We start from the raw sequence: 72,089 nt of genomic DNA, 5'->3' as shown, positions 1-72,089 counted from the left end.
GTTTTTCAGACTGTATCTCCTGGGGAGGCCTCTGTCTGGGAGTCAGGCAGGTCAGTTCATGGCTCTGCAGCTACACTGTGGGAAGGCAGATCTGAGCTGCACTGCAAGGTCAGCCTGTGCTGCACTGTGAAGGAAAGGGAGTTCTTCCCACCCCTGCCATATATTGTGTGCACCACTCTAAAATAAAGACTACTTGAATCAGCCCCACCAAGCCCAGATACACCACTGGGCACAGTTCTATGGGGGAAGGGAGAGAGGCACAGATTAGGGACATTCAAAATATAAGACCCTCAGAGGCTACTGTTTGGGAATAGAAGGAGATGCTTAGTCTGGGCCAACACCCTCAAAGGGAGACTTTGACCTATCCCCCTGAGCACAGGAAGGCTGAACTCACACCTGCTGAGGAGACAGCTAGGTGGATGTGAACCTGCAGGGAGCCCTGCTAGGGGGAACTAGATTTGGATACTCTGGTAGAGACTGAGGGGTTTAGCTTTGAAGCAGGGACTAATTTCCCCTCATGGATGACTGTGATCCCCAAACAGGAGACCTATTTTGGCTAACCTGGCTTCATCCTACAGTCTCTCTTCAGAAGGCTCTGGAATAAGACCAAGAAATCTCAGGGGATGGAGTAGCTTAAAGGTGGAAGTGGACCTCAGTGAACCTCATACCTATCACAGAACTTCCCCCAGCTCTATGCTGGAAAAAGCTGACCCTATTACACAGATTGACCTTCCCTTGTACACACAGGTTTAATAGTTGCAGACACAAACAGGGAACAGTGTGGTGGCTACAGACAGGTAGCTGAAGGATAGTTACATACAATGTCTGACAGTGACCTGAACCTGTAACCCATCCCAACGGAGCAAAAACAAACAAACAAACAAAATAAGAGGTGAGCTTCACACTGCACCAGAGCTTGACCTAACTAGCCATATGAGCAGCACAGTCAAAGGGGGATCCCTGCAGACACAAGAACCTGCTGGAAACAACCCTGCTACAGGGAGCAGCCCCTGAACTACTTCTCATTTAGGATGACAGAGGTTTAGCCATATGATCACCCAGCCTGAAGGGTTAACTGTACTCACAAAAGGGCCAATGACAATCAAGCATCAACTACAAACAGGGGTGCACATAACCCACAAGAGACCTTCCTGAAGCAGGGAGTTCAAATGAGCTGGAAGAATATGCCAATGAGCCCCAAGAAACAACTCAATACTACACCTCCACAGAAGCTTTCACACTGTTGTTAGGGTTAAGCCTATTTAATACATAGAAACAAAAACAAAACTGCCAAAATGGGAAGACAAAGAAACAAACCCAAATTTAAATAAAAGGAGGAATTTCCAGGAAAAAAAAGCTAAATGAAATGGAGGCAAACAAATTATCAGATATAGAGTACAAAGTAACAGTTATAAGAATGCACCAGGCACTTAGTGAGAATTATAACAGCATCAGAAAGGACACAAGAAACCAGAAAAATAACTAATAGGAAATGAAGAATGACATCAAGAATAAACTGGAGGAAATAAAAAGTTGGTTAGATGAAGCAGAGGGTTGAATCAGTGACTTGAAATAAGTAGAAAAAACACACAATAACAATAGCAAAAAGAATAAATAATAAAAAAGCATAAGGATAGCTTAAGGAAGCTTTGGGACAACATGAAACATAACAACATTCATATCACAGGAGTGCCAGAAGGAGAAGAATGTGAGCAAGAGCAAGAGAATTTCTGTGAAGAAATACTGCCAGAAAACTACTCTATCCTAGTGAAGGAAAAAGTCACACAAGTTCAGGAAGCACAGAGAGTCATAATCAAGATGAATTCAAAAGAGACCCACACCAAGACACATCATAATTAAAATAGCAAAGGCTAAAGACAAAGAACCTTTTAAAAAAATCTTTATTTTTTTAAATATATTTTATTGATTTTTTTACAGAGAGGAGAGAGGGATAGTCAGAAACATCAATGAGAGAGAAACATCAATCAGCTGCCTGCTGCACACTCCCCACTGGGTATGTGCCCGCAACCAAGGTACATGCTCTTGACCGAAATCGAACCTGGAACCCTTGAGTCCACAGACTGACACTCTATCCACTGAGCCAAACTGGTTAGGGCTAAAAAAATCTTTATTGTTGAAAGTATTACATATATCTCCTTTTTCCATCTTTTGACCTCTTCTAGCTTGCCCTCACCCCAGGCCTTCACAAAAAGAGAATCTTAAAGGTAGCAAGAGAGAGACAGTTAGTTACCTACAAGGGAGTTCCCATGTCTGTCAGCTGATTTTTCAAAAGAAAAACTTCAGACCAGAAGGGATTGGCATGAAGTATTCAAAGTGAGGAAAAGAGGAACAAAGACCACTAGGGGGTGCACCAAGGAAGCATAACAAAATGCGGAGACAAAGAAACAGGACAAAATTGTCAATGGAAGATATAGAGTTCAGAACCACACTTTTAAGGTCTCTCAAGAACTGTTTAGAAGCTGCCGATAAACTTAATGAGATCTACAAGAAAACTAATGAAACCCTCGATGTTATATTGGGGAGCCAACTAGAAATTAAGCATACACGGAATGAAATAACGAATATTATACAGACTCCCGACAGCAGACCAGAGGAGCGCAAGAATCAAGTAAATGATTTGAAATGCGAGGAAGCAAAAAACACCCAACGGGAAAAGCAAAATGAAAAAAGAATCCGAAAATGGGAGGATAGTGTAAGGAGCCTCTGGGACAGCTTCAAGCGTACCAACATCAGAATTATAGGGGTGCCAGAAGATGAGAGAGAGCAAGATATTGAAAACCTATTTGAAGAAATAATGACAGAAAACTTCCCCCACCTGGTGAAAGAAATGGACTTACAGGTCCAAGAAGCGCGGAGAACCCCAAACAAAAGAATCCAAAGAGGACCACACTGAGACACATCATAATTAAAATGCCAAGAGCAAAAGACAAAAAGAGAATTTTAAAAGCAGCAAGAGAAAGAAGCCCAGTTACCTACAAGGGAATACCCATATGACTGTCAGCTGATTTCTCAACAGAAACTTTGCAGGCCAGAAGGGAATGGCAAGAAATATTCAAAGTGATGAATACCAAGAACCTACAACCAAGATTACTTTATCCAGCAAAGCTATCATTCAGAATTGAAGGTCAGATAAAGAGCTTCACAGATAAGGAAAAGCTAAAGGAGTTCATCACCACCAAACCAGGATTATATGAAATGCTGAAAGGTATCCTTTAAGAAGAGGAAGAGGAAGAAAAAGGTAAAGATACAAATTATGAACAACAAATATGCATCTATCAACAAGTGAATCTAAGAATCAAGTGAATAAATAATCTGATGAACAGAATGAACTGGTGATTATAATAGAATCAGGGACATAGAAAGGGAATGGACTGACTATTCTTGGGGGGGAAAGGGGTGTGGGAGATGTGGGAAGAGGCTGGACAAAAATCGTGCACCTATGGATGAGGACAGTGGGTGGGGAGTGAGGGCGGAGGGTGGGGCGGGAACTGGGAGGAGGGGAGTAATGGGGTGGAAAAAAGAGGAACAAATGTAATAATCTGAACAATAAAGATTTAATTAAAAAAAATAAAACAAAGTGAGGAAAAGAAAGGATACGAATCAAAGACTACTCTGTCCAGTAAACCTATGATTTAAAATTGAAGGAAAAATAAAGGGTTTCCCAGACAGATAAGGCTAGAAGGGTTTATTACAGTAAAACCTCGATGTAATGAATTATTCAGGTGAGGGGGGGTGTCCATTAGAGCCAAAAGTCAGTTATATAATAAAGTATGCTTTCTAAATGCATACTTAAAAAAATTATTGACAAATTAGTTACTTTTTTACTTAGGTAAATATGTTTGTGTAATTAAAATTAACTATGTATGAAAAGTTTAATTTCACATAAAAGTTTTCTATGTGTATTACTGTACTTTTAAATTTATATTGAATACATCTAGTAAATAAGTGCATTCATCAATCACTGCAAGCAAACAAATGCACATAGTTGGAGTGTGGTTTAGCTCATATTGTAACATTGGCCTACATATGTTAAAACAGATGCAGAAAGTCATGACATGCAACAATAGACCAATTACAATATTCAATGTGAAGTGATCATGTGCTAATCTAGCACAGAACATTTTTATAAGTGATGACTCTTGGATTTAAATATGTAGACAATAGTTGTAGATATGTAATATTTATTTATGTTTGCTAAATACTACAGTGTTTTTTTCCAACATTTGGGGTACTCACTAAAATTTGGTAAAAATAACAGTGAATTGATAACCAAAAAATAACCTGCTAATTTAATTATAAGAAAATTCTGAAACTGCCATTTGACCCAGTGATCTCACTTTTAGGAATATATCTTAAGAAATCTGAAACAACAATTAGAAAAAATGTATGTATTCCTATGTTCATAGCAGCACAATTTACAATAACTAAGATCTATAAAGCACAAGTGCCCATCAGTAGGTGAGTAGATAAAAAAGCTGTGGTACATTTACACAATAGAATACTATGCAGCAGTAAAAAAGAAGGATTTCTTACCCTTGAGACAGCATGGAGGGACCTGGAGGATATTATGCTAAGTGCAATAAGACAGTCAGAGAAAGACAAGTATCACATGATCTCACTTAAATGTGGAATCTAATGAACAAAATAGATCCAAAGACACAGAAGCATGGAACAGACAGTTGAGTCTCAGAGGGAAGGCAGGGGTGGGTAGGAAGAGCTCAATCAAAGAACTTGTTTGAATATATGCATTACCCATGGACACAGACAATAGGGTGGTAAAGGCCTGGTGTAGAAGGCTGGGCTAGGCTAGAAGGGGTCAATAGGGAATAAAAGTGGACAGATGTAATGCATTAAACAATAAAGATTTACAATAAAATTTGCTAAAAACTACAGTGAATTGATAACAAAACATAACCTGTTAATTATAAGCAAATCTTGGTTAAAAGCATTTTAAAAGTAACAGGGTGTTAATTTTCCCATATAACATACAGAACAGAAATTTTGTCCATTAAATCCAAAGTTTATTAAGTCAACGTCTGCAAAATCAAATGTTTACTGTACCAAGCAAGCATGGCAAGAAATGTTAGAGTCTACTCTAAGAAGAAATATATGAAGAGAGAAAAATGTAGGTATAAAGGAAAAAAAGGCAATATATAAATACCTATCAATAATTATCTTAAATGTAAATGGATTAAATGTTCCAGTAAAAAAGATATAAGGTAGCTGAATGGATAAGAAAACATGCCCTAAGGAGAACCAAGATGGTGGAGTAGGTAAATGCTGGTACTCACTGCCTCCCACAGCAATATAAAAATTACAACTAAAATACAGAACAACCATCAGTCAGAACCTCCTGAAACCTGGCTGAATGGAAGTTCTACAACTAGAGAAGTAAAAAAGAAAGTTCATCAAGACTTTTAGGAGGGTGGAGGTGTGGAGTTGCAGAACAGGCTGGTCTGACACCCAGGTGTGATGTGTTGTTAATCAGGAGGGATATCTCCACTACAAAGGTCTCCTTTGGGAAACAAGGAGTTCCAGCCTCACACCAGAGCCCCAGCCCAGGGTTCCAGATGTGGGAAGAGAAGTACCTGTAACTTCAGGCTGTAGAAACCAGCAGGATTTGTGGCTGAGTGACACAGAGGCTGCTGGAGACCCAGACAGTCCCTCTTAAAGAGCTCAAGCACTGGGAAGGGACATTGGGGTAACAAGGGACATATGGGGAGGAATTGGATTGTCTGGCATTGGAGCAAGAACTCTGGGTAGCTTTCTCCCAGATGGAGGTGCTCACAGGGTCACTGTTCCTGTGCTGATAGCCATATCTGAGTTATCATCAGTGTGCCTCATACTGTTTGCTCCACCCTGGAGATTCCCTGAGACCCCACCCCATTCAACTGGCATCCCCACCCAAGCTGTTTGCAGCAGCTTTTCCATATGAATGGCTTGTCCTGACACAGGCTTAAGACTTCACTAAAATATCTTAAACAAGCATCAGCTGACATCAGCATGTTCCATATTTATCAATAAGAGGCCCAAAATGGACACAAGACACTCGGGGGCGGGGGGGGGGGTGTTGAGGGCATGTGCCATGGGTAGGGGAGGCTGGGGGAAGGTCAATGGGGGAAAAAAGGGAGACATATGTACTACTATTTGTAATACTTTAAACGATAAAATAAAATTTAAAAAATATTAAGAGAAAGCCTTAAAAAATAAAAATAAATAAATAAATAAAATAAGAGACCCAAGACCTGGCACTAGCACAAGCATGCCTTGCTTCACAGCTTGGCATTGCCTGGGAATTTGCAAACCCAATACAAATAGTATCCATTTACAGATTTCTCGGTAGCTCCTGCCAGGTGGCCCCAGGCAGTGGCTGATTTTGCACCTCCAGGGAACCCCCAGAGCCAGTGCACCTGGTGGACAGCTTCAGACCATACAAGATTACAGCTCTAACCAACATACTTAAGGGGTAGACTCAGGGAGCATGAAAGCCCCATTAAAGCAAATCCTGCTTCACAGGGGTATCTCCTATATAACAGCTCTTTCACTGTCATTGCAGTGGGTCCTCACTGGTTGGAGGTCAACTCCTCCCAGTGACTTCAACAGCAATCAAGGCTCAACTACAATAAGACTTTGCACATAGCCCACACAGAGGCACACCTACAGTGCCCAGCTTGGATGACTGGAAAAGCTAAGCAACTGGGCTCTACAGGACACCTGCTACATGAGGCCACTCTACCAATTCTAGGGAACATAGCATCTCTACCTAATATTAAAAAAAAAAAAAACCACAGGGAAGCAACCAAAATGTGAAGGCAAGAAAACATGTCACAAATGAATAACAGAAGAAATATCCAGAAAGAGAAATAAATGGAAGCAAGCAAACAACTAGATACAGAGTTCAAAACAATGGTTATAAGGTTGCTCAAGGATATTAATGAGAGCTTTAAGGGACTCAAAGAGAACTTCAAGGGGCTTAGTGAGACTTTCAAAGAGGATATTAGTGATAACATCAAAAACATTAAAAAGAACCAGTCATAAATTAAGCACTAACTGAAATAAAGAATAATTTACAGATATTCAACAGTAGAGTAGAAGATTCTGAGAATGAAATCAACAATTTTGAGTATGAGGAAGCAAAAAACACCCAATCAGAAGAGCAAAAAGAAAAAAGAATCCAAAAATATGAAGATAGTGTAAGGAGCCTTTGGGATAACTTCAACCACACCAACATTCCCATTATGGGGCTGCCTGAAGGAGAAGAGATAGATACAAGATCTTGAAAACATGTTTGAAGAAATAATGATGAAAAACTTCTACTACCTAGTGAAAGAAATAGACTTACAAGTCTTGGAAGATCAGAGAGTCCCAAACAAGAGGAATCCAAAGAGACCCACACCAAGACACATCATAATGAAAATGCCAATGATTAAAGACAAAAAGATAATCTTAAAAGCAGCAAGAGAAAAGCAGGTAGTTACCTACAAGGAAGCACACATACAACTGTCAGCTGATTTCTCAATATAAACTATGCAGGTCAGAATGGGGTGGCAAAAAATATTCAAAGTGATGAATAGCAAAAACCTACAACCAAAATTACTCTACCAAGCAAAGCTATAATTTAGAATTGAAGGTCAGATAAAGAGCTTCACAGACAAGAAAAAGCTAAAGGAGTTCATTACCATCAAACCAGTATTACATTAAATGTTGGAGGGTATTCTTTATGAAGAGGAAGAGGAAGAGGAAAAAGGAGAAGGAGAAGAAGAGATAAAAATATGAACAATAAAATGGCAATAAATACATATCTAATAACAATTGAATCTAAAACTCAAAATAAATGAATAAGAAATCTAATGAACGGAATAAGCTGGTGAATATAATAGAATCAGTGCCATGGAAATGGAACAGACTGACGATTCTCAGAGGGAAAGGGGTTGGGGAGCAGGAAGAGATTAAACAAAGACCTTATATGCACACATGAATTACTTATGGACATAGACAATAGGTAGTGAAGGCCTGGGGCAGGGCAGGAACCATTGGAGGGGACAATGGGGTGATAAAAGAGGGACATCTGTAATACTTTCAACAATAAATATTAAAAAATAAATAAAAGTTCTTGGCTTCATGGAGCTCATTTTCTTAAAAAGGAAAGAAACATACACAATTAATTATAATATAACTAGAGGCCCGGTGCACAAAAATTTGTGCACTCGGGGGGGAGAGGGGGTCCCTCAGCCCGGCCTGTGCCCTTTCACAGTGTGGGACCCCTCGGGAGATTATGACCTGCTGGCTTAGGCCTGCTCCCGGGTGGCAGAGGGCAGGCCCAATCCCTAGGTGCAGCCCCTGGTCCGGCTCAGAGCAGGGCCGACTGGGGAGTTGGGGCGCCGCCCCCTGTCATGCACAGAGCAGGGTGGATCTGGAGGTTGCGATGCCACCCCTAGTCACACTCAGGGTACGGCCGATTGGGGGGTTGGGTCACCACCCCCTGTCACACTCAAGGCAGGGTCGACAGGGAAGTTGCAGTGCCACCCCCTGTCACACACAGAGCAGGGCGGATCAGGGGGTTGGGGAGCTCCCCCTGTCACGCACAGAGCAGGGCCGATCAGGGGGTTGAGGAGCTCACCCCTGTCACGCACAGAGTAGGGCCAATAGGGGAGTTGGGGCACCGCCCCCTGTCACACACAGAGCAGGGCCGATCAGGGGGTTGGGGCGCCGCCACTGTCACACTCAGGGCAGGGTCTATGGGGAGGTTATGGCTCTACCCCGTCACACACAGAGCAGGGCCTGTGTGGTGGGGGGGTGGGGCGCTGCACACTGTCACACACAGAGCCGCAAGGAGATCAGGTGCCGGGAGCCAGTCCATGCTTGCTGTTTCAAGGGACCTGGCATATATGGCATACTGTTCTTAATATGTTTGCTCACCTTCTTGGCACTATGTGTTTTAACCAAGGTCTCTGAGAAAGGTTGTTTTCCCCAGGTAGGGATTTTCCCCTGAAGTTAGGGAGGGAATAAAACCCCTCAACTAAGTGCCAGGCGGGTAATTAATCCCTTTAACTACGAACAATCATGCTTAAACTACATAATCTTTTCTCCCTGGAATGGAGATAAGAAACGCCCTAACCTTTGTAATAGAGATTGATAGGATTAAATCAACTGGTATAAATACAGTTGTAACAAGACAGAAAGACTCAGAACTCAGAACACAGAATCAAGAACACAGAACTTAGAACAGAATCAAGAAGACAGAGCCTACACGGAGCCTAGAGACAGAAGAACTTCGCTGGAGAGAGCATGCCGGAGGATCCTGGAGAGGGACTGGCCTCGGAGCCTAGAGACAGAGCCTAGCGGGAGAACATGGCAAGGGATCCTGGACTGAACCTGACTACAGAAATATGGCAAGAGAACCTGACTAGAACCTGGCGACCAAACCTGGCTGGAGAAGTCCCTGTGTCATTCCTTCTTTGCCGACTCCGTCCACACCTTTGGGGACCCCTGGACCCGCTGGGGTTGGACCCCGGCATCTGGCGCCCTATGCCAGGGTCCAACCCCAGCGGGTCCAGGGGTCCCCAAAGGTGTGGACGGAGTCGGCGAAGAAGGAATGACATGGAGACAGCGTTCAGTTGATCAGCAACCTAGCCAGGATCTCTAGCCCGGATCTCCAGAGAGGTTCTGCTTCGGATTTCCAGCGAGGTTCTGTAGCCATGTTCCCTCGCTAGGTTCTCCAGCCAGGTTCTGTCCAGGCTCTCCAGTCAGGTTCAGTGTCCAGGTTCCAGTCAGGTTCTCCTGCCAATCTCTGTAGTCAGGTTCAGTCCAGGATCCCTTGCCATGTTCTCCCGCTAGGCTCTGTCTCTAGGCTCTGAGGCCAGTCCCTCTCCAGGATCCTCCGGCATGCTCTCTCCAGCGAAGTTCTTCTGTCTCTAGAGAACGTTCTGTGTAGGTTCTGTGCCTAGGCTCTGTCTCTCTTGGTTCTGTTCTAAGTTCTGAGTTCTTGATTCTGTGTTCTGAGTTCTGAGTCTTTCTGTCTTGTTACAACTGTATTTATACCAGTTGATTTAATCCTATCAATCTCTATTACAAAGGTTAGGGCGTTTCTTATCTCCATTCCAGGGAGAAAAGATTATGTAGTTTAAGCATGATTGTTCGTAGTTAAAGGGATTAATTACCCGCCTGGCACTTAGTTGAGGGGTTTTATTCCCTCCCTAACTTCAGGGGAAAATCCCTACCTGGGGAAAACAACCTTTCTCAGAGACCTTGGTTAAAACACATAGTGCCAAGAAGGTGAGCAAACATATTAAGAACAGTATGCCATATATGCCAGGTCCCTTGAAACAGCAAGCATGGACTGGCTCCCGGCAATCAGGGGGTTTGGGCGCTGCCCCCTGTCATGCTGATCCCAGTGCTGGGAGGCCTCGTGGCTCCGCTGATCCCGGTGCCGGGAGGCATATTACCCTTTTACTATATAGAATAGAGGCCTGGTACACGGGTTGGGGCTGGCTGGTTTGCCCTGAAGGGTGTCCTGGATCAGGGTGGGAGTCCCCACTGGGGTGCCTGGCCAGTCTGGCTGAGGGGCTGAGGGCCGTTTTCAGGCTGATGGGTGACTGAAGCTCCCAACCGCTCCTTTTTTCCTTTTTTCTTTTTTATTCTGGGCCAGCTTTAGCTCTGAGGCCTCGGCTGCTGAAAACAGGTTTCTGGCCTTTGTTTACCATCTGTATTTGATACAATGTTGCGGTCCGGCTGGCTGAAGCCTGGCTGAGTAAAGCAGGTTTCTGGGTTTTTTTTAGCTTCTATATTTGCAACATAGTTGCTTAGAGTTGCAGCTGAGAGGCCGGCAAGTCAGTTGGGGAACGTTGGAGTCCTCTGTCACTGAAGCAAGCAAGCCTCCCTGTTCGCATCAGCTGTCTGGCTGCCGGCCGCCATCTTGACTGGCAGTTAATTTGCATATCTCCCTGATTAGCCAATGGGAAGGGTAGCGGTCGTACGCCAATTACCATCTTTCTCTTTTATTAGATAGGACTAGAGGCCCGATGCACAAAAATTTGTGCATTCGGAGGGGAGGGGGGTCCCTCAGCCCGGTCTGTGCCCTCTCACAGTCTGGGACCCCTCTGGAGATAACGACCTGCTGGCTTAGGCCTGCTTCCGGGTGGCAGAGGGCAGGCCCAATCCCTAGGTGCAGCCCCTGTTCGGGCTCAGAGCAGGGCCAATTGGGGAGTTGGGGCGCCACCCCATGTCATGCACAGAGCAGGGTGGATTGGGAGGTTGCGATGCCAGCCTCAGTCACGCTCAGGGTAGGGTGGATTGGGGGGTTGGGGCACTTCCCCCTGTCACACTCAAGGCAGGGTCGATGGGGAGTTTGCGGAGCCACCCCCTGTCACACACAGAGCAGGGCCAATCAGGGGGTTGAGGTGCTGCCCCCTGTCACTCACAGAGCAGGGCCCATGAGGGGGTTGGGGCGCCTTCCCCTGTCACGAACAGAGCAGGGCAGATAGGGAGGTTGTGGCCACGCCCCCTGTCACACACAGAGCCGCAGGGCAATCAGGGGGTTTGGGCGCTGCCCCCTGTCATGCTGATCCCGGTGCTGGGAGGCATATTACCCTTTCACTATATAGGATAGAGGCCTGGTGCATGGGTGGGGGCCGGCTGGTTTGCCCTGAAGGGTGTCCTGGATCAGGGTGGGGGTCCCCACTGGGGTGCCTGGCCAGTCTGGGTGAGAGGCTGAGGCCTGTTTTCAGGCTGGCGGGTGACTGAAGCTCCCAACCGCTCTTTTTTTTCTTTTTCTTTTTTTTTTTATTCTGGGCCAGCTTTAGCTCTGAGGCTTTGCTCCAACTCTTAGGCCTCCGCTGCTGAAAGCAGGTATCTGGTTTGTTTGGGTTCTATAATCGAAACACTGTATCAACTCCAGCTCTGAGGTCCAGGCTGGCTGAAAGCAGGTTTCTGGGTTTTTTTTTAGCTTCTATATTTGTAACAATGTTTCAAACTGCAAGCTCAGAGGCCGGCAGCTGCAGGCGGGGAACGTTGGAGTCCTCCATCACTAAAGCAAGCAAGCCTCATGTTAGTTTCAAGCTGCCTGGCTGCCGGCCGCCATCTTGGCTGGCAGTTAATTTGCATATCTCCCTGATTAGCCAATGGGAAGGGTAGCAGAGGTACGGCTAATTACCATGTTCCTCTTTTATTAGATAGGATGTGGTAAATGTACATGCTCCAGACATAAAAGAGGGAGAAAATGTGGGAACCTTTCTGAAGCTTGAGTTCTAATATTTTTATTAAAAATATATTTTTATTGATTTCAGAGAGAAAGGGAGAGGGAGAGAGAGATAGAAACATCAACATTGAGAAGCAATTGATTGGCTGCCTCCTGCACTTTTTCCCCAGTGAACACTGAGCTTGAGACTCAGGCATGTGACCTCCTTGTTCATAAGTCAATGCTCAACCACTGAATCACACCAGCTGGGAGAGTGTTAATGTCTTAAAGAGTCATATGATCTAGCCTTAGGTAATGATTATATTTCAAGTTAATAAAGTAATAAGAAAATGTACAGATGCAACATTCACTGAGCACAGCACAGAAGAAATACTAGCAAACTGGAATTGCTGAGCACAGAACGGATGTCAGGAAGTGATGAGAGATGAAGATAGGTGGAAATTCAGGTTCAGATATCTTGTTAAGAAGCTGGGGTTTTATTTTATAGAATCTATAAAGTAAGCAATAGAGAGCCGGGTTAGGATTTTAAAATAATGTAATATAGCAACATTATCTACAACTGGAGGCCTGGTGCACGAATTCATGCATGGGTGGGGTCCTTTGGCCTGGCAGGTGTTCAGGGCCAATAGGAGCCATCTCGCCCAGTCCCGATTGGGGCTGCTGGCCATGGGAAGTTGGCTGTGGGAGCACACTGACCACCAGGGGTCAGCTCCTGCATTGAGCATCTGCCCCCTGCATGTGATAGTGACCGGTCCATCAGTCATTCGGTCATTTGGTCACTTAGGCTTTTATATATATATTAGAGGCCTGCACAAAAATGTGTGCACTCGGGGAGGTCCCTCAGCCCGACCTGTGCCCTCTCGCAGTCTGGGACCCCTCGGGGTATATCCACCTGCTGGCCTAGGCCCGCTCCCTGCGCAGCCCGGGAGCCCTCAGGTGATGTCCGCTTGCCAGCGGGGAGCAGGCCTAAGCTGCAGTCAGACATCCATAGCACTGCTAAGGACGCAGGAGAAGCTCCCACCACCACCGCTGTGCTGGCAGCTGGCAGCTGGTTGGGGGCGTGAGTGCTGGCAGACCGCTGCAGTCACCTCACCAGCCCCGATCTCCCGGCAGGAGAGCTGGTTGGGGGCGTGAGTGCTGGCGGACCGCTGCGGTTACCTCACCAGCCCCAATCTCCCCACGGGAGAGCTGGTTGGGGGTGTGACTGCTGGCCGACCACTGCAGTTGCCCCACCAGCCCTGATCTCCTGTGGGAGGGCTGGTTGGGGGCTTGGCCAGTGGTGGATTGCTGCGGTCATGCCTGCCAGCCCTGGGTAGGGTCACACATGGGTCGCCTGCCACCCAGGTCACAGATAGCAGGCCCGGATGGTGGCGGGGCAGGCAGGATGGCGCTGTCCCAGCCTGCCTGCAGTATGCAAATTAGCCGCCATATTTGTTGGCGGTTAACCGCCATCTTAGTTGGCAGTTAATTTGCAACTCGCCCTGATTAGCCAATGAGAAGGGTAGCTGCTGGGGTCCAGCCCTAGCAGGTCCAGGGGTCCCCAAAGGTGTAGACGGAGTCGGCGAAGAAGGAAGGACATGGAGACAGTGTTCAGTTGATCAGCAGCCTAGCCAGGATCTCCAGCCAGGATCTCCAGCCAAGTTCTGGTCTGGATCTCCAGAGAGGTTCTGCTCAGGATCTCCAGAGAGGTTCTGTCCAGGTTCTCCAGTCAGGTTCAGTCACCAGGTTCTAGTCAGGCTCTCCTGCCAATCTCCGCAGTCAGGTTCAGTCCAGGATCTTTTGCCATGTTCTCTCCAGCGAAGTTCTTCTGTCTGTAGGTTCTGTGTAGGTTCTGTCTTCTGAGTTCTGACTTCTAAGTTCTGTGTTCTAAGTTCTGTCTCTTTCTGTCTTGTTACAACTGTATTTATACCAGTTGATTCAATCCTATCAATCTCTATTACAAAGGTTAGGGCATTTCTTATCTCCATTCCAGGGAGTAAAGATTATGCAGCTTAAGCATGATTGTTTGTAGTTAAAGTGATTAATTACCCGCCTGGCACTTAGTTAAGGGGTTTTATTCCCTCCCTAACTTCAGGGGAAAATCCCTACCTGGGGAAACAACCTTTCTCAGAGAGGAGACCTTGGTTAAAACACATAGTGCCAAGAAGGTGAGCAAACATCTTAAGAACAGTATGCCATATATGCCAGGTCCCTTGAAACAGCAAGCATGGACCGGCTCCCGGCAGGTAGCGAAGTTACGGTTAATTACCATGTTTGTCTATTATTAGATAGGATAGACTAGAGGCCCAATGCATGAAATTAGTGCAAGAGTAGGCCTTCCTTCCCCTGGCTGCTGACACCTGCTTCCTTCTGGCACCTGGTATCCAGACTTGTTTCCCTCCATCCTCCCACTGGTACCCAGGACCTGGAATGGCTTCCCTCTGGATTCCCGCAGGCACCCAGGACCCAGGCTTCACTCCGGCCAACAGCAGGCACCCAGGACCCGGACTTTGCTCTGGCTGCTGGTAGGCACCTGGGACCCAGGCTGGCTTCCCTCCAGTCACCCACAGGCACCTGGAACTCAGTATGGCTTCTCTCCAGCCCCAGTTTCGTCTGGAGGGATGTCCAGAATGATGAACAGAAGGACATCCAGTCTAATTAGCATATTACCCTTTTATTATTATAGATAGCTAAAAGTGTAAACACCCTAAATGTCCACCAATAGATGAAGGGATAAGCAAAATGTGGTATATACACAAAATGAACTATTATTCAGTGTTAAATAGGAATGAAATTTTGATACATGTTATAATATGTATGAACCTTTAAAACATTATGCTAAGAGATATAAGGCAAACACAAAACACCAGATATTATATGATTCCACTTATATAAGATACCCAGAATAGTCAAACTTATAGAAACAGAAAGTAGAATAGTGGTTTCCAGGGACTGGGAGATGAGAGAAGGGAGAATTATTGTTTAGTGGGTATGGAGTTTCAGTTTAGAAAGATGAAAATGTTTTGAAGATAGATGATGGTGATGGTTACACAACAATATGAATGTCCTTAATGTTGCTGTACTGTATACTTAAAAATTGTGATGATGGAATAGTTAATGTTATGTGTATTTTGCCACAATAAAAAGTAACATAGTAATGTTTCTTATATTTTAATAGAATAATTTAAATGTGGGGAATGTTTACATATTAAATATCCTAGAGCAGTGATGGAGAACCTTTTGAGCTCGGCGTGTCAGCATTTTGAAAAACCCTAACTTAAGTCTGGTGCCATGTCACATATAGAAATTTTTTGATATTTGCAACCATAGTAAAACAAAGACTTATAATTTTGATATTTATTTTATATATTTAAATGCCATTTAACAAAGAAAAATCAACCAAAAAAATGAGTTTGCATGTCACCTCTGACACATGTGTCATAGGTTCACCATCACTGTCCTAGAATGTAGTGTGAATTTGGATGAAACAAGATTGAAGCCATGGACACAGGAAAACTGGGTGAGGTGCATTAGTCTAAGACTACTTCTAAAATAGCAGGGAGTATAAGGCTGGAAATGAGAAAAATTATTTGGGAAATGTTAAGAAATATAACTGGAAATACAGTTGCCAGACTTTGGTGGTGAACACATATATATGTTCCAAAACTTACTGGCTTAACGCTTCATGATATTTCACATTTTTGTGGCTGTCTTAGTTCAGGCTGCTGTAACAAAGTACTACAAACACACAACTTCAAAATCCAGCTTCAGAATTACAAATCATAAAATTATAGCACAGGCAATGTAAATACTAGAGACTTTTACCATATGTTTTTTTTTCTTTCAAGAATTCAAATAAAAGACAATTGACCTCTATTTAGAAAACCTGTGAATATGCCTCATAGGGTAAAAAAATGGGAGTGGGGATAAGTTCCAAAGTTTCCTATCATATACAGGGTAGGGTAAAAATAGATCTTCAGTTGTTTGTATGGAAAATAATATAAAAATTAATCCTATCTAATAAAGAGGGAATATGCTAATTCACCATCACACCCTCACAAAGATGGCAGTGCCCACAGCCAATAAAGAGGGAATATGCTAATTGACTGCCATGCCCTCACAAGATGGTGGCATCCACAGCCACAAGATGGTGGTGCCCAGTCTCCTCAGCAGCATCTCATCCAGCCTCAGTATCCCAGTCCCCTCAGCCCCGCTTCATCCAGCCTCAGTCTCCCAGTCCCCTCAGCCCTGCCTCATCCAGCCTCAGTCCCCCAGTCCCCTCAGCCCTGCAGGGGAAGGCAGTTGGAGGTGATCGGGCTGGCAGGGGAGGGCAGTTGGGGACAATCAGGCCAACAGGGAAGCAGTTAGGCATCAATCAGGTCAGCAGGGGAGCAGTTATGGGGCTATCAGGCTGGCAGGCAGAGTGGTTAGGAGCAATCAGGCAGGCAGGCAGGAGACTGGTTAGGAGTCAGCAGTCCCGGATTGTGAGAGGGATGTCCGATTGCCAGTTTAGGCAGGGAATGGGCCTAAATTGGCAGTTGGACATTCCCCAAGGGGTCCCAGATTGGAGAGGGTACAGGCTTGGCTGAGGGACACCCCCCGCCCCCTTGTGCATGAAGTCCTTCCCTGTGCATGAATTTTGTACACCGGGCCTCTAGTAAATAATAATACAAGAATTAACCCTTTTTTTATGTATTCACAACTATAAACCTATTTTGCCCCACCCTGAATATAATACAAGGAAACACAAACAGGAGCTTGTATTATCTCTCAAGAACAACAATGTTCTGCTTCATATATTTCCAAAAGATAATTTATGGTTTTTTTTTGCTTTATTTTATTTAATTTTTTCCATCATCATTTATTTCCCCTATACCCTCTTGAACCTCTACACCTCTCCCCCCGCACCCAACAATCACTACACTGTTGTTAATGTCTATGAGTTCTTTCTTTTTATTTTTCTCAATGCCCCACTCACCAGAACTGTCTGTCTGTGTTCCTATTTTGCTTGTTAGTTCAGTATATTTATTAAATTTTACATATGAATAAAATCCTGTGGTACTTGTCTTTCTCCATGTCCTTTCCAGCACTTTTTGTTTGTTGATTTATTGATGATAGCCATTCTGACAGATGTGAGGTGAGATCCCATTGTGGTTTTAATTTGCAATTCTCTGATAATTAGTGACATTGAACATCTTTTCATATGTCTATTGGACACTGTATGTCCTCTTTGGAAAAGTGTCTACTCAGGTCCTTTGCCCATTTTTAAATTGGATCAGTGTTTTGTTTTTTTGGTGTTGAATTTTATAAGATACTTTTAATTTTTTACTATTAGCCCCTTATCAGATATATCAGTGATTATGTTCTCCCATTCAGTGGGTTGTCTTTTCATTTTGTTGATTGTTTCCTTTGCTGTGAAAAACTTTTTAGTTTGATGTGGTCCCAATTACTTATTTTTTCTTTTGTTTCCCTTGCCTGAGGAGATATATCAGAAAAAAAAAATTGTGATGAGTAATGTCTGAGAATTTACAGCTTCTTCTAGGATTTTCCTCTAGTATTTTTTTCTAGTATTTTCATGGTTTTGAGTCTAACATGTTTGTATTTTTTCAAGTATATGTGGGTTATGATTAGCTATTAAATCCATAATTTCAAAAACTGGTAATTCTTATTTTTGTTTAGCAATGAGCGATAGAGAATATATGAACCATTAAATAATAATCCTAGAGTTTGATAGGTAGTGGGAGTTGAGAGCAGACCCTAGAGAGCCCTAAGCAGCCCCACCACCACCACTGGCCTAGTTACCATCACACCCTGTAAGGAGCTGATGCACCCCACCCCAGTCACTACCGCAACCATGAGCAGCTAGGCTGAGACCCCGCAGCCACCTGCAGCCCCCACCAAGGACAACACCACAGGCTGCTGCACATGGAGCAGCAGCCTGGACCACCTCTCATCAGCAACACCTTGGGGGTTGGTTAGGGTTAGGAGTTGGGGGGGACAGTAGGTCATGGCAAGGAAGTTTTGGGGAACAGTAAAATGGTTCAATGTAAGAAAAGGAAATCGTTTCATCAACTAGAATCACACCAAGGAAGATGTGTTTGTACACTAGACTGCCATAAAGAAGAATAACCCCAGGAAGTCTCTTCACAGTGTAGGAGTTGGAGAGACTGTGGAGTCTGATGTTGTTGAAGAAGAAAAGGGGGCAGAGGTAGCAAATGTTAATTCAGGTCTTAAGTAATTAAGTAAATAATTCTGGAAAAGATAACACTGAAATTTAAATGTAAGCATTTGTGCAACAAAAACAAAAGAAATGGTTCTTCATCTTTGAAACCTAAGTGATTGCATCTGAATAATGAAAAATAGCAGATTTTATTAGTCATCATGGAGTCAGAAGTGCCAGTTTTAAGCATAAAAGTAATTCATTTGAGAACCAAGAAAAGGTGTCCAATGTACAATAAAAATTTTAAAAATATATCATTAACATAATGATTTTGTGTAAGGCAAAAGCTACATTGATAAGGATTGCTTATCCTGTAGATATACATTTTGTGAAATGAATAGGACAATATGTCTCTTTTTTAAAAAATGCTTAATCTATTCCTTTTATTTAAAACAATATCAAATAAAAGTTATATTTATGTCTGATTTAAAGTTAAGATTTTCTATTTTATGTTTTATAAGATGAATTTATCTACACTAATAAAAGAGAAAAATGGTAATTGGTGTACGACGATACCCTTTTCATTGGCTAATCAGGGCTATATGCAAAATGCAGGGAGGCAAAAGGGAAAGCAGGAAGAAGCCCCCTGCCACTGACAGTGATCGGAAACACAGGGGGGAGCTAAGAGCTGGAGGGCAGGGCAAAGGCGGCCCTGGGGCCACCTTTGCCCTGCCCCCCAGCCATGATCGGAGAATCAGGTGCCTTTGCCGCCCTGGCCAGTGATAGCAGGAAGTAGGGGTGGAGCCAGCGATGGGAGCTGGGCAAGGTCAAAGCTGGCAGTCCCAGGAGCTAGGGGCCCCTTGCCTGGGCCTAAAGCGAAGCCCACGATCGCGGGGCCGCTGCAGCTGTGGGTCCCCGCTGCCCGGGACAGACGCCTCAGCCAGAGACATCCTGCAGGGGAGGAGCCCGCGGGATCGCGGCGCCCCCGCTGCCACTGCAGGTCCCTGCTGCCCGGGCCGGACGCCTAGGCCAGAGGTGTCATGCCTGGGCAAGGGGCCGATCCTGCGATTGGAGGGTGATGGGGGTCAACGCCTGAGGGCTCCCAGTATGTGAGAGGGGGCAGGCTGGGCTGAGGGACACTCCCCCCCCGCCCCACACCCAGTGCAGGAATTTCGTGCACCAGGCCCCTAGTCATTTTATAATCAACACTAGTGGCCCAGTGCATGAAATTCGTGCATGGTGTGAGGGGTTCCCTCAGCCCAGCCTGCACCCTCTCCAATCAGGGACCCCTGGCTCCTAACCGCTCACCTGCCTGCCTGCCTGATCGCCCCTAACTGACTCTGCCTGCCTACCTGATTGCCCCTAACCTCTCTGTCTGTCTGCCTGATCACTCCTAACTGCCCTCCCTTTCCGGCCTGATCTCACCCCCAACTGCCTTCCCCTGGAGGTCTGATCTTGCCCCCAACTGCTCTCCCCTGCCAGCCTGATCACCCTTAACCACCTCTGCCTTGGCCCCTGCCACCGTGGCTTTGTCCGGAAGGATGTCTGGAAGATGTCCAGTCTATCTAGTCTAATTAGCATATTACCCTTTTATTAATATAGCTATGACTGGAAATCCTAGCTACAGTGATCAAACAAGAAAAAAATAGATAAAAGGCATCCAAATTGGAAAGAGAAAGTAAAACTTTCACTATTTGCAGATGACATGCTATTGTACACAGAAAATCCTAAAGACTCCACGAATAAACTATTAGATTTAATAAAGAAATTTGGCAATATAGCAGGATTAACACCCAGAAATCAATGGCATTTTTATACAACAATAATGAACTCTCAGAAAGAGAAACTAAAAAAAATTCCATTTACCATTGCAAAAAATAAATAAATAAAATAAGATACTTAGTAATAAACTTGACCAAGGTGGTAAAAACCCTGTACTTGGAAAACTACAGAATGATGAAAAACAGGATATAGGATGATATAAACAAGTGGGAGAATATACCGTGTTCATGGATTGGTAGAATCAACATCATTAAAATGTACATACTACCTAAAGCAATCTATAAATTCAATGCAACCCCTATTAAAATATCAGTGGCATACTTCACAGATCTAGAACAAACACTCCAAAATTTATAAGGAATTAAAAAAAAAGACCCCAAATAGCTGCATCAATCTTGGGAAAGAAGAACAAAGATGAAGGAATTACAATGCCAGATATCAAGTTTTGCTACAATGCCACTATATGCAAAATAGCCTGGTAGTGGCACCAGAACAGCCATATAGGTCAATGTAACAGAATAGAGAACCCAGAAATTGACCCAAGCCATTACGCTGAGTTAATATTTGACAAAAGAGACAAGAGCATATAATGAAATAAAAATATTCTCTTCAATCAATAGTATTGGGAAATTGGACAGGTACATGCAAAATAAATGAAATTAGATCACCAATTTACATCATACACAAGAATAAATTCAAAATGGATAAAAGGGGATGGCGGCATAGGTTAACGCCGGAGTTTGCTGCTTTGAACAACTACTTCAAAAGTGAAACCAAAAAATGGAAGGGACATCACCCAGAACCACAGGGGCGCTGGCTGAGTGGAAGTCCTACAACTAGGAGGAAAGAGAAACGCACACGGACACTCAGAGGAGGCGCAGTGCTGAAGTCAAATTCTGAGGTGCGGAGTGTGCAGAGCGGGCTGGCGGCGGAGGGCGCGGTTGTTGTTTTCAATCGGGAGGGAGTCGCAGACTCTGAGCTCCAGATCCGGGCGAGTCTTTAGGGACCCAGACTCAGGCGGAAGAAGCGGGACTGTCTGGCTTCGGTCAGAGCGAGTGCAGCTTTCTCTCCGAGCTTTGCAGCGGGTGCTGGGACTCAGAGAGGCAGAGCCCCTTGGGACAGGACTGAGAGCCGCCATAACTGCTCTCTCCGGCCCACACTGTTGATCCTGTTCGACCCGCCCTGCCCAAGCCCTGCACAGAGGCATTTGCCGGATAGCCTCAGGCAAAGGCTAGATTAGCACCTCCCTAGAGGACAGAAGTTCTCTCACCGCTGACACAGCTGAATCTCATAGCCACTTGGCCTGGAGGTCAAACCCTCCCTGGAATTAGCTACAGCAATCAAGATTTATCTATAAGACTGCGAACAAAGACCACTAGGGGGTGCACCAAGGAAGCATAACAAAATGCGGAGACAAAGAAACAGGACAAAATTGTCAATGGAAGAAATAGAGTTCAGAACCACACTTTTAAGGTCTCTCAAGAACTGTTTAGAAGCTGCCGATAAACTTAATGAGCTCTACACGAAAACTAATAAGACCCTCGATCTTATATTGGGGAACCAACTAGAAATTAAGCACACACGGACTGAAATAACGAATATTATACAGATGCCCGACAGCAGACCAGAGGAGCGCAAGAATCAAGTCAATGATTTGAAATGCGAGGAAGCAAAAAACATCCAACCGGAAAAGCAAAATGAAAAAAGAATCCAAAAATGCGAGGATAGTGTAAGGAGCCTCTGGGACAGCTTCAAGCGTACCAACATCAGAATTATAGGGGTGCCAGAAGATGAGAGAGAGCAAGATATTGAAAACCTATTTGAAGAAATAATGACAGAAAACTTCCCCCACCTGGTGAAAGAAATGGACTTACAGGTCCAAGAAGCGCGGAGAACCCCAAACAAAAGGAATCCAAAGAGGACCACACCAAGACACATCATAATTAAAATGCCAAGAGCAAAAGATAAAGAGAGAATCTTAAAAACAGCAAGAGAAAGAAACTCAGTTACCTACAAGGGAATACCCATATGACTGTCAGCTGATTTCTCAACAGAAACTTTGCAGGCCAGAAGGGAGTGGCAAGAAATATTCAAAGTGATGAATACCAAGAACCTACAACCAAGATTACTTTATCCAGCAAAGCTATCATTCAGAATTGAAGGTCAGATAAAGAGCTTCACAGATAAGGAAAAGCTAAAGGAGTTCATCACCACCAAACCAGGATTATATGAAATGCTGAAAGGTATCCTTTAAGAAGAGGAAGAGGAAGAAAAAGGTAAAGATACAAATTATGAACAACAAATATGCATCTATCAACAAGTGAATCTAAGAATCAAGTGAATAAATAATCTGATGAACAGAATAAACTGTTGATTATAATAGAATCAGGGACATAGAAAGGGAATGGACTGACTATTCTTGGGGGGGAAAGGGGTGTGGGAGATGTGGGAAGAGACTGGACAAAAATCGTGCACCTATGGATGAGGACAGTGGGTGGGGAGTGAGGGCGGAGGGTAGGGCAGGAACTGGGAGGAGGGGAGTTATGGGGGGGGAAAAAAGGAACAAATGTAATAATATGAACAATAAAGATTTAATTAAAAAAAATGGATAAAAGGCTTTTTAAAAATTTTTATTTATTTAATTTTTTTAAAAAAATATATCTTTATTGATTTCCGAGGGGAAGGAAGAGGGAGGGAGGGAGGGAGGGAAGGAAGAGGGAGAGAGAGAAAGAGAGAGAGATCAATGATGAAAGAGAATCATTGATCGGCTGCCTCCTGTAAGCCACCTACTGGGGATTGAGCCTACAACCCAGGCATGTGCTCTTGACCAGAATCAAACCTGGGACCCTTCAGTCCACAGGCTGATGCTCTATTCACTGAGCCAAACTAGCCAGGGCTAAAAGACCTAACTGTAGGTCATGAACACATAAAATCCAAGAAGTAACCATAGGCAGCAAAATCTCAGATATCTCTCATAGCAATATACATCTCCTGGGGCAAGGGATACTAAGAAGAAAATAAATATATGGGACTACATCAAAATAAAAGGCTTCTTCCCAGCAAAAGAAAGCATCAACAAAATGAAAAGGGAGCCCATTGCATGGGAGAACATATTTGCCAATGATACATCTGAAAAGGGGTTAATTTCCAAAATATATAAAGAGCTCATACGACTTAACAAAAGGAAGACAAATAATCCAATTTAAAAATGGGCAAAGGACCTAAGTAGACACTTCTCCAAAGCAGACATACAGAAGGACAAGAGACATACGAAAAAATGCTCAAAGTCATTAATCATTGGAAAGATGCAAATTAAAACAATGAGATAACACCTCACACTGGTCAGAAAGGCTATTATCAACAAATCAACAAAGGACAAGCATTGGTGAGGATGTGGAGAAAAGGGTACCATAGTACACTGCTGGTGGGAATGCAGACTGGTTCAGCCACTGTGGAAAATAGTATGGAGTTTTCTCAAAAAAATGAAAAATGAAACTGCCATTTGACCCTTTAGTCCCACTCCTAGGAATATATTCTAAGAAACCCAAAACACCAATCAGAAAGAATATATGCACCCCTGTGTTCATAGCAGTGCAATTTACAATACCTAAGATCTGGAAACAGGCCAAGTGTCCATCAGTAAATAAGTGGATAAAAAATCTGTGGTATATTTGCAACCATGGAATACTACACAGCTGTGAAAAAGAAAGCCCTCTTACCATTTGCAACAGCATGGATGGACCTGGAGAGTAATATACTAAGTGAAATATGCCAGTCAGAGAAAGATAAGTATCACATGATCTCACTCATATATGGAATGTAAGGAACAAAATAAACTGATGAAGAAAATAGATGCAGAAAAATAGAAATATGGAACAGACTAACATATTTCCGAGGAAAGGCAGGTTTGGGAGAGTTGTGGGAAGAGATTAACCGTGAAACCTATATGCATATATGCATAGCCCGTGGATACACACAATTTGTGTGATGGAGGCCTGGGAGGGGCAGTGAGGGGTATTTCAATTGGAAAAAACAACAAAGGGGACATCTGTAATACATTTAACAATAAATATCCTATATAATAAAGGGCTACTATGCAAATGGTCATCACGCCCTCACACCATCATGCCATAACAGCTCAGACACTCAACACTGGGGAGAGAGGAATGGGGACCAGCCAGGCACAAATGAGCTCTTGAGAGAGAAATGGAGACCAGCCATGCTGCAGCCCCAGAGAGGGACAAGCTGCATGCCCTGCGGTCCCGGGCACCAGCAGCTGCATCTGCACCTGCGGCCCAGTAGAGGGACAAGCCAACTGCCCCACAGTCCCGGGCACCAGTGACTACATCTGCACCTGCAGTCCAGAATAGGGACAAGCCTCCACCCCCCAGTCCCAGGTGCCTGAAGCTGTGGCCCAGGCAAAGCCAACCACCCACAGTCCCCTGGGCTGTGGCCAGCCCAGGTGATGCTGGCCCGCGGTCCTGAGTGCCTGCAGCTGGCCGGAGGAGGGAATCCTGGTTCCTGGGTGCTGGGCAAGGCAGAGGTGGTTAGGAGAAAACAGGGCAGCAGGGGAGCAGTTAGGGATGATCAGGCAGGCAGGGAGAGGTGGTTAGGGGCAATCAGACAGGCAGGCAGATGAGCAGTTAGGAGCCAGCGGTCCCAGATTGCGAGAGGTAGTCGGACATCTCCAAGAGGTCCCGGATTGGAGAGGGTCCAGGCCGGGCTGAGGGCTCCCCATGTGCACAATTTTTGTGCACCAGGCCTCTAGGAAATCAAAAAAATAATTAAAATCCTGGTGGTATTTAAATGTCTAATGATGTGTCATAGTTTTGTCAGGCAGGTTGTCAAGTCTGAAAAAGCATCTGACTCCTTCATTCTACATTGGCAGGCACTGAAATGTTTGGTCTCTGGGAAGGGGTTGGGCTAAGACATTTGTGAGCCTGTGATCCATGTTGTCTTTGCCTGGTGATAGCAGTTGAGGGCATGCACACACAGAGGACAGAGAGTTTGGCCCAGAAATTGGCTAGAGAGCAAATATACGTCTGGGAACTGCAGGGGGAAAAACTGAGCCAGAGGAATGCTGCCTGTTATCTCCTTTTCAAGTCTAATAACTATAGACATCACTCAGGGTTGCCTCGTGTATTACAATTCTACCATATGCCTAACATTTTTTATGAGCGCTACTGTGATATCAGTTCCTGATTCTAAGGTATTGTTACAGTTAGATTCAAAGGAAAGACATAATCAATTCCTAAAATGTTTAAAATGCAGGTTATAAGGACTAATTAAAATCAAGTGTTTTCTATCAACAATATAAGTCACTTGTGAAAGCTTCCAAAAAAAAAAAAATAGAGTATAGACAATCTTAGGAGCTGGGGCAAAATTTATACATTATACATTTTTATGAGAATGTATATTTTAATATAAATGATTCAAAGTACTGATTATACTAATAGACTATAAGAATTATAGACTGACTTTGATATTCAAAAGTGTAATGCAACCAATAAGCATTGATACAGTCATTATAAATATTGTAATGGTTAATGATGAATCCAATCCTTTCTGCTATACAGGAGAATGGTGTGTAGCATTCCTGCATATGGTCAGCCTTTCATACTGGGCATCCATGAGAGAATAAACAAAAACAATGATACTAGTGTTTCAAAAAAGAAAACTGCAGGCTCAAAATGGCACCACTAGTGCTAAAAGCCCATGATATCAAACCTTGATTTCATACCTTCTTTAATTGCAATTTTAATCTCTCCTAGACATATAATATTAATCAACCAATCTAGAGTTTTCTGATTAGCACTAAAGATGTAATCAGTCATAGTGGTCCTTTCTGTCTCTTAGGGGGAAAATATCACATGATTTCACTTATATGTAATCTAAAGAACAAAATTAACTGATGAACAAAATAGGACCAGAGGTATGGATACATGGGACAGACTGACAGATCTCAGAGAGGAGGTGGATGGGGAGGAGGAGAAGAGATCAGTCAAATAATATATATACACATATGCATCATCAATGGACACAGACAATAATGTGGTGAAGGCCAGAGAGTATTACAGGTTGGGGCAGGTTGGAAGAAGGCAAAGGGAGGGAGAAAATGGGGGACATCTGTAATAGAGTCAACAATAAAAAAAGAGGAAATCTGTACGATAAAGCCCTTGCCTTTCCCTCTCTTCCCCCCCAAAAAAGATATCCTGGCCTAAAAATAAAACTTCCTTTTTTTTTTCTTTCTTTTTTTGCTAATCATCCCTTTTCCCCATCTTTCTTCCTATAACAACCTCCAATTTTGTACAACCCCTTAGAGTATCTCTGCTTGCTAGATGAGATTTTGTCCAACTGATTCATGAATCGCTTATTGAAGCTAAGTCAATATTCAAATTTACTTCATTGATTTATGTTTTCTGACAATAGTAATAACTAATAATAATAGATAGTCATTCTTCATGGACAAATATACCTTGAAGTATCCTAAACTCTGGATTTGCTTTATTATGTTTCAACTTCACAGATAACCTATGAGGTAGGTATTATGATCCCTTTTCCCCCATTTTTATTAAATGTATTGAAGTGGCATTAGTTATTAAAATTATATAGATTTCAGTTGTACTATTCTATAATACATCATTTGCATATTGTATTATGTGTTCACCACCCCAAGTCAATCATTTTATTTTTATACACAAAATATATCTATCATAGTATAATTTATAATTGAAAACAAACTAAATATTCAATAATAGTGAAAGTGTTTAAGTAATTTATAGTATATCCAGAAGAAATTCTTGACTACCATATGTAGTCATTAAAAATAATTTGGTTACAATTGAGATACTTGAGAAATGATGGTAGGTGTAAAAGACCCAATGGCCAATTAAAATGATAGGAATACAAATTACTTTTTTTAATCCTTTTTTTAATCTTTATTTTTGAGAGTATTACAGATGTCCACCATTGCCCCCCCATTACAACCCTCCACCTAGTTTCCACCCCATAGGTTATGCATATGTGCATATAAGTTCTTTGGTTAATTTCTTCCCACTTCTCACCCCCCCTCCCCTCTGAAATTCCTACATCTGTGCCATGTTTCCATGCCTCTGGACCTATTTTGTTTAACAGTTTATTTTGTTCATTAGATTCCTCATATAAGTGAGGTCATAATCAAATGATCCAATTTTAAAATAGAGAAAGCATAAACTCAAAGGATAATTTGTCTAACATCACATACCTGGCTAGTAAAAATGACCATTTTTAGTGATTCAGAAACAAAACAGAGAACAATATACATTTAATATTTTATTGTCTCCTCATAATAGATTATAAACTCTACATGGGCAGAGCCATGCCACCATGGAGCCCTAAGTGCTCTGCATGTTGCCTGGAATGCATTTTGTAAAATAAATGTTCAAAGAGTTAATGAAAGAAGAAATGAATGTATGAATGAAATGTATAAAAGTAATTTTTTGGTAAAAATATAAACATATGTTAATATTAGGACTATAGGAAAATACAATCCTTAATGGCTATTTGTAATCTTCCTGCCACAGGAAGACAAAAACCAGGAAAAACCTGCTGGACACCAGGAATCAGACCATCTAAGGAACTGAAACTGTCCTAAAGACACCTGATCACTCACCTGCATTCCAAACCCACCAACTCAGCCCCAAGACCCACTCACAACAATAGCTTCCTGCCAGTGACTGCATATAAGGATGAAACTTCAGCTCATGGGTGCTGCCGTCATGGACTTTATATCTCCTTGGCTTAGTGCTGTGCAGTCCTTCCCTTTGGATATCCCATCCCCACCCACTTTCCTTAAATAAATTCAATTTTTCTTTATCCACCATCTGCCCACGTACCACCACCCACGTTAGCCTTTCATTTTGGTGGCCAATATGGGGATATCCAGATGGGAAGCCCTCCCTTTTTTTCCTCCCTCCCTTCCTCAACCCCTATAGACTTTTTGTCTTGGATTCCAACACTGACCAAGGCCTTCCAGACTCCCTAGCAGCTACAGGAGTGTCAGATCATCAGAACTTCTGATTTCTACTGGTGGGTGAGTCACTTCATTTTTGGGAACAGGATACTAGAGACCAAGACTCTCAGCTCCTCACAGGGCCACCATTTGTGGGCATGGATCAGCCACTTAAAAGGGATAAATAGGAGCATCCCCACTATTCCCTAGTAAACTGATGGTCAGAACCAGTGCTGGGTTTCCCAGTGAAACCCTAATGTGACCCAACTGGCCGAAAAATGAGCTATTATCCCCTGAAAAGCTGGAATTGGCAATGCTGAGACTCATAGTCCCCAAAATACAATCCTACAAGGCTGCTTATAGAAGATTCCCATGACAAGCTACACTAGGCTTAGAACGAGCAAGATTGCACTAGGCAGCTCACCAGTCGATCCTAGCAATTGAGGTTTTAGGGACAGAAATAGAATATTGGGGACCAGCTACAATTATCTATCCTATATAATAAAAGCCTAATATGCTAAGTGTCCGGTAGTGCATTCAACCAATCAAAGTGTAATCTGTTAATGATATGCTAAGACTGCTTGCTATGATGTGCACTGACCACTGGGGGCAGACACTCTGACCAGTAGGTTACCTTGCTGCTGGGGTCCAGTCAATTGGGACTGAGCAAGACAGGCCAGACATGCCCTGGAGCCCTCCTGCTGTCCCTCCCCAGCTGGCCAACCTCCCACGTCCCTCCATGGCCCCAATTGTGCACCAGTGGGGTACCTCAGCCTAGCTTGTGCCCTCTCGCAATCCAGGACCCCTTGGAGGATGTTGGAGAACCAGTTTTGGCCCAATCCTGCTGGCCAGACCGAGGGACCCCATTGGTGCATGAATTCGTGCACCAGACCCCTAGTATCCTATCTAATAATAGACAAACATGGTAATTGACCATACCTCTGCTACGCTTCCCATGGGCTAATCAGCAAGATATGCAAATTAACTGCCAACAAAGATGGCGGCCGGTAGCCACGCAGCTGAAGCGAGCAGGAGGTATGCTTGCTCCAGTAATGGAGGAAGCCAAGGTTCCCCACCTGCCACGGCCCAGCTCTGAGCTCCAGAAGCAACAATGTTTCAATTATAGAAGCTAAAAAACCCCCAGATACGTGCTTTCAGCCAGCCAGGGCCTCAGAGCTTAGAGCACCAGTGATGGCAAGTGATGGCAACAAAGTTTCAATTATAGAAGCTAAACAAACCCAGATACCTGCTTTCAGCCAGCCACAGCCTCAGAGATGAAGGCAGCTCTCAGCTTCAGTGACAGCTATAGAAGGTAAATAAATCCCAGAATAAAAAAAGAAAAAGAAAAAGAAAAGAGGCTGGGAGCTTCAGTCGCCTGCCAGCCTGAAAACGGGCCTCAGCCCCTCACCCAGACTGGCCAGGCACCCCAGTGCGGACCCCCACCCTGAAGAGGGTATGGCCAGCTGCAAACAGCCATCAGCCTGTCATCCAGCTGACCAGGCACCCAAGCGGGACCCCCACCCTGATACTGGACACCCTTCAGGGCAAACCAGCCGGCCCCCACCTGAGCACCAGGCCTCTATCCTATATAGTAAAAGGGTAATATGCAAACTGACCCTAACAGCAGAAAGGTGGAATGACTGGTCACTATGACACACACTGACCACCAGGGGGCAGACACTCAATGCAGGAGCTGCCCTCTGGTGGTCAGTGCGCTCCCATATGGGGGAGCTCTGCTCAGCCACAAGCCAGGCTGATGGCTGCCAGTACAGCGGTGGTGGAGGGAGCCTCTCCTGCCTCCTCAGCAGCCCTAAGGATGTCTGACTGCAGCTTAGGTCTGCTCCCTGTTGGCAAATGGACATCCCCCGAGGGCTGCTGGGCTGCCACAGGGATGTCTGATTGTCATCTTATGCCCAATTTCCCGGGGAGCAGGCCTAAGCCAGCAAGTGGTCACCCCTGAGGGGTCCCAGACTGTGAGAGGGCACAGGCTAGGCTGAGGGAACCCCTACCTCCAAGTGCACAAATTTTTGTGCACCGGGCCTCTAGTATATATAGAAAAACCTAAGCCACAGAACAACCTAACACCAAATGACCAGTTGACGGGTCACTATGACACACACTGACCACCAGGAGGCAGGTGCTCAATGCAAGAGATTCCCCCTGGTGGTCAGTGCCCTCCCACAGCAGGAGTGCCGCTCAGCTGACCAATGGGCATCAGACACCAGGATCACAGCTAGAAAGCACAGCTGGGGCAGTGGGAGTTTTTCCCATCTCCACAGAAGTGCTACCAGGCAGCGGCAGCAGGAGCAGCAGGCTGGGATGAGCAGGAGCAGAGTGGTGCTGTGCTCGGGCTCGGGCTTCTCCCAAGCCACTTGCCACTTTGCACACTACTACATGCCTCGGGGGATGTCAGACTGCCGGTTTCATCCTGATCCCCGCAGGCTGGCGACATCCCCCGAGGGTTCCTGGATTGCAAGAGGGTGCAGGCCAGGCTGAAGGACCCCACCAGTGCATGAATTCATGCACCGAGCCTCTAGTAAGAAACATTAATTATGCTCTGTTAACCATGATGGTTCTGTTCTGACTAGAGAAAGCACATTGTAATCTGGCTGAGAGTGGTACATCTGGGACAAGGGAGCTAACATAAGCATGCAGTCCATCCTTCTGTTCTGAGAACTGCCTATTATTTTGGAAAGACAACCTCTTGGCTGAAACAATCTAGTCCTAGATTCACCTGCTGTTTATAGCCTCCTTCCCCTATTATCTGTATTCTGGGCCTGGGGTGCCCGAAGGAGCCCGCCCTATGTGACATCCCCCCTCCAGCCACATGACTTGTAACCTGTTATGATTATCCAGTGCCACTTTCCCATGCCTGTAATTCCTACTTTCCCATGTAATCTTTGTCCTTCTACCCAACATAAGCAGCTGGCTTATGGTGGGTGCAAAACAGATTTTTTTGTGGATGACCTGCTGCTCTCCCATACTGCTGGTATTATTGGAATAAACGCTCAAATATGATTCAACCCTGTCTCTGATTGATTGGCTCAAGTAGTGACAATTATTATTTACCAAAATATTTTTATCTTGAAATTTTATATCTTACAAATAAAGCAGGGTTCTCTGCAATTGTTTTGTGGTCAAGTCTATAACCATGTCTGAGTTTGCCATTTAGATATCATTATTGTTTTCTTCTGATGCATTTGCAAATATAATTAAGTCTTTGAAAAGATTGATAACAAGAACTGTGACTTACTTTAAGTTACAGGTTTATAATCAGGTCTTTTCTTTAAAGAAAGTAAAAATTTATAGAACCTGAAAGAATAATTGAATGTATCTGTCCAATTTTCCCAACACCATTTATTGAAGAGACTGTCTTGACTCCATTGTATGACCTTGCCTCCTTTGTCAAATATTAATTGAGCATGGTGGTTTTGGTCGATTTCTAGGTTCTCTACTCTATTCCGTTCGTTTATATGTCTGTTCTTGTGCCAGTACCAGGCAGTTTTGAGAACAGTGGCTTTGTAACACAGCTTGGTATCTGGTATTGAGGTCCCTCCTACTTTGTTCTTCTTTCTCAGGATTGCTGTGGCTATTTGGGGTCTTTTTTTTATTCCAGATGAATTTTTGGAGGGTTCATTCTAGGGTTGTGAAATATGCTGTTGGTACTAGCCCACCAACTTACACCATATACAAAAATATACTCAAAATGGATAAAGGACTTAAACATAAGATGGGAAACCATAACAATATTAGAGGAATCCACAGGCAGCAAAATCTCAGACATATGCAGAAGCAATATCTTCACCGATACAGCTCCTAGGGCAATGGAAACTAAAGAGAAAATAAACAAATGGGACTACATCAAAATAAAAAAAGCTTCTATACAGCAAAAGAAACCATTAACAAAAAAAGAAAGCCCACTGCATGGGAGAACATATTTGCCAATGTTATCACCGATAAAGGTTTAATCTCAACATTTACAGGAAACTCATACAACTTAACAAAAGGAAGATAAACAACCCAATCAAAAAAGGGGCAAAGGACCGAAATAGACACTTTCCAAAAGAGGACATAAAGACAGCCAAGAGACATATGAAAACATGCTCAAAGTCACTAATCATCCAAGAGATGCAAATCAAAATGACAATGAGATACCATCTCACACCTGTCAGAATGGCTATCATCAACAAATCAACAAATGACAGGTTCTGGCAAGATGCGAAGAAAAAGGAACCGTCTTGCACTGCTGGTGGGAATGTAGACTGGTGCAGCCACTGTGGAGAACAGTATGGAGTTTCCTCAAAAAACTAAAAGTGAAACTCCCATTTGACCCAGTAATACCACTTCTAGGAATATATTTCAAGAAACTAGAAACACCAATCAGAAAGGATATAATCACCCCTATGTTCATAGCGGTACAATTCACCATAGCTAAGATTTGAAAACAGCGTAAGCACCCATCAGCAGATGAGTGGATTAAAAACTAGTACATCTACACAATGGAATATTGTGCTGCAGTAAAATAGAACGAATTCTTACCATTTGCAACAGCATGGATAGAACTGGAGAGCATTATGCTAAGGGAAATAAGCCAGTCACCAGGGGAGTGAGGGCATGAGTGGGGGGCAGTGAGAGGATAATGGGGGGATAAAGACACATATATAATACCTTAATCAATAAAGAAATAAAAGAATAATTGAAAATATGAAATACTAACAAATTGCCTGACCGGCCTGGGTCAGTGAGCATCAACCTATAAACCAGGAGGTCATGGTTTGATTCCCGGTCAGGGCACATGCCTGGATTGTGGGCTGGATCCCCAGTGTGGACAGCCAATTGATGATTCTCTCTCATCATTGATGGTTCTGTCTCTGTCTCCCTCTTCCTTCCTCTCTGAAATCAATACAAATGCATTAAAAATATAAATATCTTTAAAAGATAAACACTAGCAAGTAATCAGGACAAACAAAAGATTAGTTATATGAAAATCTGTGTTCCAAACATAAGAAAATTTGTTTTTATTTCCCTAGAAAAATTTGGTAAATTATACCTTCTTAAGTAATATTAAAGCCTTTTTATTTTTCTTTCTACTAATCCCTCCAAAATTTGGCAATTTTTAATGAGTGAGTTATGGCAACATAGTTCTTTGCATGAATTCAATAAGACCAGTTTCCAATTATCCAAGACTTTGACTGGAATGTCATGTCTGAGAGAGACGTGCCTGGTCTCAGGATGTCACCACCAAAAAGTCTTAAAGTGTGAAGATTGATTATGAAGCTAATATGGCCCCCTTGGAGAAAGCCTGGTATCTTGTTTGGTCACATGGTTCATGATAGTCTTTCCAGGTAAGGAATGAGGTTGCTTTCCTGGGAGATGGCAAGGAAAGAACCTCACGACATCTTTGGGGACCTCAATAACTTGAGGAATTCACCCAAGTCTACAGGTATTGCAGGAAAACCTGATGACAACTAGGCCACTCAGATTATTTGTCCTGACGGGCTAATTAAGGCTCAATCTTGAAATTTCAGCACAGCAGATTTTTTTAAAAGCCTATATGATCAATTGCTATTCTTATTATGTTCATGCAAACAATCAGGCCAAATTGAAACTAGACTTACTACAGTAAATAAATTGGTCATAATTTGCCTCTTTAATAAAAATGAGAGTAATTTTAGGGGGAAAATTCTCCATATACATAGTTTTAAATGTTAGACTCTAATCCAGTTCATTATCTTCAAAGTTTTATTTTTTCACCTATGAGCTAAACTAAACTAGATCCTAAATTTTTATCTAGTTTTCTTAAATATTTGACTACAACCATCCAAACTAATATTTCATTTTTTATCATCCTTTACTTATAATTATTAACAACCAGTACTTTTTCCTTTTATCAGACTATTTATCATAATTATTGTCATTCTAGCTTTTCCCCCAGTGATACTGAAATTTATAAAACAATTTTTCTCCACTGAGGTACAAACCCTATTTATATTCAGGAAATACCACCCCTATACACAATTACAACTTCCTTTTGTGCCCAGGCCTCATCTTCCTTCTGACAAAGAGCAAGGATCTTTTGGCTCAGAAGGAAAACATCACTTCCTTTCAGCAGGAAACAACTACAGAAGAGATCCTATGCCCCTTTTCTATGAAAGAATCCAGTCCCCAAAATCCTTGAGGGGTGTAATGTTAAACAGATATGAGCTGAGCAAGTATGATAGGCCAGGTACAGAAGGTCACGGGTGCCTAGCAAGGGACAATTGTAGGGACCTTGCCCTGAGAGTGGCCTCTCCTCCCCTAGCATATTGCTAGTTATACAGTTAGGCCTTCTGACCTTTTGTCCCTAGAGATATCATCTAGGCCTCAGGAAAGGTTTGGAAAATTAACCATGCCCTAAAAAAATAATATAGCCAAATTATGTCAGGAGACTCATCTGGATTAGAATCAGGTGTTGCCAATATTCCTGCTCAGGATTAGAGTAGCTCCCTGAAGCGGGATTTGTTTGAGAACCTATGAAATAATATATGGGAGGCCCTTTCAGGTTGTTATAGATACAGATGTATATGTAGATATGATGTTAAAAGTAAGAATTATATGTGGCATCTTTATCAAATAGTGACTTTATTTTTTATTTTTATTTTTAAATATATTTTTATTGATTTTTTACAGAGAGGAAGGGAGAGAGATAGAGAGTCAGAAACATCGATGAGAGAGAAACATCGATCAGCCGCCTCCTGCACATCCCCTACCGGGGATGTGCCCGCAACCCAGGTACATGCCCTTGACCGGAATCTAACCTGGGACCCTTCAGTCTACAGGCCGACGCTCTATCCACTGAGCCAAACCGGTTTTGACATAAATATTAATAATTATGTGCTTTATTAATAATTTAGCATGTGCTAGGGATTTTTCTGTCACAGGTATGCTACATTCCTTCTTAGCAGGAGAGAGAGCTCTACTCAAAACATGGAAAACCAGATCACCAGACAATCAACATGGATGGGGTCCTGGGATGTGCTTCTCACTATTCCAACTGCTCTGAAGCGGTCAGGGATAAAGCCCTAGATCCATTACACCAGGTGAAGAGGGTGCCAGAAGGGGAAGAATGGGTAACCAAACCCAAGAAACACCTCAAGGTCATCTTTAGAAGACAAAATTTACTATAATCATGCTCTTGACCAATGCTGGTTTGGCTGAAGAATTCATTCCATTCAGAAGGAAGATACAAAAATATTTGGGTGAACTTAGCAAAAAATGTTCTTAATATCTCTGACTTTTGCCTTTTAGGAGGAACATAAGTAGAACAGACCTTTATATCCTGTGTAGTAGGAGTTGGGACACCTATTGCTAATATATAGAATTGTACTCATTTTATTCATTTTGGGAAGAAAGTCACATACCGGAACCTTTATGCATTGGGACCCATTGTCCAGAAAAAGGATGAAGGCATATTTTCTCTCAATATTGCTGCAGTAGCTCCCTGTGACAAATGTCTGACTTTTACCAGTTGTTCTAATTATTGTCTTATAGTGTCTAATAACTAAAACATGAATTGTTCTGATAATTTCACCCTCCCTTATAATAATGGACATACTAAACCACTGGCTGGTTGGTTTCTGATATGTGGGGAATTGTTTATTCATATATCCCTGCCAACAGCACCAGGAGGCCTTGTTCCTTAGGAATACTGACAGAAGGTAGAGATCTTCACCCAGATTCCATAAGAATAATTACTAACAAATAGAAAGAGTAGGGAACTACTAGTACTATATGGCAATACAATCCTTAATAGCCATTTGTAAATTTCTTGCCATAGGAGGACAAAGACCAGGAAAAACTTGCTGGACACCAGGACTCAGACCATATAAGAAATTGAAACTTTTCTAAAGACCTGATCGCATATCTGCATTCCATCCAAATTCCAAGTCCACAAACTCAGCTCCCTGACCCACTAATGACAAGAGCTTCCTGCTAGTGACTGCATATAAGGATAAAACTCCAGCTCCTGGGTGCTGCCATCATGGACTCTATATCCCCTTCGCTCAGTGCTGTGCATCTCTTCCCTTTGGATAGCCCATCCTCCATCCCCTTTCCAAAATAAATTACATTTTTCTTTATCCACCCTCTGAGATGGCTATTTAGCCTGTCCGCATATCACCATGTTAACCTTTCAGTTAATATATAAGAAATTAATATTAATTTTTTTTTGTCTTGGACAACTCTTTATTTTAATACTAGAGGCCCGGTGCACAAAATTCATGCATTGGGGGAGGGGATGGTCTCTCAGCCCGGCTTGCACCCTCTCCAATACAGGACCCCTTGGGGGATGTCTGACTGCCAGTTTAGGCCTGATCCCACAGTCAGACATCCCTCTCACAATCCAGGACCACTGGCTCCTAACTGCTCACCTCCTGCCTGCCTGCCTGATCGCCCCTCACCATTCTACCTGCCTGCCTGATCACCCCTAACCACCTCTGCCTGACTGCCTGATCACCCTTAACCTCTCTGCCTGCCTGCCTGATTGCCCCTAACTGCCTCTGCCTGACTGCCTGATCACCCCTATGCTGGAAGCTATCCATTGTCTGCACTATCAGGAAAGTGTAAACAAGGAACCCAGAAGGCTGATGGACCCTGAGCTTTGGCAAGGGCAAAAGCTATGCATCGATTGTTTATTTGAGACAATAGTGGCTCAAGCAATTTCCTGACCTAATAGTCTCAAAGTGAATCTTTACTAATATTTACTGACCTCCAAAATCTATAAGGAATTCACACAACTTAACAAAAGAAAGATAAAAAATCTAATTAAAAAAAAGGGCAAAGGTCCTTAATAGACACTTCTCCAAAATGGACATACAGAAGGGCAAAAGTCATATGAAAAAATGCTCAAAGTCATTAATAATTCTAAAGATGCAAATCAAAATGACAATGAGGTACCACCTCACACTTGTTAGAATGGCTATCTTCAACAAATCAACAAATGACAAGTATTGGTGAGGATGTGGAGAAAAGGGAACCCTTGTAGACTGCTGCTGGGAATGCGAACTAGTGCAGCCTCAGTTGAAAAAAGTTTGGAGTTTCCTCTTAACCTGTTATTGTTGAACAATCAAGAAACTAAGCCAAACATGAGAAAGGTTTTAGTACTTTTATCTGCTGTTGGGGCAAAGGCTTTTTCTTTATTAATAACTTCTAATAATGTATTTTATTAATATAACACCTTATAATTCACTAAGAGTCTTCACATATATCCAAACATTTTACACTTTCTATAAATCTGTGAGAGACACCTTTTATATGTATAAACACATGTATAATCAAATATTATAAATATGAAGTACATTAAGTAGATGAGAAAACAGAAGCTTGGAGAAAGATGCATGACAACCTAAAGTAACAAGAATTACACATGAGAGAACCAAAAAGCTCAGTCTGAAAAATTTAAAATTTATTCATTTTTTGCATTATGCCAAAGTAAATATGTTCATTTAACAGATACTAAACCATCACCAATTACAAAATCATTTATCACTCTTCAATGTATTTCATAATTATCAATCTGACAAATAAATATCAATCAAATAATAAACATCATCCACATAACAGTTAAATAGAAAATACTCATACACAGAGGGGATAAATGGTAATGGAAAAGATTAAATAAATAAATAAATAGAATTCTCATACCTAATTTTGGAGTACCATTTTCCTTGCACTGTGATTAAAATTATGGTGTTTTGATGGGTAAATTCTGGCAACACTCACCTCTTTTTGACGGTACTTAATGGCCAATTTTAGTCTTGCAAGATCATTTCCACTTTGATCTTCTATGAGGTTATTATCATCTCGGTAATTAAGTATGATTTCTAGTTCTCTGGAGCTTCTTGTCTGATCCAATAGGTCCTTAGCAAACTGTTTGCACTGTTGTGAAAGTTCCTCATACTCAGACTTGAATTCATTTTCCACCTTGCTCAATTCCTGAAGCTCCCAACTTAGTTGAAAGGCTGTGAGAAAAGGATCTTCACTTGACAGTGCAATGAGAGAAGGGCTAGCCAAGGCCTTGTAGATATTGAGTCTGGAGCGTGAGTGGCGAAGGCTGTCCACATCTGAACTGGAGACACATTCAACACAGTTACAGCGGACCTCATGGGGTCTGGGCACTGAGACTCCTTTCTGAACTAAAAGTTTTATTATCTCATAATTATTTGTGTGGGCTGCCAAGATGATTGGTGTAATGTCCGGAGTGAATTCAGAGAACTGCTTATCAAGGAGTATGGGAGGTACCTAGGAAAAAGATGAAAGCAGATTTAATGAATATTTATTCATTTGTTCAGGCCTGTGAATTTCAGACAGCATGCCATAGAATGTTGAACAGAGTTCATAAATCTTTTGCCTGTTTTATGTGGAGGGATATAGCTGTTTTTCCAAAAAATCAAGAGGGAATTACAGAAAAATAACTCCTATATAATGACACGTTATTCTTTCTTTAATCTGAATTACAACATTTTAGGAATCTTAAATAAGTGGCTATGGAAACTTGCTATTTGGTTACAGCCCTTCTTGCTTTCAACTTAGTTTCTGACTGACAATCTTTGCTTTTCTTTCCCAGATGATGATTTCCTAAATAATTAAGAAATACATTAAAAATAGTTAATTATTTGTTTTAAAACAAATTTTCCTCTGTAATAAAAGTATTTTAATTCTTCAGTGTGTGTGTGTGTGTGTGTGTGTGTGTGTGTGTGTGTGTGTGTGCGTTTTATCTTCTGAATTCCTAACATCCAACCAATGATTAAAGATGGCAGCAGACATAGGAGGTCTAGCCTCATGTTTTCTATTTTCATCTATTCCTCTATGGTACATTTTCCAGAGGACAAGATATGCTACATTGCAAATACCATTGTTTTATTAAAAACTAGTGGCCTGGTGTATGAAATTCATGCATGGGGGGGGGGCGGGGGTCCCTCAGCCCAGCCTGCACCCTCTCACAATCTGGGATCTCTGGCTCCTAACTGCTCACCTGCCTGCCAGCCTGTTCTCCCTAATTGCTCTCCCTTGCTGGCCTGATCCCCGTAATTGCTCTCTCCTGCCAACCTGATTCTCCTAACTGCTCGTCCCTGCTGGCCTTATGCCCCTAACCGCCTCTGCCTCAGCCCCGCCACCATGGCTTTGTCCGAAAGGACATCTGGAAAGTCGTCCAGAAGTTGTTATTATATTACCCTTTTATTAGTATAGATTAATTTCAGAGAGGGAGGGAAATAGAAACCTCAATGATGAGAGAGAATCATTGATTGGCTGCCTCCTGCACACCCCACATTGGGGATCAAGCCCACAACCCAGGCATGTGCTCTGACCAGGAATTGAACTCCGGGCCCTTTAGTCCTCAGGCGGAGGCTCTATCCACTGAGCAACACTGGCCAGGGCTACACTTTCCCTTTCCGCTGGGATGTGTTCTGTTTGCTGGAGCTGAAACATTGAAGCTGTCTCACTGGGGCAGAGTGTGGTCACTGGACAGCTCAGGGCCGAGTGGGGTGCAGTGGGTAGGAGTAGGTGAAGCCTCCTGAAAGCTGGAGAGGGACCTTGTTTAACAGCCACACTGTTTCATGGCTGTGCTGCCTCGCAGTTGAGCAGCCACACTGTTGGGCTGTGCCACAGTCAGCGGGAGTTTACACAACTGAACTGTCTGTACGGATAGCTTCCTCCTCACCACACCCCCAAGCTGGGGGTTCCTCTTAAAGTTGAAGTGACACCAACCACCCTTGGTTGGTAGCCCAATCAACCCCCTTGGAAAGAGAAGTGGGGAATCCTGATTTTAGGTGAATGCTCCAATTTCTTAAGTTGGCAACTAATGTGAACTTTAGATGTTTGGGTCAAGCTAGAGAGGCTGTCAGGCCTGGTGTCCAGGCCACTAGGAAGCCCTGGGCTCAGCCCAGCTGTAAAGGGACCCTAGGCGTCTGGGCAGGTGAAGGGGTTGGGGGCGCGCTTGGGTTATTCTGACATCACCCCACTTGTTTTTTTTTCTCCACTGATCACAATTTATTATAATCTGTTGGCAGCAAAGATAGATATTAGTTACCAGAACTATGTCTTCATAGAAGTGGATAGTATGTAGCCATTCTATGGGGAACTGTGTGCACTTAAGCATCAGCATGATTTGTTTTTGTTGTTGTTGTTAATGAAAATAAGCTTTATTACATCAAGTAATAAATACATACAAGATGCAAACAGTATTAGTCACTTTCTTCCAGAGGTTTGGATCCACTGATGGGAAAGGTGGAACTGAAATGTACATACATCCTTAGGGGAAATTTCAGGGGTCCTTGTCAGGAAAAGTTCCATAAGATGCTCTTTCTTCTGTATTTATAACTTGTGCATTTTAAAGATCAACTTCAAAGTACTAATATTCATGCAAATGCTTAAGCAAAAAAAAAAAAAAGTTACATTGAGCAGAATTTATACTGTGTGGCGAACAGGCACTGGCTACTAAAGCGCTGCCTCAGGACTCACTGAAACAAACCCTCAGAGTTGGATCAGCTCAGAAGAGAGACATAAAGAACCATGTGAGGAACAGAAATATATCCCGAAGAGAAACACCGGTATCTGCAAGGCCAACTACAGTTTGTAGTGATAGGAAACAGATACGCATCATGTAAATCAATGCTTTAAAAAAACATACAAAATGCCCTGGGTAGTTCCTAACTAATATGTAAATCTAATAACTGCAAAAATCTCTTCTCCATCTTAGCGATGGGAGGTTCAGAGCCTGATGAACCACGGGAGGGGCACGGGGAGGAGAAACCAAGCTGTTACCATTTTGAAACCAAGTTTCATCTGAAGGAGGGCAGGGGGCAATGAGCTGTCACTTCTTGGAAGAAGATGGAAAGCTTTTCACGCTGACTCAGGGGCTAGGACCTGGTGTTCCGCTCCATCTCAGCCAAGTACTCCCAAATCAGCCCTGTCGTGTGGATGATGCCTCATTTCAGTCTCTCCATCGCGCTCTTGCTGCCCGTGTATGTGGGTCTGACCTCCTTCCCCAGCTCTTTGATAATTGCCAACAGCTCAGCATATTTTCTCTGGGAACCTGTCTGTTCTCTGTTCCCTACGTGTAGCCTAGAGATGGTGGTCCTAGTCACTCAGCAGCTGGCAGTCCTGGAAGGACGTTGCCATGTTGGTGGAAGGCAGGTGGACGCTCCCAGTGGCGTTGAGGGAAGCAGTGGGCATGTGTGTGGTCAAGTTCGGTTCGTAAGACATTCCCCCCCAACTCCTCCCCCCCCCGCCCCGTGGCGGGTGGTCCTGGCATCCGTGCACCCATCCATGTGCCTGCTGATCTCCCGCACACTTTTTGTTGTTGACAGCTTGGGCCGCACTGGCAAATATGGCTGTCCCTCACCCTGACACCACCGCAGTATCATGATCTTTCAGTTTCTTGATGTTCTGCTTCTGCTGCTCAATTTCTTTCTGCAGATGCTCAATCTCCTTTTTATGATGAGTGGTTTCTTCATGTTGTTTCTTCAAGGCTTACAGCTGTTCTTCAGTCTACCTTCTGAAGTATCGTTCTTCTTCAGCCTTCTCTTTTTTTTTGCAAAGGCTCCACCGGCTTCCCTGATCGCGCCTGCCTGGGAGCTGAAATTAGCTGATTGTTCGCAGCCAAGGCCTCCAGCTTTCATGGCCCTCACTCCTCACACTCCTAGCCTCAGTCATGCTGCCGACAGGGAGACTGCCATGGTTGTCAGTGCTGCGCAGCTCCAGACCCACCCCACTTGGTTTTAAATGCAAATCCACCTTGGACAGGCCTTGAAGGTCTTTTTTCCTTCTGTCTGTTCACATTCATGTCTGTTGGTGCTTGGTCTGTCCTCTTCAGATTCAACCTGCAGGACTACTAAGGGAGCCAGTCTAAGGGAGGGAAGCAGCCTCAGTGCCCGAGGCCAAGTTCCAGGAGGCCGGCAGTGCTGTTGGGATCATGCTGGCAGCACTAGTCCATTGGTACTTTGCCTGTCCTCTTGAGATTGACCCCGCAGGACTACTAAGGGAGCCAGTCCCCAGTTCCGCCCCACCCCTGTTGCTGCGCCCAACCTCCTCCTGTACAGTCCTGACCCATTACGGTTTCCCGGCCTAATTTGCAATATATATATATATATATATATATATATATATATATATATATATATATATATATATATATACTAGTGGCCCTGTGCACGAAATTCGTGCATGGGGAGGGTATGTTCCTCAGCCTGGCCTGCACCCTCTCCAATTTGGGACCCCTCGAAGGATGTCCTACTGCCAGTTTACAGAGATCGGGCCTAAACCAGCAGTCGGACATCCCTCTCGCAATCCAGGACTGCTGGCTCCTAACCACTCACCTGCCTGCCTGCCTGCCTGATTGCCTCTAACCAATCTGCCTGCCAGTCTGCTTGCTCCCAACTTCCCCCCCACCCCCCGCTGCTGGCCTGATCACCCAAAACTGCCCCCCCTCCCCGCTGGCCTGCTCACCCCTACCTTCCCTCCCCACTGGCCTGCTCATCCCCAACTGTCCCCCTGCTGGCCTGCTCACTCCAAACTGCCCCCCCCCCCCGCTGTCCTGATCACATCCAACTGACCCCCACTGGTGGCCTGCTTGTCCCCAACTGCCCCCCATGCTGGTTTGCTTACCCCCAATGGCCCTGCCCCCCAACAGCCTGATCACCCACAACTGCCCTCCCCTCTTGGCCTCTAACTGCCTCTACCTCGGCCCCACCACCATGGCTTTGTCCAGAAGAACATCTGGAAGGTCTCCCAGTCTAATTAGCATATTACCCTTTTATTAGTATAGATGAATTATTTTATAGAATGGGCATTTTATTACAGATGGTTTCCCATGGCATTTTTTCTAAAGAAGTAAAAATTACTTTAAAAAATGTTTCAGGAAGACTTTGAGAAATTTACAGCATCTGCTTTTCTTCCAAGAAAGTTGTCACTTTTATGCCAGAGTGAGAATTATTTGTATGCATTGTATGTCAGCATTGGGCCACTGTGACTGGGAGGCACTTAGCTTGACTTAAGAGTAATTATCTTGCTCACTGGCTGGGAGGGAGGGTGTGTGGCAGAGGAGATAAATACTCGGTTCTGGATTATTCATAGATTGCTGACTTTCTGGATTGATTGTGCAAGCCCTTCCTTTAATTGATGTCCACCTTCTATTGACAGACATCTACCCCAGTAGAGAAATGAGATGAAACTCTCTTTCTTTTCATTGTAAAAAGCATTTGAATTCCTAAGGTGTGATAAGGCCTCCCAACCATGCACAGTCAAGGTACACATTTTTATGGAGGATGTTCTCACTCTTGAATAAATCAAAACAATTTTTTTTTTAATTTAAACTTTCTTCTATAACTGTTTCCTTGTTACTTAAAAGCTAGTTTTTTTGAAACTACTTCCAAAGCTTTTCAAGCTGTTATGTCCTTGGAATGAATTTATAAATTAGAATTGAGACCAGCCAGTGTGACTCAGTGGTTTAGCATCAACCTATGAACCAGGAAGTCACGGTTTGATTCCAGGTCAGGCCACATGCCCGGGTTGTGGGCTTGATCCCCAGTATGGGGCTGTAGGAGGCAGCTGATCCATGATTCGCTCTCATCATTGATTTTTCTTTTTTTTTTTTCTAATATATTTTATTGTTTTTTTTACAGAGAGGAAGGGAGAGGGATAGAGAGTTAGAAACATAGATGAGAGAGAAACATCAATCAGCTGCCTCCTGCACACCTCCTACTGGGGATGTGCCCGCAACCAAGGTACATGCCCTTGACTGGAATTGAACCTGGGACCCTTCAGTCCACAGGCCGATGCTCTATCCATTGAGCCAAACCAGTTTGGCCCACTGTCTGTTTTAATTTGTCTGTTCGTTTTGACTCTGTCATATGCTCAAACTTCAGTGGAAGTCATGAGAACCTATTATTTTTGCCTGCTACCTCCTTTACTTTGGAAATATTTTTTTTTACTCAGAGGGACCTTAACTTTGATGTAAGGGATTGTTTCCAGTTGCCAACTGTTTTCTTCCTTGCTAAGTAAGACAGTTGTGAACTCTTCAGTGATGCCTTCCCCAGGATATTTGCAGATGTGGCTGGGAAAAGTCATTTCATCCCCAACCTTTGCATCTCAGGTGCTGAGGTGCCGGGGGTGCCATGGCGATCACAGGGAAGCAGGACAGCCAGCACCCCTGACCCTCGGGTGGCCTGGGGATCCGGGGGTGCCGGCTGGCCTGTGCCCGGGCTCTCGCTCCCTCCAATCCACAATGCAATCACCGGCTGCAGGCAGCCCGCACCCCTGGCCTGGGGTTGTTGCCTCTCCTGCCGCCAGGCTTTCCAATGGTGATCACCTGCTGTGGGGTGGGCAAAGGCGGCCGGCAGGGCCACCTTTGCCCGCCCCCCAGCTCTTGCCTGCCGCCTGGGTTTCCAATACCATTCGCCTCCCATGATTGTGCCTATGTATGCAAATTAACCGCCATCTTTATTGGCAGTTAACCGCCATCTTGGGTGGCAGTTAATTTGCATATTGCCCTGATTAGCCAATTGGAAGCGTGTTGGAGGTATGGTTAATTACAATGTTTGTCTATTATTAGATAGGATATATATATATATATATATATATATATATATATATATATACACACACACACACACACATATACATATATATAATATATATATATATATAATTAGAGGCCCGGTGCATGAAAATTCATGCACTGGTCCCTCAGCTCAGCCTGCTCCCTCTCACAATCCGGGAGCCTTCAGGGGTGGGAAGCGAACTGGCAATCAGGGGAAGGCCATGCCCCCATCACACCTCTGATGCTGCCACTGCCGGCAGCACAAGCCATGGCCAGTTCTGGTTACCTGAGCCTGGGGCAGGCCTGGATGGCTGGGAAGCTGCCATCCAAGGCTTGCCTGCACCTCGGGCCAGCCCTGGGAGGCTGGGGGACTGAGGGAACTAGGGGACTCCAGAGGCTTTGCCGCACGCCTGCTGCCACAGTGGGGCTGAGGGGATTGGGTGCCGCCATCATGTGGCTGTGGGCGCCGCCATCTTTGAGGGCTGGGCAGTCAATTAGCATATTTCCTCCTTATTGGCTGTGGTTGCCACCATCTTTGCAATGGCATGAGTGTCAATTAGCATATTCCCTCTTTATTAGATAGGATAAACAATTGCTCCCTAGTAAATCAGATCACCAGTGTGTTTATGCATAATTTCCTTTGGGTTATATATACTGTAGAAATGATATTGAGGAAAATAATTTAATAGGCACTATTTAGTAAGCATTTTCTACGTACATTAACCCTCCCCATTGATTATTCACATATTATACATATGTTCCCTCAGAAAGTAAGTGAAAGGCCTGTTCTTTGAACCCAAGTCCACTTGTCTGACATCCAATTCTGTATGTCTTACATTACACCATGCTGTTGTACAATTTTTGGTTTAATATTTCTCCCTGCTGGCAAAAAGTTGCAGTGTCATCTGTGAAAATAAAAGCTACATAAGGATAAGTTAAGCAGGAATAACAGAGAAAAATGATACATGTCACATTAAAATATGCTGCTGGTAAAATATGAAGGAAATAGGATCAAAAGGAAAAGAAGCATGCAGAAAACACCACTAATAGTAAACTTCAATTCTACTACTTTTAAGTAGAGGTGTAGGCTTTACATGTGAATAATTAAACCTACATGCTTTTATTTCATCTGGCTATTTATGAGACTGACGCGCTGCCTGCTGCACTAAGAGGGCGCCAGCTCATCTGGCCATTTAGAATATCAATTTGTTTTATAAGAAACATTATATAAAGATATAAAGATTTGAAATATATGCAATTAGTTGATAAAAATAACAACAACCACGATTTTTAAAATGCACTAATAAAGGAAACAGTATTGCCTTGTGAGATAGTATGTTTCATTTAAATAGGGTCAATACATACTGCATTATTTTTAAGTAATCTTTCATTTTAAAGATAACATTAACTATTAATTTAGTTATATATTTACTACAAAGAGAAAGAAATCCTTTAAATAAAACCAAACAAGAGGTCATCTATAACTATACACTAAGTTTTTGCTATGGCAGACATTTAGTAAAATCAAAACTATAAGTAACCCCACTGGTGTTGCTCAGTGGTTGAGCATTGACACAAGAACCAAGAGATCCCAGGTTTGATGGTTTGACTCCCAGTCAGGGCACTCACACAGGTTGTGGGCTCAATCCCCAGTAGGGGGCATGCAGGAGGCAGTCAATTGATGTTTCTCTCTCATCATCTCTCTCTCATTGATGCTTCTATCTCTCTATCCCTCTCCCTTCCTTTCTCACTGAAATCAACAAAAACATTAAAAACTACAAGTAAATAAGTTCCTAAAGTAAATGTAGATTAAAATGACAGATGTAATTTAATGGGATTTTCTGAATTCAGTATAATTTCACCATAGTTTTCCATATATTTTTAAAGTGTCAACAATTCATTAACCATAAAATGTTACTTTGAAAACTTACAGGATGTTTTGTCAAAAACATTATAAAATGGCCATATTGAAAAGCATACGTTTTTAACACACAACAACCTAAAATCTATGGGAAACAGCAAAAGCAGTCCTGAAAGTGAAGTCCATAGCATTATAAGCCTAGCTCAAGAAGCAAAAAAACAACAACAACAAACAAACAAAAACTCAAATAAACAATCTAACTCTACCCTTAAAAGAACTACAGAAAGAACAACAAGAAAAGCCCAGAGTAAGTAGAAGGAAGGAAATAAATGACCTAAAGACTAAAAATAATAGTAATACAAAAGATCAAGGAAACCATGAGTTGGTTCTTTGAAAAGATAAACAAAATTGATGAACCTCTAACCAGAATCATTAAAAAAAAAAGAGAGAGGACCCAAATAAATAAAATCAGAAATGAAAGAGGATAAGTAATATCTTACTTTACAGTAATACAAAGAATTGTACGAAAATACTATGAACAACTATATGCCAACAAATTGGACAACCTGGGTAAAATGGACAAATTCCTAGAAACATACAATTTTCCAAAACTCAATCAGGAAGAGTCAGAAACCTGAATAGGACTATAACAACTATGAAATTGAAACAGCAATAACAAAGCTTAGAGTAAACAAAAGTTCTGGACTAGATGGCTTCACTGGCAAATTTTACCAAACATTCAAATAAAAACTAACACCTATACATCTCAAACTGTTCCAAAATTTTAAGAGGAGAGTATACTTCCAAGCTCTTGTTAGGATAGTAGAGGCCCAGTGCACAAAAAGTTGTGCACTCAGGGGGGAGGGGGTCCCTGAGCCCGGCCTGTGCCCTCTCGCAGTCTGGAACTCCTTAGGGGATGACCACCTGCTGGCTTAGGCCTGCTCCCCAGGGGATTTGGCCTAAGCTGGCAATCAGACATCCCTCTGGCAGCCCGGCAGCCCTCGGGGGATGTCCACTTGCCAACGGGGAGCAGACCTAAGCTGCAGTCAGACATCCTTAGTGCTGCTGAGGAGGCAGGAGAGGCTCCCACCACCACCGCTGTACTGGCAGCCATCAGCCTGGCTTGTGGCTGAGCAGAGCTCCCCCATGTGGGACGACACTGACCACCAGAGGGCAGCTCCTGCATTGAGCATCTTCCCCCTGGTGGTCAGTGTGTGTCATAGTGACCAGTCATTCCCAGTCTATGGCAGAGTGGAGCCAGCGATGGGAGCTGGGCACGGTCGAAGCTGGCAGTCCCGGGAGCTAGGGGTCCCTTGCCTGGGCCTGCTGTTAGGGTCAGTTTGCATATTACCCTTTTACTATATAGGATAGAGGCCTGGTGCATGGGTGGGGGCCAGATGGTTTTCCCTGAAGGGTGTCCCAGATCAGGGTGGAGTCCCGCTTCGATGCCTTGCCAGCCTGGGTGAGGGGCTGAGGGCTGTTTTCAGTCTGGCCGGTGACTGAAGCTCCCAGCCTCTCCTTTTTTCCTTTTTTTTTTAATTCTGGGATTTATTTGCCTTCTATAATCAAAACTTTGTTGCCATCAATGGAGCTGAGAGCTGGCTCTTGCTTGCTCCAGCTCTGAGGCCACGGCCTGCTGAAAGCAGGTATCTGGGGTTTGTTTAGCTTCTATAATTGAAACTTTGTTGATTTCGGAGCTCAGAGCCAGGCCGCAGCAGGGGAGCAACCTTGGCTTCCTCCATCACTGGAGCAAGCAAGCCGCCTGCTTGCTTAAGCTGCATGGCTGCCGGCTGCCATCTTTGTTGGCAGTTAATTTGCATATGACCCTGATTAGCCAATGGGAAGTGTAGCGAAGGTATGGTCAATTACCCTTTTTGTCTTTTATTAGATAGGACTAGGGGCCCGGTGCACGAAATTCGTGCACTGGGTGTGTGTGGGGGGGGGGGGGAGTGTCCCTCAGCCCAGCCTGCCCCCTCACACATACTGGGAGCCCTCAGGCGTTGACCCCCATTACCCTCCAATCGCAGGATCGGCCCCTTGCCCAGGCCTGACGCCTCTGACAGAGGTGTTAGGCTTGGACAGGGGACCCCCATCATCTCCCCCTGATCACTGGCTCTGGCCCCCGCCCAGGCCTGAGGCCTTGGCCAGAGGCGTAGACCCCCATCACCCTCCGATCGCCTGATCGGCCCCTTGCCCAGGCCTGACGCCTCCGCCAGAGGTGTCAGGCTTGGACAGGGGACCCCCATCTCCCCCTGATCACTGGCTATGGCCCCCGCCCAGGCCTGAAGCCTCTGGCCCAGGAATCATGCCTGGGCAGGGGACCCCCATCTCCCTCTGATCGTTTGCTCCACCCCCCGCCCAAGCCTGACGCCTCTGACCCAGGCTTCAGGCCTGGGCAAGGGGACCATCATATCCCCCCAATCCCTGGCTCCGCCCCCCGCCCAGGCCTGATGCCTCGGCCAGAGGAGTTGACCCTCATCACCCTCCGATCACCAATCACCGGATCGGCCCCTTGACCAGGCCTGAGGACTCCGGCAGAGGGGTCAGGCCTGGGCAGGGGACCCCCACCTCCCCGTGGTTGCAGGCTCCGCCCCTGCCCAGGCCTAACACCTCTGGCCTAGGTGTCCGGCCCGGGCAGCGGGGACCCACAGCTGCAGCAGCCCCACGATCGTGGGCTTCGCTTTAGGCCCAGGCAAGGGACCCCTAGCTCCTGGGACTGCCAGCTTCGACCTTGCCCAGCTCCCATCGCTGGCTCCACCCCTACTTCCTGCTATCACTGGCCAGGGCGGAAAAGGCACCTGATTCTCCAATCATGGCTGGGGGCAGGGCAAAGGCGGCCCCAGGGCCGCCTTTGCCCTGCCCCCCAGCTCTTAGCTCCCCCCTGGGTTTCCGATCACTGTCAGTGGCAGGGGGCTTCTTCCTGCTTTCCCTTTCGCCTCCCTGCATTGTGCCTACGTATGCAAATTAACCGCCATCTTGTTGGCAGTTAACTGCCAATCTTAGTTGGCAGTTAATTTGCATATAGCCCTGATTAGCCAATGAAAAGGGTAGCTCATACTCCAATTACCATTTTTCTCTTTTATTAGTGTTGATTCTCAGCAAAGTGAGACTAGAGGGACCATACCTCAACATAAAATAAAGTCCATATATGGCCGAAACCGGTTTGGCTCAGTGGATAGAGCATCAGCCTGCGGACTGAAGGGTCCTGGGTTCGATTCCGGTCAAGGGCATGTACCTGGGTTGCAGGCACATCCCCAGTGGGAGATGTGCAGGAGGCGGCTGATAGATGTTTCTCTCTCATCGATGTTTCTAACTATCTCTCTCCCTTCCTCTCTGTGAAAAATCAATAAAATATATTAAAAAAAAAATAAAGTCCATGTATGAAAAAACTTACAGCTAACATCATACTCAATGGGCAAAAACTAAAAGCATTTCCCCTAATATCAGGAAGAAGATAGGGATGCCTGCTTTTACCACTCTTTTTCAAAATAATACTTGAAGTCCTAGCCACAGCAATCAGAAAAGAAGAAGAAATAACTCTCATCCAAATTGGAAAGGAGGAAATAAAACTGTGATAAAGATGACATGATATTGTACATAGATAACCCTAAAGACTCCACCAAACAACTACTATATCTAATAATGAATTTGGTAAAGTAGCAGGATACAAAATTAATATTCAGAAATCAGTGGCATTTTTATACACCAACAATGAACTATCAGAAAGAGAAACAGAAAACAATTACAGTTACTATTGCAACAAAAAAATAAGGTACCTAGGAATAAATGTAACAAGGAGGTAAAAGAACCTGTACTCAGAAAACTGTATGACACTAGAGAAAGAAACTGAGGAAGATACAAGTGGAAACAATACTGTGTTCATGGATTGGAACATCATTAAAATGTTCATACTTCCCAAAGCAATCTATAGATTCAATGCAATCTCCATTAAAATATCAAATGGTATATTACACATAACTAGAGAAAATATTCCAAACATTTATATAGAACCATAAAGACCCTGAAGAGCACCAGAAATCTTGAGAAAGAAGAAAAAGATGGAGGTATTAAAATACATAATCAAACTATACCACATGGTCATTGTAATAAAAACAGCCTGATACTGACATAAGAACAGGAATATAGTTCAAAGGAACAGAGAGCCAAGAAATCTACCCACATTTATTTTATTCTTTAAATAGATATATTTTTATTGATTTAAGAGGAGAAGGGAGAGGGAGAGAGTGATAGAGACATCAATAATGAGAGAGAATCATTGATTGGCTGCCTCCTGCACACTCCCCAATGGGGATCAAATCTGTAACCTAGGAATGTGCCTTAACCGGGAATCAAACTGCAACCTCCTAGTTCATGGTCCACGCTCAATCACTGAGCCATGCCACGTTGGCCAACCCACATTTCTATGGTCAATTAATATTTGAAAATGTAGACAAGAGCATACAATGCAATAATGACAGGCTTTTCAATAAATCGTGTTGGGAAAATTGAACAGGTACATGCAAAAAATGAAACTAGACCACCATCTTTCACCATATACAAGAATAAACTCAAAATGGATAAAAGAATTAAATGTAAGTTGCAAAACCATAAAAATCTTAGAAGAAAATATAGGCAGTAAAATCTCAGACATCTCTCAAAGCAATATTTTTGCCAATATACCTGCTAGGGCAAGCACAAACAAAATAAACAAATGGGACCACATCAAACTAAAAAGCTCCTGCACAGCTAAGGGAACCATCAACCAAATGAAAAGGGGACTCACTGTATGGGAGAATATGTTTGCCAATGATATGTCTGATAATGGGTTAATTTCCAAAATATATAAAGCACTTATAAAACCCAACACCCAAAAAACAAACAATCCAAATAAAAATTTGGCAAAGGACCTGAATAGACCACTTCTCCAAAGAGTACATATGGATAGCCAATAGACATATGAATAAATGATTAATGTCACTAGTTATCAGAGAGATGCAAATTATAAACCACAATGAAAAATCACCTCACACCTGCTGGAATGGCTACCATCATTAAATCAACAAACAAGTATTGGCAAAAATGTGGAGAAAAAGAAATCCTTGTGTACTGTTGGTGGGAATGCAGACTAGGTAAGTCTCTGTAAAAAACAATGTGGAGTTTCCTCAAAAAAATTAAAAATGAAACTGCCTTTTGTCCCACTTCTAGGAATCTCACTTCTAGGAATATATCCTACGAGTCCTGAAACACCAATTCAAAAGAATATATGCACCACTATGTTCATTGCAGCATTATCTACAATAGCCAATATCTGGAAACAGCCCAAATGCCCATCAGTAGATGAGTGGTTAAAAAACCGTGGTACATTTACACAATGGAATGCTATGTGACTGTAAAAAAAGAGGATCTCATACCTTCTTCAGATAGCATGGGTGGACCTGAAGATTATTATGCTAAGCAAAATAAGCCAGACAGAAAAATACAAATACCATATGATCTCACTTATATGTGTAATATAATGAACAAAATAAACTGACAAACAAAATAGAACCAGAGGCATGAATATATGAAACAAACTGACATGTGTCAGAAGAGAGTGTGAAGGTGGGTACTGGATGAAAGAAGATGAAGAGATCAACTAAAGAACATATATGCATAGCCTGAAAACACAGACAACAGTGTGGTGATTACCAGAGGAAGGGAGTTTGGGGTTTAGGTTGAGGTTGGTAAAAAAATGTGTGGGAGGTAGACATCTGTAATAGTGTCAACAATAAATTTTTGAAAAGTAAATACATTTTTCAGAAAAAAGGTCAGTGTCATAATATTAGAGATATTATTAAGTAATTGATTAAAATATATGAGAATATACCAAGAATAAATATTCTGTTTATTATTTTTAAGTCTAAATAAATCATTGTGAATTTATAATTATTAATACATGAACTATTCTAAATTTATTTTTATAATAATTTGAATTTTGTTGAATAATTATTACATGGTAATATTTTATAGGACCAACCAAATATATTCAATAATGATTTATTGATCAATAAATAACTAATTTTAAAATTACATAATTTTAATCATTGTAGCATTTCTTTTTACTCTGACATAATTTATATGCTGTCTTTACTGCATATTGCAATGTAAGGAATAAAAGGCTTTATCTTAAACAGTTAATAGAATGAAAGCCTTAATAAGATAAAAAGGCGCCATTGGGTTTTATAATAGTAATATAATATATAAACAATTCTAAATCATGAAAAAAATATGTCTTCAGTTTTTTCCCTCCACTACTGCAAAGGTGATTGTTCTAAAATATTAACTTCTTCAAATAATTTATTATTATTATTAGTTAAGGTATTACAAATGTGTCCTCATCCCCCCCATTAACCCCCAACCTCCCCCCCCACACACAAACTCATGCTCCCATCCCCCTGTTGTCCATGTCCATTGGTTTGGCTTATATACATGTATACAAGTCCTTCGGTTGATCTCTTCCCCTTACCCCCGCCCTCCCCTACTTTCCTTCTGGGGATTGATAGCATGATCGCTGTTTCTCAGTCTTTGGGTCTGTCCCTTTTCATCAGTCTATGTTGTTCTCTATAATCCACAAATGAGTGAGATCATGTGGTATTTATCTTTCTCTGACTGGCTTATTTCACTTAGCATAATGCTCTCCAGTTCCATCCATGCTGTTGCAAAAGGCAAGAGTTCCTTTTTTTTACCACAGCATAGTATTCCATTGTGTATATGTACCACAGTTTTCTAATCCACTCATCTGCTGATGGGCACTTAGGCTGTTTCCAAATCTTAGCTATGGTGAATTGTGCTGCTATGAACATAGGGGTGCATATATCCTTTCTGATTGGCGTTTCTGGTTTCTTGGGATATATTCCTAGTAGTGGGATCACTGGGTCAAATGGGAGTTCCATTTTTAGTCTTCTGAGGTAGCTCCATACTGTTCTCCACAGTGGCTGCACCAGTCTGCATTCCCACCAGCAGTGCAGAAGGGTTCCTTTTTCTCCACATCCTCTCCAACACTTGTTGTTTGTTGATTTGTTGATGATAGCCATTCTGACAGGTGTGAGATGATAACGCATTGTCGTTTTGATTTGCATCTCTCGTATAATTAGTGACTTTGAGCAGATTTTCATATGTCTTTCGGCCTTCTGTATGTCCTCTTTCGAAAAGTGTCTATCTAGGTCCGTTGCCCATTTTTTTATTGGATTGTTTATCTTCCTTTTGTTAAGTTTCATGAGATCCCTGTAAATGTTGGAAATTAAACCCTTATCGGTGGAATCATTGGCAAATATGTTCTCCTATGTAGTGGGTCTTCTTGTTGTTTTGTTGATGGTTTCCTTTGCTGTGCAAAAGCTTTTTATTTTGATGTAGTCCCATTTGTTTATTTTCTCTTTAGTTTCCATTGCCCTAGGAGCATTATCAGAGAAGAAATTTCTTCGGCACATGTTTGCGATTTCACTGCCTGTGGATTTCTCTAGTATTTTTATGGTTTCCAGTCTTACGTTTAAGTCTTTTATCCATTTTGAGTTTGTTTTTGTGTATGGTGTGAGTTGGTGATCTAGTTTCATCCTTTTGCATGTATCTGTCCAATTTTCCCAACACCATTTATTGAAAAGACTGTCTTGACTCCATTGTATGCTCTTGCCTCCTTTGTCGAATATTAATTGGGCATAGTGGTTTGGGTCGATTTCTGGGGTCTCTATTCTATTCCATTGATCTATATGTCTGTTCTTGTGCCAGTACCAAGCTGTTTTAAGAACAGTGGCTTTGTAATACAGTTTGATATCTGGTATTGAGATCCCACCTACTTTGTTCTTTCTCAGGATTGCTGCAGCTATTCAGGGTCTTTTTTATTTCCAGATGAATTTTTGGAACGTTCGTTCTAGATTTGTGAAATATGCCGTTGGTAATTTAATGGGGATTGCATTGAATCTATAAATTGCTTTGGGTAGTATGGACATTTTGATGATGTTGATTCTACCAATCCATGAACACGGTATATTCTTCCATCTGTTTATGTCTTCCTCTATCTCTTTTTTCAGTCTCCTGTAGTTTTCAACATATAAGTCTTTTACCTCTTTAGTTAAGTTTATTCCTAGGTATTTTAATTTTTTTGGTGCAATGGTAAATGGGATTGCTTCTGTAGTTTCACTTTCTGTAAGTTCACTATTGGTGTAAAGAAATGCCATGGATTTCTTAGCATTAATTTTGTATCCGGCTACATTGCCGAATTCATTTATTAAGTCTAATAATTTTTTTGATGGAGTCTTTAGGGTTCTGTATGTACAGTATCATGTCATCTGCAAATAAGGACAGTTTAACTTCTTCTTTTCCAATCTGGATGCCTTTTATTTCTTCTTCGTGTCTGATCACAACGGCTAGTACTTCCAGTACTATGTTGAACAGGAGTGGTGAGAGGGGGCATCCCTGTCTTGTTCCTGTTTTTAGGGGGAATGGTTTTCGTTTTTGCCCATTGATTATGATGTTGGCTGTGGGTTTGTCATATATGGCTTTTATTATGTTGAGGTATGATCCCTCAATTCCTATCTTGCTGAGAGTTTTTATCAAGAAAGGGTGTTGGATTTTGTCAAATGCTTTTTCCGCATCAATTGATATGACTATGTGGTTTTTTTCTCTCAATTTGTTTATGTGATGTATCACGTTTATTGATTTGTGGATATTGTACCATCCTTGCATCCCTGGGATAAATCCTACTTGCTCATGGTGTATGATCTTTTTGATGTACTGCTGGATCCGAGTTGCTAGGATTTTGTTGAGGATTTTGGCATCTATGTTTATGAGGGATATTGGCCTATAATTCTCTTTCATTGTATTGTCTTTATCTGGTTTTGGGATTAGGGTGATGCTGGCTTCATAGAATGAGCTGGGACGTGTTCCTTCCTCTTGGATCTTTTGACGTAGTCTGAGGAGGATAGGTTTTAGGTCTTCCTTGAATGTTTGGTAAAACTCCCCTGTGAAGCCATCTGGCCCTGGGCTTTTGTTTGCTGGAAGCTTTTTGATTACTGCTTCGATTTCCTCCATAGTTATTGGCCTATTGAGATTTTTAGATTCTTCCTGGTTAAGTTTTGGAAGGTTGTATTTATCTAGGAATATGTCCATTTCCTCCAGGTTGTCTAGTGTGTTGGAGTAGAGTTGTTCATAGTATTTTCTAACAATCCTTTGTATTTCTATGGGGTCTGTTGTTATTTCTCCTCTTTCATTTCTGATTTTGTTTATTTGGGTCCTCTCTCTTTGTTTCTTGGTGAGCCTGGCTAGAGGTGTATCAATCTTGTTTATCCTTTCAAAGAACCAGCTCTTGGTTTTGTTGATCTTTTGTATTGTTTTTTTGGTCTCTATGTCATTTATCTCCACTCTGATCTTTGTTATTTCCTTCCTTCTGCTTACAGTGGGCCTTTTTTGTTGCTCTCTTTCTAACTCTTCGAGTTGTAGAGTTAGGTCATTTATTCTCATTGTTTCTTGTTTCTTGCAGTAGGCTTGTAGAGCTATGAACTTCCCTCTCAAGACTGCTTTTGCTGTGTCCCATAGGTTTTGGATTGTTGTGTTTTCATTGTCATTTGTTGCCATGATGTTTTTTATTTCTTCTTTGATCTCACTGGTAACCCAGTCGTTTTTTAATAGCATGCTATTTAGTCTCCATGCGTTTGATTTTTTTGGATTGTTTTGGTTGTAGTTGATTTCCAGTTTTATGCCTTTGTTGTCTGAGAAGATGCTTGATATGATTTCAATTTTCTTGAATTTGAAGAGACTTTGTCTGTGACCCAATATATGGTCTATCTTTGAAAATGACAAATGTGCACCTGAGGAGAATGTATATTCTGTGGCTTTGGGGTGAAATGTTCTGAAGATGTCAATTAATTCCATCTGATCTAGTGAGTCATTTAGGATTGATGTTTCTTTGCTGAGTTTCTGTTTAGAGGATTTGTCCAGTGGAGATAATGGGGTGTTAAGGTCCCCTACTATGATTGTAATGCTGTCAATCTCTCCCTTGATCTCCTCCAGAAGATTTCTTACGTATTTGGGTGCTCCTATATTGGGTGCATAGATATTTACCAGAGTTATTTCTTCTTGTTGGACTGCTCCCTTTAGTATTATGAAGTGGCCTTCTTTATCTCTTTTTATGTCCTTCACTTTGAGATCTAATTTGTCAGATATAAGTATTGCTACCCCGGCTTTTTTTTCACTTCCATTGGCCTGAAAAAACTTTTTCCATCCCTTCACCATCAGTCTGTGTGCGTCTTTTTTTCTGAGGTGGGTTTCCTATAAACAGCAGATATATGGGTCATGTTTTCTTATCCACTCATTTACCCTATGCCTTTTCACTGGGGAATTTAATCCATTTACATTTAAAGTTATTATTGATAGAAACTTGTTAGTCGCCATTTTTGTTCTTTACCGCTGCATTCCTTCTTTGTTTCCTGTTTTTTTCTATTTACAGCAGACCCTTTAGCATTTCTTGCATTGCTGGTTTGGTTGTAATAAACTCCCATAGACCGTTTTTGTCTGTGAAGCTCCTGATTTGACCCTCAATTTTGATTGATAGCCTCGCTGGGTATAGTATTCTTGGATTCAGACTCTTCCTTTGCATGACTTTGTATATTTCATTCCATTCCCTTCTTGCCTGATGTGTTTCTGTTGAGAAATCGGTCGCTAGGCTGATGGGGGATCCTTTGTAGGTAACTTTCTGTCTCTCTCTGGCTGCTTTTAAGATTCTTGCTTTGTCGTTGGTGTTTGCCAATTTAATTATTAAGTGCATTGGTGTCGGTCTTTTTGGGTTCATTTTGTTTGGGACTCTGAGCTTCTTGGATTTGTGTGAGGTTTTTTCCTCCCTATATCAGGGAAATTTTCTGTTACTATTTTTTCAAACAGGTTTTCTATTTCTTGCTCACTTTCCTCTCCTTCTGGCACCCCTATTATTCGGATGTTGTTTCGTTTAGCATTGTCCCAGAGTTCTCTTAGGCTCTCCTCCTGCTTTTTAATTTTTTTTTCTAGAAGCTGTTCTGTTTGGGTATTTTTTTCTACCTTGTCTTCTAGCTCGCTGATGCAGTCCTCTGCTTCTTCTAGTCTACTGTTGATGCTTTCTATTGAGTTCTTTATGGCAGTGATGTCATTTTTCATTTCTTCTTGGTTTCTCTTTATTTCCTCTTGGTTCTTCTTCATTTCCTCTTGGTTCCTACACATATTGTTCAATTGGTCTTCCATTCTTTTCATCCACCTTATGGCCATTACTCTGAATTCTTTCTCTGACAGGTTGCTTGCCTCCATTGCCTCCATTTTGTTTACTTCCTTTTCTGATGATGCCTGTTTTTCTTTCATATTTGGGTTGGTTCTTTGTTTCACCATGATTTCTCTTTTCAAGGTGTTTGGTTATGTAGTTCTCTCTCTGCTGCGCTGATTCAAAGGCACAAAATACAACACAACAAGGCACAACATACAAGGCACCAAACTAAATGCATTCACAATATTAATAACCCCAAATAAAGGTGACCCCCCGAGCGAAGAGAATTGGGGGATAAAGAAAAAAAAAGAGAAAAAGATTAGAGAAAAATAAAAAACAAAAAGAAGTGCCAAAATGAGATTGGGAAAAGGGAGAGAAGAAAAAAACAAAAAGACAAAAAAAAAAAAAGTAAGAGAATGAAATAGAGGTGGGGAAGAGGCTATTTATAAGGGGAGAAAACTCAAAGAGAACCGCAACCAATCTCAATGAACTCCAGCAGCAGATCCCTAGAGACTAATGCAAACTACAAACAACCACCAATATCAAGCGAGGCAAGGGAAAACAGAAGCACAAAAATAACCAGATAAAGAAAAAGTAAGCAAAACAGAAAAATGAAAATGAAAAACAAAACAATTTCCCACACAAGCATAAAAAACCCCAATATACTCAAAATCAAGCAAACACTAGCAAAACGACAGAGAGTGAGAGAAAAAAAATTAGTGAAGAAAGATAAGAGAGAGGTGTATATGGATTTAGAGCGAGGGATTGGAAATTAGATATATAAGTAGGGTGAAATTTAGACAGTGGTAGAAAGAAGGAATAGGGAAAATCCAAAGAAGGAATAGGGTAAGAGAAACAGGACAACAAAAGGGGAAAAGTGAGGAAGAGAGTTTTGGCTTAAGGGTAAATGTGAGATAGAGAGAAATGATGCTAAAGGAACGATGAAAATAGAGTGTAGAACACTAATCCCAAAATAAAATAAAGAAAAATAAAAAAATAAAAAATAAAAAATAAAATGACACCATTGAAAAAATGGTAAAAGGATAGCAATAATACTGGTTAAAAAAATGTAGTAATTAAAAAGGTAAAAATCAAGTGATAAAAAAATAAAAAATAAAAAATATAATAAAATAGGTTCTTAATGAAATGGTGAAAAAAGAATTAAATATATATATATATATATATATATATATATATATATATATATATATATATTTGGAAATGAAGGTGCTTCAGATCTTCCACTCTTGTTTTTGGCACGCCTTAGTCCTGCCAGGCATTCAGGGGAGTGTTGAACTTCCCTGCATTACACTGTCCCTCGTGCAGTAAACCACAGACCTGATTTTAAGGCAGGTTGTATTTGTTTACCAGACTGCCTTTATTTGTGATCACAGAAGAGACAGTTCGTGGCTCTGCCTCTGGGTGGCAGTGTGTCTGGATTGACCTCCGAGGCTATAAGTCCTCTCTATCAGTAGGGTTTTTTTTTTTTCCTCTATGGTACTTGGAACTGATTAGGGAAAGACCACTGCCCAGAGCTGGTTCCTTGCCACTGCCCGCTGTTTCCCAGGCTCCCCAAAAAGAACTTTCCCCTACAGGCTCTGGGAATGACCCCAACTGGGGAATCCCATGCACTGGGTTTAATAATCAAATGCACGGATCTAAGGGGAATTGTAACAAGAGCCTGATAGTTGTGCGAATTCACAAGCCTCCACCTTCCAGGTCTGTGCACAGTCTCCGCGCGCAATCTCAGCGCGCCCACTCGCCCCTGGCACCAAGCAGCCAGCAGATTAGCAAAGTCCAAGGCTGCTCCTTTACATCCAGTCCAGCTATGGGCTCATTTTTCGCGTTCCCTTCTGCCAGCAGCCCTGTGGGGCCCCTTCCCCACTCGTGGGTCACGCTGGTCCCAACGGCTGCGGACTCTGTGGGGCGCAGATTCCGCTGCGCGAGCTCGGTCCTCCCTCCAACCTGAACTGCAAACTGCACCTTTAGGGGATGTCCAACCTTTCCGTGAGAAGAAGCAGTGCTCGTCTGAGTTCATGCAGTCACGCTGCTTGAGATCCCTTGTTTCCAGGTTAGTAGCTGGTCTCTGGATGCCAGCAACAACCACCCAAGATGGCGCAGTCTCCGCTGCTTAGCTGGCTCACCAGGAGAGGCTTCAGCCGCAGTCTCCAACCGTCCTTTTTTTCCTGGGGGTTCTCGGTCTTTCCTAGCTGCAAACAGTCTCTCAGCTGAAAATCCTCTGCCTATTCGGGCTGCATGTTACCCGTTTCAGCTGCTCACCCTTATCTGCTCCAGGACAAGGAACCGGACACATCCGTTTATACCTCCGCCATTTTCCCTCCAAATAATTTATTTTTTTAAAATACTACCATGACTTAAAAATCTTTGTAATTCAATAATGCATTCATACTTCAATCAACAAATATTTATTGAATCTATTGTCTGGCAAAGTATTATAGTTTCATAATTGAGAAAAATAAAGATGAAACAGTCCATATCCTCAAAGAGATGAGTAACATTTTGACAGAAAGCTAGAACACACATTTCCCATATCTCTCCATTAAATGAATTCAAATGTAAAAGGCCTGTGGCTGAATGCCGTAATGACCAAAGACAAGTGCGGGTGTGCAGTAGAGGTGCACACAGGTGGGTGGGCCTGCCAGTGCAGCGAGGTGAGCACAAGTGGGCGTGTGGGTGGGGCATGCGTGGGTGGGCAGAGCTGCAAGTGCTGCAGGGCACATAGGTGGGCAGGGCCATGCAATTTCATGCACTGGGCTTTTAGTTTACTATAAACCCAATACCATAAAGATACTGTGTGAAATACACTGAAAAATAAGAAACAAGCCCTAAACAGTTTGGCTCAGTGGATAGTGCATTGGCCCCAGACTGAAGGGTCCCAGGTTCAATTCTAGTCAAGGGCACATATCTTGATTTCAGGCTTGATCTCTGCCCTGGCCGGGGTGTGTGCCTGTGGGAAGCAACCAATCGATGTGTCTCTTCACACTGTTGTTTCTCTCTCTGTCTCTTCATCTCCCTTCCACTCTCTAAAAAATCAATGGAAAAAAATCCTCAGGTGAAGATTAACAATGACAAAAATAAGAATCAAGTGTTTTCCAATGTTATATCAGATGTTTAACAACACCTTGAGGTGGGGCCGGGAAACTTTTCTGTGCCACATTGCTGTCTGACAAATGTGTCTGTTAGAAACCCGCACACTTTCATGGAGGGAAAGGGGCTTCTGGCCTGGGACCCACGGGTGAGACTGTAGGGTAAGCCTTTCCAGGGCGCGCGTCAATCGTCCACGCGGCCAGGGCTCTGGTGGGAGGGGAGGGCAGTGGAGGGGCCTGCAGGGCTGTGAAGGATCGCATGGTGCAGGTGGCTGGAGAGCAGGCTCCTCCCAGGCACCTCGAGACACTGGCAGCCCCACAGGGCGAAGCCCACATGTCCCCCAAGAGATGCTGTGGACCAACTTCTGTTCTGTTAACATATGGAAAGGCCTGTGCCCACCAGCACGTGAGTGACATGCGAGCACTGCACAGGGCCCACCAGCACGTGAGCAACATGCGAACACTTCACAGGGCTGCGGCTCAGACAGAGGCGGCGGCCTGCCCTCCAGGTGGGTTGGGCCTTTCATGACTCCACTACTGTGGACACATCCAACTGCTGTAGCTTCCATTCTACTGTATTCCAGCCCAGCCTATTTTTAATAAACTTTGTATGTATTTAAGTGAAAAAAAAAAATGACAGCTACTTCCTGCCAGAGTAGTAAATCATTCCTTTGTCTAGTCTAGCATATCCACACTGTATAAACATATTAATAAGGTATTTTGACAGAGTGAGACTACATTCACATAACTTTTATTATAGTATATTGTTATAATCATTCTATTTTATCATTAGCTATTGTTGTTAATCGCTTCCATGTCTAATTTATAAATTAAACTTTATTATAGTATACTAGGGGCTCAGTGCATGAATTCGTGCACCTTGAAAGGAACTGTGGGCCATGCGGATGAGGTAGGCACAGGGGCAGGTCTTGGCCCATCCTCCATGCCCCCGACTGACCCCTCCTGCTGTGGCCCTTGGTCCCCTGTCTGCTGGCAGCCCTGCTCCCACAGCAGCCACTACCACTCCTATGCACTGATGGTGCTGGGCCCGCTCACACCCACTGATGGCGCAGAGCAATTGGGGCAAGTGCCAGCAGTGGGTGTGAGTGGTGGCTGCTGCCCCAATTGCCCCTCAGGAGCAGGGGGAGGTGGAGAAGCCCTCAGGAGCAATCAGGGCTGGAAGTCACCACTTGCACCTGCTGACAGAATAGAACGATTGGGACCGGCTCCAGCACTGGCAACGGGTGTGAGTGGGCCAGCACAGGCAGCAGGGGTGAGCACTGAGCAGGACTGCGGCACACAAGAGCAAAGAATTTTCAGTAACTACCAGAGGCTCGCCCTCATGACAGTGACTAGCACCCCATCTTGGTCCAGCGCCCCCGCTCACCTGCTCCACTATAGACCATATAATATAAGAATTATTTGCTAACCAACTTTTTTCAGTGTTAACAAGAATTTGGTATTTTGCAACATTTTACATTCTTTAACAATAGCAAACAGTTGACATATTGGGAGTAAAAAACTGCTGATTCAAAGAGTTTTTTTGGAAATGTTAGAATATTTGGGATGATATTCCTTTTCCACTTAAGTAAAGTCTCTAGCTGATAGTGTGCATCTCGTTCTATAATCTATTAATTTTTACTGCATGTAAAGGGGAGTGCCATTTCTATAGGATAAAGTTATGGAATCAGAGTTCTGGGCTGTCCAATTAGCAATTGAATCAAGCTCAAATGACAAAAACAATCAAAGAAGGTGAAACAATGTAGGACAAAGAGACCCTTCAGTTTTTTGCACTTGAGAACTAATGTATCTCAAAAAAATTATTTTTAAATGTCACACTCATATCCCCACCACTATCCTGTTTTAATTGCTAACTTTCTCTGCCTCTCCTTTTCAATAATCCTTTTATTACAACCTTTCACATACAACAACATGATCTTTGGAGTGTATCTCCACTAATAAAAGACAAACATGCAAATTGACTGTACCTTTGCTATACCTTAAGCCACGCCCACCAGCCAATCAGAGTGACTATATGCAAATTAACCCAACCAAGATGGCGGCTAGCAGTCAGAGCTTGAGCAAGCAGGAGGCTTGGTTGTCCCAATGATGGAGGAAGCCAAGCTTCCTGGCCGGCTCTGAGCTCCACTCAAAGCAACAAAGTTTCAATTATAGAAGGTAAATAAACCCCAGATACCTGCTTTCAGCCGGCCGTGGCCACGGAGCTGGAGCGAGCAGGAAGTTTGGTTGCCCCTGGCAATGGAGGAAGCCAAGCTTCCCTCTGGCCCACCCTGGCCGGCTCTGATCTCCTCTCAAGGCTACAAAGTTTCAATTATAGAAGATAAATAAATCCAAGAATAAAAAAGAAAAAGAAAAAAGGAGAGGCTGGGAGCTTCCATCGCCGGGGGTGCTTGGCCGGCCTGAAAACGGCCCTCGGCTACTCACCCAGACTGGCCAGGCACCCCAGTGGGGACCCCCCACCCTAAAGGGGGTGTGACCAGCCTGCAAACACCCATCAGCCCCTCATCCAGGCTGACCAGGCAACCCAGTGTGACCCCCACCCTGATCGGGGACACCCTTCTGGGAAAACCATCTGGCCCCCACCCATGCACCAGGCCTCTATCCTACATAGTAAAAGGGTAATATGCAAACTGACCCTAACAGCAGAAAGACTGGGAATGACTGGTCACTATGACACACACTGACCACCAGGGGGAAGACGCTCAATGCAGGAGCTGCCCTCTGGTGGTCAGTGTGCTCCCACAGGGGGAGCTCTGCTCAGCCACAAGCCAGGCTGATGGCTGCCAGTACAGGGGTGGTGGTGGGAGCCTCTCCTGCCTCCTCAGCAGCGCTAAGGATGTCCAACTGCAGCATAGGCTTGCTCCCTGCTGACAAGTGGACATCCCCCAAAGGCTGCTGGGCTGCCAGAGGGTTGTCTGACTGTCAGTTTAGGACCAATCCCCTGGGGAGCGGGCCTAAGCCATCAGGTGGTCATCTCTCGAGGGGGCCCAGACTGTGAAAGGGCACAGGCCGAACTGAGAAACCCCCCAAGTACACAAATTTTTGTGCACCGGGCCTCTAGCCTAATCTAATAATAGACAAACATGGTAATTAACCATACCTCTGACACGCTTCCCATTGGCTAATCAGGGCAATATGCTAATTAACTGCTAACTAAGATGGTGGTTAACCACCAACAAAGGTGGCGGCTAATTTGCATACTGCAGGCAGGGTAGGACAGCGCAAGCTGCCATCCAGGGCCCCATGTGTGACCTGGGTGTGGGCGGGGGGCTGGGGCGAAGGCAAGCAGTGCTGATCGCCTGGCCGGAGCCTTTGCCAACCCACTGGAGAGATGGGGCCCACTCCCGTGTGCAACCGGGTTGTGGGCGGGGGCTGGGGCAAAGGCAAGGGGTGCCAATCGCCTGGCTGGAGCCCTCACCCGCCTACCGGAGACAGGGGCCCACTCCTGTGTGCAACCCTGGGGCGGGTGGGGGATCAGCAGCATCCCTTGCCTTAGCATGAGCCCCGCCCGCCTGCCAGGAGCCAGCCAGCCCAGGTCCAGGAAGGCGGGAGGCGGCCCTGGAGCGGTGGAGCCACTGGGGCTCTCCCCGCTGTCCATGCTTCATGAATCCCAAGTTTATGCAGAAGCGATGGCTGCAGGACACAGAGAGGGAGACAGGGGAGCAGGCTTTGTGCCGCTCGGGCTTGATGGAGGGCACCAGTGCGGAGGAGATCTCCCCAGTGGGTAGCGGCTCCCCCTGCTGCCGGGGAGATCTCCTCTGCGCTGGTGCCCTCTGTCAAGCCTGAGGGGCACTCGGCCTGCTCCCCTGTCTCCCGCTCTGTGTCCTGCAGCTGCAGCCTCCGTGGAAACTTGGGATTCATAAAGAGCAGGTGGTGGAGAGGTGGAGGCACCTAAGAAGTCCCCAGCCACTGGCTCCAGGAGCTGGAAACTTTGTGTCGGACGCTCCCGACGAGGCTGGTGGCAGAGGGAAGCTGGGCCTCTGGCCACCACCGCTGCCGCCCCCCAGCTGGCTCTGGGCACTTGGTGCGCTGGCTACTGCTTCTACTTTGGCTGCTGGAAGCTCCACTGCTGCTTGGGGTCCAGGCGCAGGAGGCTGGCCAAGGTCCTGGGCCAGGTCAGCAGCCCCCACTGCCGCCACCTCAGTAGCAACAGAGCGGGCAGCAATACAATGGTGAGCGGGGCCTGAGCCCTGCCTGCCCACCAGGGACATAGGGCCCCCTCTAAGAGAGAGAGAGAGAGAGAGAGAGAGAGAGAGAGAGAGAGAGAGAGAGAAGAGAGAGAGAGGTGGAATTTGGTACCCCACATCCCTCCCTGATTGACCACTGTGATTCCAAGCCAACGAGGGCTGCATTCAGGCTGCAGCTCCAGGTCCTTCATCCCCACCCCAGGCCTGAGACTACAGTGCTGGGCATGGGCACCCAGGGGTTCAGGAATGCAGCACAAGGGGCCAGCACGACATTGGGGGGCGGTCTGTGTTTACACCGCCAAGTTCCCCACTTCTGCCCTGGCCTGCATCCCTCCTCCTTCCCCTCAGAGGCCCAGCTCCTGCCTACATGCTTGCTGGGCAGGCCCAACTGCACCAGGGAGTGAGCCATGGAGATCAGGATGGCCACTTCCTGGGATGAGATGGCCAAACCACAGGGATTCATGAGGGCAATGAGGTCCATGGGGCATGCACAGCCCTCTGGCGGTGGGGGTGGCCGGCCAAGCCGAGTCTGGCTTCAGTGGGGCCAGTGGGAGCCCGAGGCCACCCCAACCCCCACAGGGCCTGGGCAGACGGTGGCTCAGTGGAGAGTGGTATCTCCATGCATGGTGCCCAGGGGCGGCTATGAGCTGCTGCAACCCCACCCCATGCTTCAGGGAGGGGAAGAAGGCTCACAGCCACCAGAACCCTGGGCTGCACCGCCTGGCCTGTGCCTCAGCCTGCCAGGTTGACAGGGTCCAGAGCAGGTGAGCTGTTCCCTTCCCCCAGTGGTAGAACAGGGAAGAGTGGACTGGGTGCAGGGAGGGGACCTCAGCTGGGATCCTCCTGGTGTGGACCCGGGCAGGGGCCAGTGCAGAACTACCAGGGCAGAGTTGCTTCGGTGTCTCAGTGAAGTTTGCAACTGACCCAAGGAGGAAACCTGAGAGGGGAAAGGCCAGGAGGCATGAATTGCCATCACTTTAGCCACTTGAAAATAGCTCCACTTGGAATGTGAGGCAGTTGTATGTTCAGCTGAGAAGTGAGGGGGCTGAACTCCACCATCGCTGGGCTCCTGTCAGTCCAAGGCCCAAGCATCCACCACGACAAGGGGAGAACAGAGCGAGGGGCCCGGAGCAAGGGAGGACAATTGAAGAAAACTGTGTCTAGACTTTCTCCAGCCCTCTCCTATCTGCTGCCTACAAGAGCCCCAGGCCCAGCCACAGTTCTGTCTCCACCTTTTAGCCCCCTATTCTCCAACCACAGAGGAAATAAATAAGGAAGGAGTCTGTGCTGCCTTCAGAAAGTATCTATATACCTGATAGGCCAGTTGCCTTCCACAGAGGGAGGCCAGACAGTGGCTTAGGCCTGCTTCCCACAGGGACATCAGTAGGACATCCTGTGAGGGCTCCCAGACTTAGAGGGGGCAGGCTGGGCTGAGGGATGCCCACTGAGTGCACAGATTTTTGTGCACCGGGACTCTAGTCCTATATAATAAAAGCCTAGGTGGTGTCACACTATGTTGTCACAATATGGCCACTACAAGATGGCCACCCCCACATCATTACAAGATGGGCACTACAAGATACCTGCCCCCTCATCATCACAAGATAGCCGCCACAAATGGTCACCACAAGATGGCCAGCAGGGGAGAGCAGTTGGGGGTGACCAGGCTGGCAGGGGAGGGCAGTTGAGAGCCATCAGGCCTGCAGGGAAGGGCAGTTGGGGGTGAAATCAGGCCTGCAGGGGAGGGCAGTTGGGTGTGACCAGGCCTGCAGGGCAGGTCATTTGGGGGTGATCAGGCTGGCAGGGGAGGGCAGTTGGGGGCAATCAGGCCAGAAGGGAGCAGCTAGGTGACAAACAGGCCAGCAGGAAATCATTTAGAGGGCAATTAGGCAGGCAGGCAAGCAAGCAGTTAGGAGCCAGATATCCCTGATTGTGAGCAGGGTCCCAGATTGGAGAGGGTGCAGGCTGGGCTGAGGGACACCTGCCCCTCATGCATGAATTTCATGCTCTGGGCCTCTAGTCTATATATATAAAAGGCTAAGCGACCAGCTGATTGGTCAACTGGCTGGTAGCTATGACATGCACTGTCCACCAGGGGGAAGACGCTCAATGCAGGAGCTGCCAAGCAACAGCAACTTTGCAGAGTGCCCTCTAGCACTCCGGGACCCCTCAGGGGTTATTGGACTGCTGGTTTTGGCCCGATCCCCACAGGTCAGGCTGAGGAACCCCACCTGCAGGAGGGATCCTGCTCACTCTGCAGATGCCCTTTGAGCCACAGCGCCACCTCAGGTATGGCCAGACATGGAGGGACCAAGGGAAGTTGGCTCCCGGTGTGTCCAGCCCATCTCACCCAGTCTCGCTCTGCCAGCCACCTTCTAATTAATTTCCTTTCAATGTACAGGAGTCCGTGCTCTGGGCCTCTAGTATAGACATAAATTCCCGTTTTCTCCCTACGTGGCTGGTACATTTAGTTCATTCCAAGTAAATGTTCCAGGTTTACAGATTTTCAGCTACTCAAACAAAGTAGAAAAAAGTATTCACTGAGTCTTATAATAATCAATTCACATGAATGTCTTTCATTTAATCAACAAATAATTACTAGATATGAGCAGTATGCAAGGAAATGTGGTAAAAAAATGTGCTTCATGTTCTCAAGTAGCATAAATTAAAAATCTCTCTCTCTCTCTCTCTCTCTCTCTCTCACACACACACACACACACACACACACACACACACACACTCATAGTATAATATTATAGAAATGAATTTTAGCATAAGAACTCAGTAAATTCCCTAAAAAGAATATGAATAAAAGTAAAAGGGAAATTAATTTAGAGAGGGAAACTTATATTTCCTAGGTAGAATTAGAAAATGATTTGAGGAAGAGTTTACATTTAAGCGTGGCTGGAACTATTAGTGATATAGAAAAGTTGTAGGAAACTGACAGCCACAAGAAGAAAATATGAAAGATGGGTTCAAAGAAAAGCTTTCTTTAGAGTATGATATAAGTCATATAAATAAAGGTAAATAATTGGAAAATACCTCAATATATATTAGGGAAAGTTTTGCATAGCATTATTTTGTAGAAATTGATGGAGTCATAGAAGAATTTAAACAGAAATGTAGTAAGATACTTCTTAAGTATTAGAATTAAGCTAGCATATTTTGATTCATGAATTAAAAATTAGAATGGTTGGAGGCAGATTAAAATGCCCAGTAACTAATGCAGTCGGAAGTAGAGTTCCAGCAATGGAAATGTGATCACATCCTGTCAAGTAGGCCAGACAGAGGGAAAGCAGAAGTATGGAGTATAATAATTCAAAGCAAAAGTGTCAGAGAACTTGAGAGGATCCAGTTCAGATGCCCTGGGATATCTTGGAGTTCAGTGTCCACTTGTTTGGGAAGAAACACTGAACATTAATGAAACTAAAAAAAAAGTTACATTGCAGAAGAATGTAATGGCAATTTGCCAGGCCTAGCACTAAAAGGAGACTTTCAGAGAAGTCCCAAATCCATTTAGGACCAATTACCCTACACCTTTCTTCTGTCCTTTAGATGGCTATGAATAAGGGTTTGTAAAGGGTCATGTCTTACCAAACTTGTAGGTGAGAGTTCCATCTCAAACCACCTCCTGCCATGGAAAATGGACAATACTGAAGCCATTAATAGGGCAGCAAATAGCTGCAACTCAGAGAGTCTCATTTGCTCATCTCCTGAAGCTGATATATTTTTTTCAGTCTGTTGCCAAATTCATTACCTATTCAGAAATTTTACTATCTATTCAGAAATCTAAATGAGTCTAAAATGTAAGGCATTTGACCTCAGAAACATTTAGAAAATCTAGAAAAATGGACTTTATCTTCCTTTTTCAGGTTTCATTTTCAAACCAGTGTATTTCCTACCTTAATCCTTCTCATTTGCTTTATTCAATATCTTCAATATGCAACTCTTCCTCTTTTCTTTGTTGTTCCAATTTCACAAGTGAAGAACACACTTTTAACATTAAAATAAATAAATAAGTTACAGTAGGTTCTTAGTAACTATTAAATAAAAGTTATTTTGATAGAAAATTTTGTTTATTAAAATTTTCATTTAGTATATTTAAGGACAGATGTGAATGTCATGACCATAACCCTGTATAGATAAAAATCACACTATACTTGACTTATTTTTTAAAAATATATTTTATTGACTTTTTATAGAGAGGAAGGGACAGGGACAGAGAGTTAGAAACATCGATGAGAGAGAAACATCAATCAGTTGCCTCCTGTACACTCCCCACCGGGGTTGTGCCCACAACCAAGGTGCATGCCCTTGACCAGAATCGAACCTGGGACCCTTGAGTCCTCAGGCCGACGCTCTATCCACTGAGCCAAGCCGGTTAGGGCTTGACTTATTTTAACAGATGTAAAATCTACAGACATAAATAAAGCTTTATACCCAGGCAAACAGATATGCATGAAAATATATTTACAAATAAACAAGCAACACACACCCAACTATTTAAAAAAATAAATTTCAGTGATTGAGTTACATATTTATTTCACTAAGTAAACAACAACTAAGTAGAAGAGGTGATTAAAAGAGGATCTTGAAGCCAAATAAATGTTCCTGGTTTTAATATTTTGTAACTGGAAACTTGTTCTGGATTTTATTCTGTCCAAACAGTATGAATGAATATTTATTTAATGCATTTTTCTCAACCTGACAATAACATTAGTTGTATTATTAACTAAATTATTTTCATGTCACATAACATTAAAAATGACTGACATACACAAGGAATATATTAACTCAAAACTGATTACTTTTCTCAGAATTAATCCAAATGCTTTACCTTGAAGTAACTCGGTACCATTCTGCTGCATATATTTTAAATCTAGAGTGTGATATTTTACTCAATTATTGAAAAACTTTAAGAGAGAAATTCATGCTGGAGTAACATTCATTCAGCTTAAGACTATTGATTCTCTTAAATTCAACATTTATTACAGTGAGTTTATATAAATTGAATACAATAAATTTATTTACAGTATATCCTAAATTTTTAAGATTAAGTAGATTTATAACCTAATCTGGCCTTACCCTTAATTAGCTATATTACCATGTGAAAATCTTTTATTATCTCTGTTATATGAGAAAGAATATATCTTCTAACATGGAATTTTTATTATTCATAAAACCTTTGTTATACTCTACTTGATAGCACAATAATAAAATATTTATGATACTTTTATTAATTGCTTCAATAAAAATTATTAAGTTCATTCATTTTGCTTTTAATTTCTTTTAAAAATATTTTTATTGATTTCAGAGAGGAAAGGAGAGAGAGAAACATCAATGATGAGAGAGAATCATTAATTGGCTGCCTTCTGCACTCCCCCTACCAGAGATTGAGCCCACAACCTGGGCATGTGCCCTGACCAGGAATAGAACCATCACCTCCTGGTTCATAAGTTGACATTCAACCACTGAGTCACACCAGCCGGGCTTGCTTTTAATTTCAATGTTAGTTATATAATGAATATATATTAACATGTACCTCTCTTATACATAATACTGACTTTCTAATTCAAACCAACATAAGAAAGTTTTAACTTAGAAGTTTATTTTAAAATTCACTTATTATCAGAAATTTAAAACTTGAAATACATACACACACACATGCTAACACAAACACATACACATGCACAATGAACTGGTTGTTACGTGAATGAATGAATAAATGAATGAACAAATGGATGGATAAATGAATGGTTAGGTTACAATCTTATCTTAGAAAAGTCAAATTTATTCTTTTAGGCCTAAACCGCTGCCTGGAAAGACTACTAGTAAACAAAAGGCAAAATTCTACTTGTGCAGAAAAAGGAATGCCCTCTTGTCTTAGCTTAGAGCTAATGATTTACCAGTATGATCACAGATAATGTATAAGAGCAAATACTTTTGTGCCTTTCACTGCTCTAAGGGCTGATATTTAAAGATATTAATAGTTTGAGCTCACATCTAATGAAACCTTAATCCAGAAAGTAATTATAAAAAACAGCTCAAAATGAATTAGCCACCAATTAATGCATATGACTCTAATCAGAGGTCCTTAAATTTTCATGTGCCACAGACTCCTTTGGAAATATGAAGCAGTCTGTGGATCCTTATTTAGAAAGAATATTTCTAAACATAAATGCATAGTATTACAGTAAAAAAAGGTATTTAAATATATTTAAAGCAAATGTGAAGCAGTAAACATATAGACTTCTCTATTAGTGCATTAAATACAAATATCTACTGGCAAGCAATTAGACTAATTTTAAAGTAATGATAAATATACAAATATATCAGATATATGGTAAAACAGTGTTATGATACTAAAATATCTATGATTTCTACTATTGACAAAGACATAAGAATTGCTAACAAGACTATTTTTTGCCTATGTTCAGAATTAAATAAACTCATATATTCAGTTCAAAATTTAGTAAAATAAGATGTAATTTTCTTATGCTAGTTCACAATTTCTTTGAGTTTTATCTATTGCATTTAAGAAATTCTTCAGGTCTGATTAAATTGGAATTGGGAAACTTATATGAGAGTTTTAACTAGAAAGCACTCAGCAGAGACTTGTTTTCTAGGACAGGCAACTAGAGAATTACAAAGACTTTCTGGAAAATAAATATATAGTATTAATTTTGAAATTTAAAAATACTTTCATCTTTATTAAAAGCTAGAATTTTCTATAATTATAAATTTCTAGAATATCAAGTAGAACAAAAATGTCACAACACATACACATGCACACACACAAATATTTACTTTGTGAGGGAAAATTATGGATATTTGGGAAAAGACCCAGAAGACTTATTATGTAAACAAATTATAGTTAAGAAGAAAATGAAAAACAGATAGTGAAATTTTTTTCAAATAAATGATTCATAAAGCAGGCAACATTTTCCTATTC

The 72,089-nt window shown here is 43.3% G+C and overlaps 2 pseudogenes; both read right to left on the bottom strand.

The window, feature by feature from the left end:
- Window positions 1–40,805: 40,805 nt before the first annotated feature.
- On the bottom strand, window positions 40,806–41,370 carry LOC132226306 (cyclin-dependent kinase 2-associated protein 1-like; annotated as a pseudogene).
- Window positions 41,371–41,505: 135 nt separating this feature from the next.
- Window positions 41,506–41,843, bottom strand: LOC132225875 (ATPase inhibitor, mitochondrial-like; annotated as a pseudogene).
- Window positions 41,844–72,089: the final 30,246 nt, after the last annotated feature.

The sequence above is a fragment of the Myotis daubentonii genome, chromosome 2 (assembly GCF_963259705.1).
Source record: "Myotis daubentonii chromosome 2, mMyoDau2.1, whole genome shotgun sequence".
In the NCBI taxonomy this organism is placed as follows: domain Eukaryota; kingdom Metazoa; phylum Chordata; class Mammalia; order Chiroptera; family Vespertilionidae; genus Myotis; species Myotis daubentonii.
This window is presented reverse-complemented; position numbering and strand designations above follow the sequence as displayed.